The 62072-nt window shown below is 48.8% G+C and overlaps 1 protein-coding gene across 1 annotated transcript; it reads right to left on the bottom strand.

The window, feature by feature from the left end:
* Positions 1 to 7266: 7266 nt before the first annotated feature.
* Positions 7267 to 51726, bottom strand: GAS6 (growth arrest specific 6). Its single transcript, XM_087813688.1, has 15 exons — positions 51648 to 51726; positions 51174 to 51340; positions 38103 to 38127; positions 36471 to 36533; positions 25745 to 25867; positions 24576 to 24698; positions 20182 to 20304; positions 19203 to 19324; positions 17953 to 18071; positions 17401 to 17590; positions 15303 to 15467; positions 13925 to 14093; positions 10005 to 10177; positions 8545 to 8773; positions 7267 to 7478 (listed from the first exon to the last, which is right to left on the bottom strand). Exons 1-15 carry the CDS (start codon positions 51724 to 51726, stop codon positions 7324 to 7326), a joined length of 2025 nt encoding a protein of 674 aa, XP_087669814.1. The 3' UTR covers positions 7267 to 7323.
* Positions 51727 to 62072: the final 10346 nt, after the last annotated feature.

The raw sequence follows: 62072 nt of genomic DNA, 5'->3' as shown, positions 1-62072 counted from the left end.
GGCCGCATGAATCCTGAGCATGCACAGAGCGCTTCTGGGCCTGTGGGGGCTGGGGCTTGAGCGTCACCAGGGTCCAGGCTGTCCTTGTGCTAACAGCAGAGAAGCTGAGTTGCAGATCTGGCAGCGAGCCTATGCCAACTGGACCCGGGTCATCAACCCGGAAGACACCCGGCTGCCAGAGAACACAGGGACAACTGTCGTCCTCCACACATTCCTCAGGGCTGGAGACGTGGAGCGGCGTCAGTGTTTATCCAGACTGGTCATACCAGCATCACCCAAACCCGCTTCTGTCTGTCCTGCAATCTTTTCATTTAGCCTAGAGCCAAGACTGATAAAAAATATTAAGCTCCGAGGCCAATAATTTTGCTCTTGCCCACAAAAATGTCTTTATCCCTTGCTCCAGCCACAAAAAATGTGAACAATTCAACTTCCAATCTGGGAGTGGCTCCCACACCACCCCTGCCCCCCAGTCCCCAGGGCACCTCCCCCACCCCCTGCACACTGCAGGTACCCACGCCTGGTTCTCCTGTCCCCAGGGACAGCTTCTCCACCCCTGGCACACAGCACCTGGCCACACCCGGCTGGCAGTGTGCTCTGGCATCATTCCCCAGTGTGTGTGTGTGTGTGTGGGGGGGGGGGACGACACCATCTCTGCCAAAGCCTTTGCCCCACTGCGATGGACCCTGACCTGGCTCTGCCTGAGTCTCGATGCTCCATAGGATCTGGGTGCCCACAGCTCTGATGGGCACCACCTTGGGGTGGGTGTTCTGCTGAGTTTACTCTGCCTCATTCCTGATCACAAACAGCAGTAGGTGCTCAGGGGACCTGGGCTGGAGGCTGGGGGTGGAGGGTGGGAGGTGTCAAGGAGGCTGTTAATGGGTGCAGGGTTCCCTTGTGGTGTGATGGAAACGTTCTGGAACTAGGTAGTTGCACAACCTTTAGTGACCAAACTAAATCCCGCCAAGTTATATGCTCTTAAAGGGTGTATATGAATTGTATCTCAGTAAGAAAAGGGTGTGACAGGAAGGCGTGAGAAGCACTTAGAACAGTGCCAGGGACCAGCACATGCTCAGGTAACAAGCCAGCTGCCACCATTGTCACCGTAAAGAACGATCTCGGGCTGGGTCTCGAGCAGCCTGTAGTCCCAGCATTGCTCTGCTCTCCCCACTCCCGCCCTGTCCCAAACTTCTGCAGCCTGATCCGTCACCTCTGGGCGCGGGGATGAAAACACAAAGGTGGCAGGAGCAGAGATGCCTTCTGAATTTTAGGGGAATGCTCGGCCAAGCTGTTCTGACCCGCAGAAGGAGAAAAAAGGCCAGGGGGCAGGGCCCTCACTCAATTAGCAGCTTCTTAAGTGGCAATAGTTATATGTGTTTCCCAGCTCCCTTTTTCTAAAACTTGTAAATCGATGAACCAATATGGACACATCATTATCACTCACCGTCCGCAGTTTACATTAAGGTTCATTCTTGGTGGTGTACATTCTATGGGCTTGGACAAATGTATCAGGACAGGTGTCCACCATTATAGCATCATAAAGAACATTTCACTACCCTACAAATCCTTTGTGTTTCGCCTGTTCATCCCTCCCTCTCCCCTGACCCCTGGCAATAAGTGATCTTTTTACTGTCTCCGTAGCTTTGCCTTTTCCAGAATGTCATATAGTTGGAACCATAGAGTATGTAGCCATTCACATTGGTTTCTTTCACTTAGTAATATGCATTTAAGGCTCCTCTGTGTCTTTTCATAGCTTGATAGCTCGTTTCTTTTTAGTACTAATAATATTCCAGTGTCTGGGTGAACCACAGTTTATCCATTCACCTACCAAAGGGCATCTCGGTTGCTTCCAAGTTTGGGCAATTAAGAATAAAGCTGCTATAAACAGCCAAGTCCAGGGTTTTCTGTGGGCGTAATTTTTCGGCTCCTTTGGATGAATATCAAGGAGTATGATTGCTGGATTATATGGTGAGAGTGTTTAGTTTTGTAAGAAGCCACCAACTGTCTTCCAAAGTGGCTGTACCATGTTGCGTTCCCACCAGTAAAGAATGAGAGCGCCTGTTGCTCCACATCTTCACCAGAATTCGGTGTTGTCAGTGTTCTGGATTTTGGTTATTCTAGTAGGTGTTTAGTAGTAGCTTGTTGTTTTAATTTACAGTTTCCCAATGAGATGTGATGTTGAATATCTTTTCATATGCTTGTCATTTGCATATTTTGCATATTTTCTTTGGTGAAGTGTCTGTTAAGGTCTTTGGGCCCATTTTTTTAACTGGGTTGTTTGTTTTCTTATTGCTGAGTTTAAGAGTTCTTTGTATATTTTGGGTAACGGTTCTTTATCATATTTGTCATTTGCAAATATTTTCTCCTAATCTGTGGCTTGTCCTTTCATTATCTTATCAGTGTTTTTTGCAGAGCAGAAGTTTTAACTTTAATGAAGTCCTACTCATCGATTCTTTCTTTCATGGATCATGCCTGTGATGTTGTATCTTAAAAGTCATCACCACATCCAAGGTCATCTAGATTTTCTTCTATGTCATCTTCTAGGAGTTTTGTTTTTTTGTTTGTTTTTATATTTAAGTCTGTGTGGTCCATTTTGAGTTAATTTTTGTGAAGGGTGTAAGGTCTGTGTCTAGATTCATTTTTTGCACGTGGATAGATGTCCGGTTGTTCCAGCACCATTTGTTGAAAAGACTGTCTTTGTTCCATTGTATTGCCTTTGTGCCTTTGTCAAAGATCAGTTGGCTGTATTTATGTGGGTCTATTTCTGGACTTTCTATTCTGTTCCATTGATCAGTACTGATTACTGTAGCTTTATAATAAGTCTTGAAGTCAGGTATCATCATCCTTCCAACTTTGTTCTTGAAATTCTTGATTTTACCATAGCCCAAATTTTAAATCTTTTCCTTTATAATTAGAGCATTATGTGTTTTATTTAATAAATATTTCTCAACCCTGTCTGGGTAGCTCAGTTGGTTAGAGCATCGTTGCAATACACCAAGGTTGCAGGTTCGATCCCCAGTCAGGTAATATACAGGAATCAGCCAATGAATACTTGGGTAAGTGGAACAACAAATTGATGTCCCCATCCCTCTCCCTCCCTTCCTCTCTCTCTCTAAAATCAATAAACTAAAAGAAGATAGAAAGAAATATTTCTCTACCCTAGGTCATAAAAATATTCTCCTATCATAGGGGTCAGTAAAGTTTTTCTGTAAAGGGCCAGATAGTATTTTAGGTTCTGAGGGTCAGTGAGTGTGTAACAACTACTCAACCCAGCCATTTTAGTACAAAAGAAGCTGTAGATAATAGTAAATTAATTGGTGTGCCAATAAAGCTTTATTAACAAAAACAAGGGAGGATCACATTGGACCCACAGGCTATAGTTACATATTACTTTCTAAATGCTTTACAGATTATTTTCAGACTTAAATATATACTTTACCTGGAGTTAACTCTCTGTGTGATATGAGTTAGAGGTCAAATTTCCTTTTTCTAAAATGTGGTGGTTTTCAACAGGGATGATTTTTCACCCAGGGGACATCTGACAATGTCTGGAGACATTTTTGATTGTCATAAGTGTGTGTGTGTGTGTGTGTGTGTGTGTGTGTGTGTGTGTTGGGTGGGGAGATGTACTACTAATATCTTATGCGTAGTTGTCAGGGATGCTACTAAATGACCCAAATGCACAGAATAGCCCTCCACACAAAATGACATTCTCAATCAATAGTATCCTATAAACAACCACAAAGAACAAAAACAAATTTTTACTGTTCTTCTATTAAAAAAAACAACTCCAAAATAAACTCAGAACATAAATGTGTCAATAGCATAATCCACTCACTACTCCATCACCACACATTCAACCAAATCATCTACTCTCTTACTCTATAGAGCACACTCAGAATCCTCCTCCCAGCTCCAGCTCCATAGAGCACACTCAGAATCCTCCCAGCTCTATCTCCACAGCTCACACTCAGAATCCTCCCAGCTCCAGCTCCATAGAGCACACTCAGAATCCTCCCAGCTCTATCTCCACAGCTCACACTCAGAATCCTCCCGGCTCCAGCTCCATAGAGCACACTCAGAACCCTCCCAGCTCCAGCTGCATAGTGCATACTCAGAATCCTCCCAACTCCATCTCCATAGTTCGCCTTCAGAAGATATGGAACTGTCTGTCACAGCCTCCTCTGCAGCCAGATACTGGACTGAACTGGATAGTGGCGAGGATGCCAACCTGGCTGGCACAGCTGGGAAATGTATTGCGGGATTTAGCTCTATACTTGCTATAAGCTTTTTCTTGGCAGTAGTTAGAATAACCTCAGGCACCCAGAGGAAGTCTAAGGAAACCACACCAGGAAACAGACGTGTGCCTAGCTAGCCCTGGACAGAAGGTGAACCCAAGGTAGGCAGAAAGCCTCTAAGATGTTGGCCTCTGTTGTGTGTCTCTGTGGAGGTTCCAGAGTGTCCAGTCCCAGAGCTCAGCATGTGCCCTTCCTGCTCTTGGCTCTTATGGCTTTCTCAAGAGAATTGGGGCTGGCCAGAGGAGACTCCTAGCCGGCCAGGAGAGCATTCCACAAGAACATTCCAGAGCCGCCTCCACAGTGAACGACAATCAGAGAGCACCATGGGGAACGCTGCAGTGACAGGGTTGAGAAAGGGATCAGGCCCCCAAAGTGGCTTTGGGCTCCTGTAGCTTTATGAGGCCAGAGGGTGGGCAGTAGGGGTGGAGCTATGCTTCCCACACTTCTCAGAGCTCTGCTTAGCAGGCTCTGGGGAGCCATCAGGGTTGGGGTGAGACCTCCTGCTTATTGAGCAAAAGGAGTCCTTGCCTGGGTCCTCCTGGTCAACACCAGAGTCCCCCTGAACTGGGCCTCATGCCCCAGATGGATAGCCTGAGGCTATATCCTACAATTCCAAGCCCTGGCCTGACCAGCTCAGCCCAACCAGGCCATCTGCCCATCCCAAAGCCAGCACAAGGTGCCTGGGTTTGGGGTCCACTTATAGTGTGAACTGGCACACACATCCACCTGGATCACAGACTGGGGCGGGGGGAGACCCACAGAGCCTGGAGAAGAGGCTAGGTGAGGACCATCCTTCCACACAGGCCCTCTGCTCATGATGGACATTTCATGAGGACACGGTTGGTTGAATGACTCAGGGACTGCCTGACATGTGCTCTCTGAGGCCCCAAATGTCTCCTGCATCTCTGATTCCTCATGCACCAATGTGGAAAATTACCTGAAGAACCTCTTAGACTAGTTTTCTGAAGTCCTGAGTCAGCAAAACTTCCACCCAGATGCTGCTTAAAGTTTAGGGAGAGCAAAAGCCAGGACACAGCCAGCACAGCCTGAGCAAGCTGCACTGAAACCCTATGGTGGCCCAGGTGGACAGGGTGCAGGACATACACATGGGGTTGCAGGACAGGCAGGGAAGTAGGAGCCCCAAAGACAGGTGAGTTTGCCAAGGACCCATGGTGACCCTCAGTGGAGTGGACCCTGGCTACTCGAGCCAGCCCTGTTGGGACCTGGGGGCTTAAGCACCTCTGCTTTCATGTGTCCTTGCCAAGATACCTTTGCACCTTCATGCCTCAGTATGGTCATCTTTGAGGTAAGCTTGGCCCAGGGAGGTCCCCCTTGATGGGTGTCTGTGATTGCCAACTCTCCCCTGTGTGATGGGGATCCTTGCCCCTTAAAGGGTGTGCCAGCCCTCTGGTGAAAAGGGACAATTGCTTCCTCCCACATGGGTGCACTTGGGGTCGTTACACCTTGCCAACCCAGCCAGGCGACCCAGCCGGGCGACCCAGCCAGTTGGGGCCTCTGATGCAGTCCTCGGGGCCATTCCCATTTTTCTCAGAAATCCAGAGGGGCGTTTCTCCTCCTCCGTGGTGCCACACCCACTTTGCTTTTCATGTGTTATTTAGCTGGGGGTGGATTCTTCAGGCTTCCATCCTCCTTTCTGAACCCTGCTTATCTTTGAGTCAAGCTGTGACTTATAAACTCACACTCAGCAGCCAGGATGCAAAGACACTGAAACCTAGCCGGCTTGATTCTGTGCTTGGCTAAGGTGGCTTTTAGGGATTAACTCAATAATGATGAAATGACAAACCTGTGGAACACTCTGCTGCCATCTGAGGAACAGGACCTGAAAGTAAACAATCCAAACCTGCCCTACTGCCTCAGACCATACACTGGGGTTTGGTATTTAAAAAAAGAAAAAAAAAAAGAATCTTAGTCATTGAGTACAGCCCCCAGCAGATGCCGAAAACTTCTCTGGGACCCTCTGCTTGAATGCCGACTGCGATGGCACTACTGGCTGTGGGGCATGTGCCCCCTCCCCTACAGTCACATCAGGCAGAGAATGGACATGTCCCACAGTAACCTCCAACCTTGGGCCTTGGCCTCCCCCTCAGGACCGCAGGCCTTGGTGACCTCCACCGTGTGTCTGGTGGCTCCCAGCACCCCACATGCGTTTTCCACACAGCTGGTGTTGTCACTGCCCCTCTCAGAGTCAGCGTGTGAGGACTGTCTACTCCACCCTCACAGACCAGAAGCTGAGGCTCAGGGGGAGCTGTAAGTGGGACCGATCTCCCGGTTCCATTTCAACCCTGCTCTCAGCCTCAGAGAAAATGTGAGGCTGAGGGATGAAGGAGAAATGAGCAGGGGCCAGCCCTGTGCCTTTATTTACTCACCACTGCACAGCTTGGGAGGGGTGCCAGGGGGGCAGCCTGCCTCTTCCTGAGGGAAGTGGGCGCATTGCTTACACAGTGGCCAGCTCCACCAGGGACTGGAAACTCAGGTGGGCGCTGGGGAGATTCCGGGGAGTGGGCAGAAGTGACCTTCATGCACAAGGCCTCCCTCGGGTGCATGGTGAGTTCTTCCTTAAGTCTTTTTACCCCTAGCTGTTGAGCACTAAAAGATGCAAGGAGTGGACTGCTCACACAGAGTTACAAAGGTTTCTGTAAATATTTTATTTTTCTATATTTTTAGGTCAGAAAGAAGCATTTTGTAATAAAAATAACAGAATTATGTTCCTGGGTCCCCTTGGCTTGTGCAGGCCTCCCTCCTCCACCCTCAGGTCGGCTCCTTGGAGCCCAGCTGCACGCAGGACACTCTGGGGCTCGGGGTGTGTTTCTGGGTCATTAACATTAGTCTTCTCAACTATTTACACTTATATTACAAGATAAAGGTCTCAAAAGAAACTCAGCTCGCGAGGATTCAGTGTTTGGGGAGCTGCTCGCGTGGGGTGGGCTGGGGTGCCTTCCCTTTTCGCTTGTTTTGAAAAGGAAGCGTGGAGCGCTTTGCGGCCTCTCATCCTGCAGCAGCGATCAGTCTAGGGGGCAGCCTGCTTGACCGGAGGACAGGAGTGTGACGTGATGTCGCTGTGCTTGTAGGCGGCCTCGTCCAGGTCCAGCGCCTTCTGGTTGACCTCTAGCGTCATGCAGCCGCGGTAGAAAGCTGTGACTGGCGCTGAGGTCACTGGCACATCTGGGCCAGCAGGGAAAGAACAAACACCGTCTTAGGAGGCTGGGCTCCCCACCCTGGCATCCCCCACCGCAGCGCTCACTGGCACCGTGGGTCCCTCTCAGTCCCTGGCCTTCCTCCTCAAGGGCACTGTTTCCTTTGCTTTCAGAACACTGCCATCCCGGCTGGGCCACGTGCTCACAGGCAGGCACTAAACATCTGCCAGTCAGGCTTTGGCAAGAAGCCCCCATTGCCCCCCAAGGAAGTACACACAGATAGTCAAGTCTGTTAAATAAATATTACCTTCTTCTTGGCCCAAATGAATCATCCATGCTGCAGGGCTTCCTGGCCTTCTCGCACCCTCTTCAAATCTTTGTTTATTAAAACTAAATGGAGTTTGTGTCTGGTAGCCAAGACAGAAACCTTGCTACCCGAGGCAAGTGACAACCTGCACTGAGCCACGGGAGCCAACAGAGACTGGCTTATGTAACAAGCACCTGGCTCTCATCTGTCTTTTTACGACTTTGCCCCGATCCCTCGGCTTATTACAGGCAACATGAGCAAGGACACTCTCCATCTGATCAGAAACAGATCCCACCCCGTCTGTAGGAGGCAGCTGTGTGCTGGCCCTCCCTGGACTCAGATGGGCTGGTGGTTACTCTGTTCACTGCTGTGGTGGCTGGGCCCCAGGACTCAGCGGGGAAGGAAGGCCCAGAGCACTGGGGCACCTGGCTCTAGTCTGGCCCTGGGTCAGCTGGGCCTTCCCATGGGCCTTGGCCAGAGTCACTGTCTGACGCATGCTCAGCTGGGTGCTCCTGGAGGATGCAGGGGAGGTGGGGCAGGTTCAGGCCGACACTTGTTCCCAAGGAGCATGTTCTCAACCTCAACCAATAAGCTATAGGCTGGTGTTCATGAAAGTGAAGACATCGCAAGGCCAGCCAATAAACCTACCTATATTTTCTCTAGCTCTAAAACAAAAGTCCATCTCAGTACAGAAACTCCCAGGCTCAGTTTGGGGTAAGGAAGGTGGGGATGGTCAGAGTGGCCAGTGCCCCCCACCTCTCAGCATGCAGCCCACAGGGAGTCCTACCTGGCAGTCCCCCGATGAAGGTGAGCAAAGGGCCCTGTAGGTGCCTCCCGAGGACGGCCAGCTTCTCCTGCAGCTCTGCAGGGCTCACTTCACTCTGGCCTTTGGTGCCGTCAACAGCCAGGGTGGCCCCACCCTTCTTCACAGAGACGGTCACCACGTGTTCTTGGCTGTCACAGACCTTGATCTCCATGAGGGCTAGGGTGACATTCTCCACAGCCAAGACGACCAGCTGCAGGGGAGAAGCACACCTGAGCACCCAGGGGTGGGGGCAGCACAGCCCCGCAACTTAGACTGTGTGCCCTGTCCTGGGCTAGAGGCCTGCTGGTCTTCCCCATGCTCCTTGGTGGCACTGATCTCCTACGGGCTGGGAGGTACCCCAGGAAGCCACCAACACAGAACAGCAAGGGTGGGCAGCAAGCATAAACATTCCAGCAGGCAGCTGGGCCCTGCAGCCGGGGTGCTCATGCCGGGCAGAACATGCCTCTGACAACGTAGGTCAGAAACACAATCTGACAGCACAGAACAGAAACACTCTCTACACCATGGGCCAGAAACACACTCTGACAGATCAGAAACTATAGCACAGGAAATCTTCCCCTCTCCTCCTTCACTCTCCCCGCCTGGTGGTCACGACAGCTGTTTATTCCAAATGCCAGGGACAGGTGTAAAAGTGCACCTGTGCCTTGGTGGTGGTGAGTGAGTCTGGGCGTAAACCAAGCCATTTAGTGCCTAGCCCTGGTCAGCAGAAGGGCTTGGCTGCCTCTGAGAACAGGCTGGCTGGTGAACCTGTACTCCTTTGGGTCAGCCATGCTTTCCCCCTTTGCACAGATGTGAGAGAATAAAACCTATTTCTAGTACCTGTCAGTTGTTCTCTAAGAAAACAGTAAGTCCAAAGGCCAGAGATAGTTAAGAGCCAGGAGACAGTAGGAAGTGGTGGGGACTGAGTAAAAGTGGAGAGGGCAGGCTGTGTCTAGGGGCAGCTGTACTCAGAGCTCTGCCTCTGTCACCCAGGGAACAATGTTCTCAGAAGGTCTGGGCTGTGTTTGCAAATCTGACTTTCTAAGAGAAACTGGAGATCTGAATTTGTTAGTGAAATCATTAGACTTAAACAAGAGCAACTAATTCAAATAGTTCTATATCGCAGAGCTGGCCAAGGGTATAGGTGGGAAAGTCACCCCACCGCACAACTGGCTCGAAGGCCCCTGACCTCCCCAGCCCACAACGGCTTAAACGGACAACTGTGTCAGGTGATCTATGTCAACAGTGTCCCCAAGCCAAGCACGGCTGGTTAGACTATGGTGAGAGACGTGTGAGGGTGGGATAAAACTTCCAGGGACAGGGAAGGGGTGAACTGACCCCGGGAAGGGCAGCTGGGGACCCCGAAGGCAGATAGCCCCAAGGGCTGTTTGTTGGACGCTAGGGCAGCCCCTCCATCCTCGGGGCAGGATAGTGAGTGGTACCTGTTTTTTGAGCTTCTTGGTGGAGTGGTAGTCGACCAGGGCCACAGAGAGGGTGACAGTGTGGTCATCACCCACCAGCGCAAACAGCACCCCTGTGTCAGTGGCGGGGCGGATCCGAGCCATGACCTCTATTTCCCAGGTGGTTTCGGTCCCGACGTCTGGGGATGTACGTGCTGCGATGAAGGCGGCGCATCAAGAGGCCATACAAACGAGGGAAAGGTGGGAGTGAGCAGAGAACACCCGCAGCAGCTCCCGACCCTGCCTTGGCGCTGCGGAGGCAGCTGGGAAGCCAAACAAGAACTCGATGCTGAGCTTTTAAGAATCCATCATTCACTATTTGAGCCAACGGACCATAGCTGGGAAGTGACAGGACAACTCGGGCACTTGATTCAAGCTCCGCCCACAGTCAAAAGGCACTGGGGCCACCCGAGGATGACTGCTGCCTTCCTGGCCATGCCAGTGCTCTCATCTCCCAAATACCCCTTCGAGTGACCATAAGACCGCAGACCTGCTGGGACAGCAGGTGCAGGCGTGCCATGTGGGCCATGGACATCCACCTCCCCTGGGCTCTCTCACTTCCTCTCTTGCAGGACTCAGCTCTTTCCACAGAACCTGTTGGGAGTTTCACAGCCCTCAATCCCCAGGAAGCACTACAAGGCTGGAAGTACTTTGAAGAGTTTAAAATGCAATGCAAATAGAAGCTGCCACGAATGTCACCTCAACAGACCATACACAATTGTGTATTCTGTGTTGCAAATATTTTACTATTCCAATGCCTCAGTGGAGTGACTTTTATTTAGATACATTATATATCAAATAGAAGTGATATGATATCATATATAATGCATCTAAATGAAAAATGTGTACAGTATCTGCCTACATCTTACACAAACAGTTCCAAAAACCACATTTTAGTAGGAAGAGCTAGATCATGGTTCTTTGAAGGCCATGTTTCCCCTTATGTTTGAGTCACCTGCTGATGAAGAAGCCAGAGAAAGCCTCTGCCCTCTTAAGTGTTTCTATCTGACAAGAACTTGAAATCCTGATGAAGGAGAGATGTTCAGGTAGAATGACACTGAAGCAACATCTGCACCCATTTAAGCTCAGGTCAGGATTACCACAAGGGTGAATCATGACACTGGTTTCTGTCTCCTCCCCACTGGATTGTGAGCTCCTCAAATTATCTGTGGGTCCCATCCCTAAATGGGGTCTACTATGGTCAGTTCTCAATAATTGTTCATTGAATTGAATGCACACAGATTTAAAAAATAACTATATGTACATATATATACATATTTATATACATATATATATATAAACTGTATTCCTCTGTTGCCAAGTTTTCCCTTTATTTGTGAAGGAAGAGAGAATAGTGTTCTCTGGCATATAGGTTTCCCCTCTGATGGGTCTGGGGATTTGGCTGGTTGTGAGAGCATTTTTACAGGCACCAGTGCCTCAGCTCTCCTTGGGAAGTTTCCTCAGGCACAGGATGGGATCTCCACACACCCTGCCCTGCCCCGGTCTTCTCAGACCTCAAGACCTACTGAGTCCAAACCAACTTTGAACTACTGCAGAGTGAAAGAGCACAGAACCTACAATTTCCCAATGAGTCCTTTCTGTGTTATAAATTGGACATTAATGGCAGAGTTCAAGATTTATTAAAAATGCAGATTCTAAATACCATTTGGACTTTGCTGTCACAGAACTTACAGATCAAATCCAAACAGCAGAGATGGTGAGCAGACTGTGACGTGTATGGTAATGGGAGCATTTGTGGTCATTGGAGATTATACCTGTGATGTTTCTGTTACACCATGAAAAATGTTTATAATATTAAGTGAAAAAAGAACTAAATGTTTTATATTATGTGATTTGACATTAAACATTATAATGATGCCCTAGCTTTGTATGTATAAAGATGAAGTCTAAAGGAACAATGTATGTGTTATATTAGGAGGTGCAATTAGGAGTGAATGGTTCTTTTCTCCAAAATATCTTTACTGACATAGTAATGCTCTGACAATTAAAACAAAGATACCAAGGGGGGTGATGATACATGGTCCTGAGAGGATGGGCTGTCCTGCTAAGGAGGGAGGAGCAGGTCTCCTGTCCTCTGAGCTGGACGGGCCCTCCTTGAACTTGGAGGTCCCACTGGGTACCAGAGGTGACATGTGGAGCTGAGGTGTGGAGGGAGCACGCTGCCTGCCCTGGGCTCATGAGCAGGGGAAGACCAAGTGTGGGCATTGAACCATAAAGGGCTCAGAGTTTAGGGACGGAGAGGGGCTGGGCCACCCCAGTGGGACTCTTGCAGGGAGAGAATGAAGAGAGAGGCAGGGCAAAGCCAGAAATGGCCCCAGGAGAGATGGCCATTGCAGCAGCGCTGGGGTCCTGGGCAGCTGTGGGCCATGGAAAAGGGAGCACGAGGAATCCTCACAGAGCCTGCCTGGGCCAGGGCATGAGCCAGGAGCCAGCGAGACTCAGGAAGCACCCGTAAGAGCAATCAGACAGAGAAAGCTCTGGACATGGGTTCCATGGCGGGTTCCAGGGGGCTTGTGAAACTGCCCATAGGGCTTGCACAATTCTATGCATGTGTCTTTTCCTGGGCCAGGACATACGGCTCTCCTAGCATTCTCAAGCTCAAAGCCACTCAGGTCTATGAACCCAGGCATAGTGATGATTAAGGGCTCCAACTGGTATATGCTCAAGAAACAAAGGATAATTTTAACTCTACCTAAGGGGATGATTAGGGAAAGTCTTGTGAGTCCAGAGTCAAACAACAGAATTTCTTAGCCACCTACCACCCATCTAAATCATTCATGCAACGTCTTCATTACAGCATTTCTATCATTGGACAATCAGTAATGAGATTTGGAATGTTAATTCATTTCCTGTAAGATTTATGCTTAAGTGAATGCTCAATTGTCAGCATGTGAGGATTATTTGTTTTTACTGTAAATTTTCACTAATTTGATAATAAAAGGAAAGAGATGAATGAGTTGCATTTTGTTTTAAGAGATTAAAGACCCTGTTTACAGAAGCCAGGAGGGCCTCTGGGCTGACCCTCTGCAGCTACACTCACTTCCCAGACCATTGTTACTGATGGGCAAGGGATTCCCAGCTAACCTCAGGCCCCAACCCTCAATATCCTCACACACAACTGTGTGTACAAACAGTGTCAGAGCCCCAGCTGGCCACACCTGCCTCCCCCCTGGCCTGCCCATCTCCCGCCTTCTTCCTGCTGGGTTTAGATATCGAACACCAGCTTCGAGCTTCGTGTTCCTTTCGCATGGGCTTTCTTTCTCCAGGTACAAATGAAAAGCTCCTTTGTTGCTTTCAACACTGGCTTGTTGAGCCTCAATTCTTTTGACAACGTCAGCCTCCTTGGCAGGGTTCCGGGGCTGGGCCACCGGCTTCTATTGGTCCTAGATGGCCCTCTCCTTCTCTGGTTCTTCTCTTTCTTTTAAAACTCGAATGAGCCACACTGTGATTTTTAAGATACTTCCCCCTTTTTGCTCCTCATGAGTCTTTGGAGATTGCAATGTCAAGTACATTCTAGCAGCTTCTCCATCCACTGGGACAAGCCCTAAGCCCATCTTGTCATGCCCACCTAAGCAAAAGGTTCTAAACTCAGAACCTTTTGCAAAGTGCCCTCTTAGAACCTTCTGATCCTGCCCAGCTTCCCCATCTCAGCCACCACAGCATCTGCAGTGGATCCTGTCTTCTCTCCATTGGTCATCTCTTCCTCACTGGCTAACTCACTGCCCTCACCCTGCTGCCTCCTGTCCCACAGCCCATGGTGGGCCCAGCTTATCCCTGACACTACCATCCTAGGTAAGAAGCTGTTTCTTGGTTTTTCTACTGTTTAGTAGATTGGCTTAATGCGCAGCTACAGCCAACCCAACCTAGGAGCTGAGACTCACCATAATCAAGGCTGTAGAAAGCAAACCCATTCCCAGGGTAGAAGGATCCTTTCTCTGTCACAGAGAAGCACTGCATTTTCGTGTTCATTTTTACTGTTTCTTGGATGGTGATGTCTTCACCGTTCATCAGGTTCCAGCTCCTCATGCAGCCATCCAGGCGGGGGTTTATCTAGAAAGACAGAGACATCCCAGTGGCTTCCTCGGAGCCACACAGGCTCCCAGATACCCTGATGACAGACCACGTGGCTGCTGCCAACTCAGCAAATGAACATGATACTCTCTGAGCATGTGGAAATCTACCGCAAAATGGCCAAATCCAACTTGTGGAGGTGATTTGTTTCCCAAAGGGGCACTGTCCTTGACAAATGACCCATTGCAGGATACCTCTGAGTGTAGCACACGCAGTAGGCCCTCTTTCCATGCAGTCTAAAGAGAAATGTATCGTGTAGGGAACCCCACCTGCTCTCTCTGCGTTGGGTGTCCCCACTTACAAAACTGAATAAAGGGCACCAGCCACACCCTGAAACGATGTGGGGCAAGGTGACACTTATACAGCAGTTGTGCCTGATATTCTTACTCGGCATCCAAAAAGCAAAGCACCAATGGATGTAAGTCCAGGGGCCAGGAATACTGATTTCAGTCCAGCCATCCACTTTCTATATGGTTTCAAGCAAATCAGGGAACCTCAGCTTTTATGTATAAAATGAGGTGACATAAGGAATGTCACTGGGTTGGAAGCCTGGAATGGGGTTTGAGACAGTAGGTCATGTGCAGGACGTCCCTCATCTACCCCCTGGAGGAAAGATAGTGCTAATACCACCCACTATTCAGAACATCGATGCACTCATGACTCATTCCTCATATCTGCCGTGGAAACCATCACTACAGTGCCAGAGGTTCCCGCCACGACATCAGCATGCTGGGAGATGGAGAAACACAGATGAGGGGCAAAGGCATGTGGTGAGGGGAAGGGTGGGAAAGGGCAGGACTTTGAACATGACCAGTACTGACCTCCCCATTAGGTCTTTTTCCCCTATGGAAATCCTGGCAGGGTTAACAACACAAATGTTCTTGGGAATTGTCCAAAAAAGTTGATTGCTCTTTTTGTTAAAGAATAATTTCATTGTGTTTTATCTCCACTGCAAAATAGACATGTTTATTATCAATTCAGAGGAATACTCATTTGAGTCTCATAGAAAGTGATGGTGAGATTAATGATATCAGCTGCACCTGCTGCTTGTTAACTTCTCGAAAACTTTACCTTTCTCCGGGTCCTTTGCCAAACCTGGTTAATGCTAATCACATAGCAGCTCACAGCTAACCCTTGTCTTCAGACCGATCCCGGGTTCTGACCCCAGGGGTGAATGATGGCACTTACAGGCTGGATGAGGTCTTTCTCCTTGAAGGGAATGCCTCCCATGGTAAGGTTGAGATGGTATAGTCCTCTGTCCTGCTGAAACAGATCCCCAGCCACCACGATCCTCATAACAGCATCCTTGTTCACCTTGACGACCAGATTCTGTTCCAACTCCTCAATGGAGATCTGGAGAAAACCAGCGCTGTGAGAGGTGGGAGTGTACCTTCTGAGGGGCACCCAACCTCAGGGGGATGCTCATCACCACCTAGGACCAAGAGACACCCAACCTCAGGTTGACTACACTCATCACCTACACCGCCTCCCTGCCTCCATGTGCCCACACAGCCTCCATACAGCTGGTGGTGTGGCTCAGGCTCTGACAGGTTCCCTCCCAGCACTATTACACCCATTCCTCGTCTCCCTGCAAGGGAACCGGCTTGGCACCATTTCATCTTGTGTCTCAGAGCCCTACCCTAAACCTCAGCCAGGGAGTGGGAATTGTGACTGACATTGCTGTCCCACTGGGTCAACACTGACATCACCGCTCCACTGGGTCAGCACAGACATCACCACCTCATTTGGCCAGCCCTGACATCGCTGTCCCACTGGGTCAGCCCTGATGTTTCCACCCCACTAAGGTCAGCCCTGACGTTGATGCTCCCCCATTTTGGTCCAATGAAGGCAGGAAACCACATTTTATTTCTAAACCTCTAACACCTAACTCAGTGCCTGGAGTACACTGAATGCTGAATGAATATGAGTTCATTCTAAGACCTTCCATTCTTTTCTACTTTCCATGTAAAAAAATTTAAAATCTACCACTCTGTATATTGTGTATCTTCCTAATCTTCCAGAAATCTATCAATTTCCTCTTTGGCTAATGTACAGAGACATTTAGGTACCTGGGTCTGAGTTTGGTCAAGAGTGTGGAATCTGTATGTGGGGTGCTGCTGGGGGCAGGGACTGGTTAGAAACGGCAGAAAGGAAAGAAATCGTCACTGAGCTGCCCCTGCCTCAGTGACCAGTTCCTGTCTCAGGGTGGGATGGCAGCTATGTCCACTGGCTGGTGGTCATGCTTCCTCGGGCTTTCTCACCTCAGGAACTGTCCCCAGCCCCACCCAGGGCCCCTCAGGCCCCACAACCATGGAGTGGAACACCTGCTTCAACTCCTGCAGCTGCTTCCTTCCAGATTTACTGTTTTATCTGCAGCTCTGCTGCTTTGAAGATACTTGCACTTTAAGAGGTTAGGAAAGAAGGAGCTAAACAGTACTTGACAGGGTGGAAATATTAGCAAACACCTTCAGTGTTTTTATTCACAGAGGCTGGTGAAATTTTCCATTTTATCTTCACTTCTAAAGGAAAAGAGAACACTTTTCTTATTTCTCTTTCAAGTGTTTACTTTCAAAGGCCCACTTCCAATTAAGGAGCCTCTGAATTGTTGGAGGGAGCCTGTTGTCTCACAGGCTGCTTTGCTCCGGGCAGTGGGATACAGGACCAGGGATTGTGCTCCAAAGCCAACATCTGGGGGGACAGCTGCCTCTAGGCCCAGTCTGACCAGGACATTCTCTATAAAGAGGCACCCGAGTGTGAGGACGCCTGGATTTCAGCAGGAATAGAGCAGACTCCAGAAACTAAAGCCAGGGATGGTGTCAGTGTGTCACATCTGACCCTGCTTTACACTGACAGGTGAGCTCCTGGAGCCTGGACAGGCCACCCAGAGACAGGAGCAGGTGCCTGGAGCTTGATCAAGGTTTCTCGCTGTAGCACTATTAACAGTCTGAACCGGAGGGTTCTCTGCAGTGGGACATCCTGTGTGCTGCAGAGTATCTAGCGGCCCCCCTGACCTTGACCTAGTGTCAGGGTCCCCCAACCCCCAAACTGTCTTCAGACACAGCCAGATGTCCCCTGGTGGAACTGTTTCTGCTGAGAATCATGGCTTTCGAGATGGGAGCCACACTTTGATTACATGATGAGATGACACCCCATCAGACTAGCTTCTGGGGGGGGCGGTTTGTCCTGCCATGTGCAGTACCCACTAACTGTTGAGTGCTGGGGCCCTCATCCTAGGAGGCCCCAGGCCGGCCCAGGATGGGAAAAAGGGAGTGGTGGCCACACTCACCGTCTGCCACATGCCGTGGTTGATGACGGGCCCGCTGCTGGTGACGCGGCCGATGCCATGGTAGCGGAGCTGCAGCTCCAGCCGGCCGGCCCGCAGGCCTAGGACGATCCAGTTGTTACCTTGATGGCCGCCAGCAAAGAAGAGGATGCCTTCGGGGTCAAAGGTCCTGAAGTCAAACTCGGCCACCAATCTGAGCGCCAGCACGGAGAAACAAAGTGGTTACATGCAGGTCGGTGGCTCTCGGCCTCCTTCCCTGAGAGCTCAAACTGGACTCAGGAAGATAAGCAGGGAAGCAGGCCAGCGTCAGGTCGCAAATGCAGGCCAGGCCCGCCGCAGGCACCCAGGGCAGAGTTCCCATGGCAGGGGTCCTGCTGGTGCCAAACCAGATCCCAGCACTGAGACCATGCTTTGGCTGCATCCGTGCCAAGACTGAGCTGATGGCCAGGACTGTTCTGGGTGTCGCCCTGGAAACACGGGGAGTGGGGCCATCAGACGGCCATCTCCCTGGGGACCTGCTGGGGCTGCTTTGCGTTGTGTAAGCCACTTTCTCACCTCGTGGGCTGCAACCTTTTGAAGCGCAGTCTGATCACTGGTGTTCCACTGAACATGCGGCCCAGGTACAAGGACTTCACACTTTTGGCCACATTGAAAGGCACACAGGGCAAAATGTCCTGTCAGAATGGGAATGCAAGTGTCATGTAGGGGCATGCCCTGGTTCAGCCCTTCTTCCAGTTACGAAGGGCCTGTCCTGACACAAGACTGGCCCTCTGTGTCCTGCCACACACCCTGCCCAGTGAGGGCCCCTGGCATGCACCCAGGAAGTGCCTGGGTGCCAGGGCTGAGTTCTTGCTGAAGCCCCCAGAGATTCTGTGATAACCCACCCACCATGTGGGGGCTTCCAGGTAAGGGTGGACTCAGGTCTCTCCAGAAGCCTGGGGCTCCTATGCTTACGGCTGGATACCCTACAGTGCTTCTCCCTGCTGTGCCACTGCCCTCCTTCCCTGCTAATGTTCCTTTTCCTCTTATTGTTTTAAACTATGAAATATTCCAAACCTACAGAACAGTACAGGGAATAATAAAAATCAACTACAAAATACTGTAAAATCAATAAAATATGGAGGCCTTGGAGACTGTTGTTTCTATAAAGTTGCCATCCAGTAACATTGTGTTCCTGATGTCCTGGCAATCTTTAAAACATTAGTGTTCTGATTGCTAGAATTTGTATACTTTAGCTGATTAATCAGACCATTTTTCTAGGTTTTATGTTACTTGTTTTGGTAGGCATTTCATTTTTTAAGAAAATTCTTTATGGATAATGATATGCTAATTGTGATTTTTTAAAAAAATCATCAGTTGAGCAGTATTTGGAGACTCAAGCTTCCCGGAAGCTTATCTTGACCAGGTTAAGCGAGTCAGGTGTGCTTTGTTATTTCCTTTGTTTCCCTGATTACTGGAAGCTGCTCTACAGTGCAGCTTCTCCACTGCCCAGAGGGACAACAGCAGCCAAGGGGATGGTCAGGGGCCAACCTGAGTCAGGAAGCACTGACTACACACCTGAGGAACCTGAGGGGGCCAGGAAATGCTCCTTACTGTGCAAACGAGTGACACTGCAGAGCCACACCACCTGGCGGGTGTGGAGTAGACAGCTGCTGTAGTGAGCTCATAGATACAACCAAACACCCGGGACGGGACAAGCACGTCTCCCATCCCACATCTCTCCCTGTGGCTCCAAGTACACCAGGCCTTTCAGCAAAAGCATTTCTCCCAGCAACCCTCCCCACCAGCTTCTAAAGCGGTGCTACCTCGCAGGTGTTCATGTCATGGGACAGCTTGAGGCCCCCGCGGCCGTTGCAGTGGCAGGTGTAGGTCCCTGGGGAGTTGACGCAGGCCTGCTCGCAGCGTCCCTCTGCACACTCGTCCACATCTGTCGGCCACAAGGGAGATGTCCCCAACCTCACTTTGTGCAATTGCACACACTTTCTCTCTGATCCCATACATGGTATGTTCACCGTGAAAATGAATTCTAGATTATGTGACTCATGAGGCACCCAACCCCAAGCCCCCATGCCCAGAGCTCCCACCCTGGCCTCAGAAGTCACACTCGGCACCCAGGCTGGGCCAGCCTCAGCCGTCTAAGCTTCCCCCGCTCTCTCCGGAGGGGAGAAGTTACTGTACAAGGTGAAGGACATTAGGACAAGCTAAGCCCACCGCACACTACCAGGTCAGTGAGCAAGCACATCTGCACAATGCTTGGCTTGAAGGCTTTGGGCAGGTTGGTGCCGTGGACAGGAGTCCCTGGGGTGTTTGAGGGACTCGAGGGGTGACCCTGGAGGGGAGATGGAGAAGGGTGCAGGGGCCGAGGCCACTTATCATCTTCTTCAAGGTCTGGGTAGCCACCAGGGCACCAGGCAAGAAGCTGGTGAGAGAGAACACATCTCTCTGCACTCCCCGAGGACATGGCTGGGACTCAGCAAGGGAAGTAAGATCTCACAGGCCTGTCCCCAAATATGGCAGGTTGAACTGAGGCTGGAGAGAAGCCTCAGTCTGCCACAGGAGCACAGGGGCATTTCCTTGTGGGATCTGGTCTCTGTGTCTGTGGCATGTTGGAGAAGATGCCCAGCTGCATCAAGAAACAAGTGTGCGTGCATCTGTGTGTAGTGTGCACATGTACAATGTGTGTGCACATACATGGGCACGCTCATGCATATATAACAACGTACGTGTTCACATGCATGTAGTGCATGTATGTGTGTAGCACCTGCGGCAGCTGGGGACAGGTACCTCGGCAGGCCTTCTCCTGGGAACTGAACGCGTAGCCCTCGTCGCACAGGCAGGAATAGGAGCCTGGCAGGTTCCTGCAGTGCGCCTCCCCACAGGCATCTGCATCTGCACATTCATCTATGTCTGCAAAAAACCCAGAGTTCCACAGCTGTGTTCCAGACCGACAGGGAGGATGCCAGTCGAGGCCGCCACTAGTCAGCCAGAAATTTACTGCTGCCCTGGCTGGCAGGCTGCGAACAAGCCCGTGAGAGGCATCTCTGGTCCCAGATTCCCCTGGTCCTGCCCCAGCCCTCTTCCCTTCCATCCACCCCCACCTTCCCTCTCCTGCCTGTCCCCTTCCTTCCACCCACTGGACTTTTCGGCTCTAGGCCCAGGAGTGGGGATTGAGGGTGCGGGGAATTTCTGATCAGGGTCCCAGAGAAGGTCAATTTCAGACACTGGACAGAGCACTGCTTGGCCAGAGGTATGCACAGAATTGTTTAATTCAAACAACTGCAGTACAGGAAGGTAAAAAAGTAACCCCTGGGGGCCTTGTGAGCTGCAGTCCCACCCTGCATCCCTGGAGCCCCTTGCTTCCCTCCAGGTACCCTAGGCTCATCACCACCAGGGACAGCCTCCACTCTACTCACACTGGGCTCTGTCCACTGGAAATCAAATACCCCAGTAATGACACACCATCAAAGCTCTGCCCTGATGTTTCCATACACTCTGCCGCTTTGGCAACCAATAAGTAGAAAAACCCTGCAGTTAAAAATCTGTTCCCTTCAGCAACAGAAGGAATATCTAGGAAGTGCAATTGTTACTTCTAGAAAGTGTGGCTGTCACTTCACATAACATATGATTCCTTCTTTGGCAACATAAATCCCTGTATTGGGTCCTGGCCAGTGTGGCTCAGTGGTAGAGTGTCAGCCTTCACCCTGAAGGGTCGCAGGTTTAATTCCCGGTCAAGGGCACGTACCTGGGTTGCAGGTTCATTCCTGGCCCTAGTCGGGGTGCGTGTGGGAGGTTAATCAATGTCTCTCTTATATCAACGTTTCTCTCTATATATACATATAACCTCTCTCCCTACTTCCCTCCACTCCCTCCCTCCTTCCTTCCTTCCCTTCCACTCTCTCTAAAAATTAATGGAAAAAATACCCTCAGGTGAGAATTAACAAAAGCCAAACAAAAGCCCTGTATTAAAAAGCTTCGCAACTATACATAATTTTCTTACAAAGTTAGTTTACCAATAAAAACAGGCTTTCCGACATGAAAACCATTAAGACACTGCTCACAGATGTAAGGACGAGCCAACACAAACAGCACAAGCTTCCCGAGAGGAAGTGTGTGAAACCACCAGGTCTTCTGTATCAGTATTGATCTGTAGTGATGCCTCTGAACCTGTGTTTCATTTCAGGAGCCAGACTGGCCCACCCCGCCTCCAGGAACTTAGAAACCTGGCTTCCCCTCAAGTGCGGTGGTGAGTCCAGACTGGCACCAGAACACCGGGCAGAGCCCCCGGGAGCAGGGAGGAGACTGCTCTCCAGGGTGAGCACCACACTCACACTGGGGGCCGCCCTGGCTGGAGCAGGCGCCCAGCACAAAGGCTGGCTTGTCAGGGCAAACTGACCACAGCAGACAACACCCTGCTGGCCACTCCATGATGCCCTAGACGGGGGTCCTCAAACCCTAACTACCAGAGAGCCCCTGAGGGCTCTGCTAGACCTAGATGGCCCACTCCAACTTTCTGACTTGGGAGGCTGAACTTTCACAAGTCCCAGAGCTGCCGGCCTGGAACACACCTGGGGACCAGCATCATTGTAGCACCAAGGAAGGGCGTGGGAGTGGGTAGGACTGGAACTTTCTCTCCTGACAGGAGTCTGTCCTTGCTGCATGCCAACACACCCAGTACTGGGCCATCTCTTCCCCATAAGAAACAGCAGAGGGAACCCTGAACTCCACCGTGTCCATCATGACCCCAAGTCATCTTGTTTTCTTCTCCTAGTGCAGTTGTATTGCCGAAGAGCCTCCTGCAATGTGGCTGGTGGAGCAGGGGCCTAGGCCATGCCGCCACTCCCGTCCTTGGCCATGACCTTAGCCCTCTCCCCTCCTCCCTCCTCAACCTTCCTGACACTTTGCCCATTGAAGATGCCACTGTCCGACTGTTAATCACAAAGTGCGGTGACCCAGGAAAGCTGAACATTGGGCAGACAGGCAGAAGGTGTTGGCACTGGGCACAGAAAGCCCAGGTCCAACCCCACTGTGTGCATTTTGGCCAAGGGGCCCACGGGCCCTGAAACAGGTGCCTCCTCCAACGGGGCCTTCATCTGCTTCTCCTCTTAAGAGAGGGGCCAGCCCAGCTCACCTGCCCGTCCACACAACCTGAGGCTGCCCAGTCCCTTCCTGCAGCCAAGGAGAGATGGTGGAGAGTCCTGAGCCCTGAACTCATCAGCCCAGTGCACCCTTTTCTCATGCTTCCCCAGGAAAGTGCTTGAAACGGGTTCAGGGACCTCCACTTCCTCTCTCCCAGCATCCAAGGAGGACATGATGGAAAATCCAGTCTCTCCCACGGTCCTCACTCTCCAAAGCATCCTGTGCCAAGGTATGGTATCCCAAGGTCCCAAAAGAAATAGTGATGGTCAAGAGAAGGGGTTGTGTGAGGGCCAGTATCTGCAGGCACACCCTAAAACCTGGCAATGAGGTGGGGCTCCTGCCATCACACTAATTACTAATCAGTCATGGTAATGAGAGTGCCTTTTGCCCCTGGACTCAGGCAGGTGCAGGCTCCCACCCTGCTGTTCTGCACACTGTTGTTGGGGGGGGGGGAGGCAGCAGAATGCAGGGGTTCTCTCAGACCACTGTGTCCTTCCCACGCTTCACAGACTAGGTTGAAAGTAGGCTAGTAATTTGGCCACTTGGGGTCTTTCCAGAAGGTTAAAGCAGGGCTTTCCTCTGTGGTGCACTGGCTGGGGGTTCTAAAGAGTCCAGTAGATACCTTCAACTGAGAACCTGACAATGTGTCTGGCAGCCCCAAGAACTCCCTGTGGCTGCAGGTGCACCAGATGCAAACCCTGAGTTCAAGAGCTTCTGGTCTGCAGACAGGGTCTTCAAGTAATAGTGAGACCACTGGGTGCTGTGTAAAATACTTCTGCCCAACAATGGCAGTGTCCTCGGTTGCTCTTAAAGACAAGCACGTACCTGCAGGGTGCAAGACTTTCCTCAGGCCTGACAGAGCCGGGTCTGAACTTGACACCTGGCCAGCAACCCTGACGGACAGCTGCTGGTCTCAGGTTGAGGCAGGCAGATGGGAAGGGCCATGGGCGACTCTGTGCATTCAGGTGAGAACTGTCCTATGGATGCAGGAACACCTCCTGGGTCACCAAGGGGGACCACTGATGTGAACAATAGTGGAAGCTGTTTTTCGAACAGAGAGTTTCCCTTGTCCCAATTCAGAGATTCACCCAATGGCACCAGGCCTCCTTTCCTGCTTTGGACCCTCGTGCCTGCCGCTGCCTCACCCTGATCACTGTGTGTCCCATTGCCTGGGTGAGCGGCTGGCAGCACTAAGAAGCGTGCCTGGACTGTCAGGGATGCGGCAGCCAGACAGGTATTAGCACACCTGGATCAAAGGGAAGGCAGAGGGAGAGAAAGCCGTCTCCTCCTGAAAAGTGGGGTGCTGCTTCTGTGCAGCCATGGCGACTCTGACCAGGCAACACCATGGGTTGCACAGGAGCAGAGATGATGGGGACACAGTATACAGTGTCCCTTACAGGTATGCACAGGGTGCTAGGTCTTGGGAGCCCCAGGGAGGACTGGAAGCAGAGAGGGAGTGGGCTGCTGAGCTGCTTCCTGCTTTACTCAGTGAGCAGACCTTTCCAGGAGGAATGCTGGCAACTGGCAGGAGGGGCCTTAGGGAAGGGAGCTGGGTGTGTGTAGGGGTGAGACCCTGAGAATGGAGCCTCTAGCCCATGCCACTGCCCACGGCCCCCCAGATGTCCTGGGCTCTTAGTTGCACAGAAAAGCCTGCCGGCTCCGTGGCACTGGAAGGAGGCCCCACAGCTGTATCCCTTCTAGGGGCAGAGATCTGTGTCTCAGCTGGGCTGGCCTCGTCCACAGACACAGTGAATCATCCTGTCTGTGGTGCTGACGAGACGGTGCTGGGGCAGCTCCCTCTGGCTGCTGACATGCCCAGACATGTGCTCCTTCTGGAGGACACCCCTCCTCCCTTCTTCCCTCCCTTCCAGAACCAAAAGCAGCCACTGCCAACAGCCTCTTGCAGAGAAGCCAATGTGACTGCCAACTTCAGCAACTTGGCAATTGCAAAAGTAAAAGAAGGGAGGAACGGAGAGGTGGGTGACTGGGCGATGAGGAGAGAGGCCTGGGAAAGCCAATGGGTCCCGGATCCTGGGCCTTACCTTGGCAGTTCCTGCTGTCCTGGGAGAGCTCATAGCCGCTGTAGCAGGCACAGTGAAAGCTGCCTGGCTTGTTGTAGCATATTTGGTTGCACCCCCCGTTCTTCTGGCTGCATTCGTTGACATCTGGGCACACACAGGACACAGAGGGACTGGGGAGAGCCCAGAGGTGACACACACCCGCCTAAAGCATGCGACAGTGTCTGCATGTCTATCTCCATTGCATCCACCCTCAGATCGTGGGCAGGAGGAAGAGGGAGGTCTCCTATGCTATGGGTGGTGACAGTCCACCGTGCCAGCTCTGTCGCTATCCAAGTGTGCATGGGACGAGAGCAGAAGTCTAAAATACCCGAGGATGGATATGGCCAGGCAGCCACGAGGCCCAAACTCAGTCTGGCCAAGCCCCACACAGGCTGAGCTGAGCCCTCACAGACCACCTGTGGGCAGGGCCTCCAGTTCGGCTCAGCTGCCCCAGGAGGGAACACCGGGAGGCCCTGAAGTGGGACAGGGCTCTCCACCAGTGAAGGGGTTGGCCTGAGAGTCCTAATCAGGTCCTGGGGATTTTTCTAGCAGCTTCTTTGTTGACACTCTATAATTGAAGACTCGAGAGAGGTTGGAGAGGAAACTACTCATCCCCTTTTTAATCGCTGGGGCTGAGGCTAACAGGGGTAGCCACTAGGCTCTGTGTGGTGGTCTTACTGCCTTACGGTGGCCCCTTCCTTTGCTTCAGTCCTGCTCTTGGAGAGGAATCACTCCGTTCCTCCCAGTTCTCTCAAGGAGCTGACCAGATGGCTTCTCAAGCTGGATACTGCCCCATCCCAAGAGGCAAAATCAGGGCCTCTGGCACTGTAAAACATTCTCACTCTTGGGATGACTCTCATGAGGGGCCTAGGATGCCCTGCCCGCCCATCTCTTCCCTCCTTGCCTGGGAGCTGAGTGGAGGCTGGCCAGTGAGTAGCCTGGACTCTAGGACAGTCTGCGGGCACCTCCGTACCTCCCCATTCCTGTTTCAGCCAGAACAGGCCAGCATGGCTGTGTCCCCAGTGGGGCAGGGAGAGGAAAGAGGGAGGAGAGACATAGGATCTCCAGCTTAGGTGCCTCTCCGGCAGCCCTTCAGGGAGGTCTCAATAGCCACACCCTCAACCCTTGTCCTGTGGTTGTAGTGGCCTTACCTTTGTCACAGAGCCTTCCCCCCCAGCCGGCTTTGCACTGGCAATAGAAGTTGCCCATGAGGTCTTGGCAAACTTGGGTCCCCTCCTTATTGCAGGGGTTTGGAGAGCACTGGTCAGGCAGGTCTGCAATGAAAGGAAGGAGAAAATTGTCCTGAGCTGCTCCCGGCCTGCTGGGATGGCCCGGTCATAGTGGGCAGGACCACAGCCTCTGGTCAGGCCCCTGGGCACACTGGCCCTAGGCAGGAGCACTCTGAGGCAGATCCAGGGCACCAACATCCTCTTTACTGGCCCAGGCTGGCCACATAGAATCCCCACCTCTGGGAAGGAGTAAGGTCACAGAACAGGCTGGCCAGGCCCCCGGGGTTGGTTCCAGGAAGGAGTGGCCACCTACCAACAGGGCCAGGAGGTTGGGGTTTCAGCCCATTAGGGAGTAAGGGAGGAGAGGGGTGGGCCTCGCTCAGCCCCATGAGCTCGGACCTCCTAGGGAGCAGGTCAACAGAGCCCTGGCTGACCCAAGGGCCTTCCAGGCAGATGTGGAACATTCCCCCATCCCCAGTGTATATCTCCACCCCCTCAGGCCAGGCCCCCTGCCCACTCAAACCACGAGCCCATCAACCTTCGCCAACATTCTCTCCACTGGGCTTGGCCTCTGTGGGGGTGCCACCCCCCTTTCTACCCCCCCCCCAATCTGCCTGCACAGGAAAGGGGACTGCCTCAGGTCCAGGCTGCACTGATCGCTCCCAGGTCCTCCCACAGTGGCACAGGGTGGCAGTGCCCAGGCCGGGTGCGCCTGACCTACGCTAGCGGAGCTGTCTGCCTGGGATCATGAGCATATAAATCACCAGCATAATTTCCACCTGTTTTAGAGATCGCAGTTGAGACTGTCCCAGTGGAGTGCCTTCCGAGGGCTCTCTCACAAACACAGCTGAAGCTTCCATAACACGGGGCTGGCCGGGCGCTTACCCATCCACATGGCCATTAGTTGCTCCCAGGCTTCAAGTGGCTGAGAGCAGAGTACTTGCCGGAAAGCTATGATTGTCTGATTGTGCCCAGAGCTCCAAGAATCCTACCACGAGGTCCCTGGCCGTGCCGAGGTGGACCTGGCAGGGAGATACGGGCCTTTCCATCTACTTCTCTGCCATCGCCGCTCAATTCAAAACACTGTGTGGCTTTTCTGGACACTGTGGAGAGGCCACACTCCTCTGGCCTGAGAAAGGCTCATGTCTACAGACCTACAAGACGGTTGAGACATTTCTGGGAGGTGGAGAAACCCTGAGCTGGCTACACTCAGCCGGTGGAGGAACCCAGGCAGGTCTTGGGAGCAGCAGGTCCTGCACCCACCGCTGCTCACCTCTTGAGTTTTCCAGAGACTCATCAAATGCAGCTGTGTCCTGACTCAACCCGCTCCAGGCTCAGTGTCCACATTGGCGTCCAGCAGCATGTCCCATCCAGTTCACACAGAAAGAGCCATGTAATCATCTGTTCCCCAACGGCCCTCTCTCTTCCCCCTTTTAAAGCTGCTTTCGCCTACGCTCCTTGCAGAATCTACTGACTTTCTCTCATGAGCCTCTTCACATTAAACATCTCCCAGGGACTCTCTGTTGCTTTCCTGTTTTCCTCTCTTCCAGTGCAGGGTGAACATGCCTTATCCAGCCCCTGAACAGCACAAGGTCCATGGCTGAGGTCCAAACTGAGGGTTGAGACTGACTCATTCACAGTAGGAGGGAAAAGGCACCCAGACTGCCTTCAATGAACTCATCAGTGCCTGTGGTGAGTGGATACAAGCAAAATCGGCTTCTCGTGGTTTTGTTTTTAGTTAAGGGCAGCTAGGTACATTTCCCTAGCAGCCCTGTCACCCAGGACAATTGCCTGTCAAAATTCCCCAGGCCCAGGCAGGTGGCAGACTAGGCAGAAGAGGAGCAGGTGACACCAGGGGCATGCCACCTGGGCACAGCTCAGACCAGCTACACTGACATTCTCTCTAACACACAGCACTCACTACCATTCATCCAATGTCACTAGTGTTGTTTCCAAGGGCCATACGTCCATCTATAGCATTCGAATCAGATATTATTACTTTTTCAATTTACGAAGTGAATAGCCCATCTTAGGTAATGTGGCAGGTGGGTAGAGGATCATCTGACCCCTGGGGAACTAGGATGCAATGGTTCTCCAGCTTTTCCTCTCTGCCCCAACCCTGTACAGATCTGAAGTCACCATTCATTCCACTGCCTGGTCACTGGGAACAGGCCCAAGCCAACAGGCCCTCAGGCTGCTAAAAGCACCGGGCCAGGGTCTGTCCTGATGTCACGTACAGGTTTTTTTGTTTTTGTTTTTTTAAATCCTCACCCAAGGATATTTTTTTCCATTGCTTTTCAGAGATAGTGGAAGGGAGAGAGAGAAAGAAACATCAACGTGAGAGAGATACATCGATTGGTCACCTCCTGCACGAGCCCCAGCTGGGAGCCCCAGCTGGGGTCAGGGTCAAGCCTGCAACCAAGGTATGTGCCCTTGGCTGGAATCAAACCCGGGACCCTTCAGTCTACAGGCCAACACTCTAACCACTGAGCACTACCAGCTAGGACTCACATACAGTTCATCACCTCTTTCTTAAAACGCCTGACATTTCCAGCCTGACTGCAAATTTGGGGACAGCATTTCCACCACAGGGCTTGCTCATCACAATGAGTTCCTGGCAGACCTGTTTCCCTGCTGCCAGCACAGGGGGAAAGTGGTCTCCGCATTCCTCGAGTGAGCTGGTGTCAGCCCTTGTCACTGTGCTTTGTGTTCCCTCAGCTGTCCATGCAGCCTGGGCACACCGATCTTTGGGGAATCTGCGTAATTGTGTCTGAAAACTGGAACCAAGTCTCTCATCATGTTTTTCTTGTGACTTTTCCATGGCACACCTCAAAGCGGGCTTGTTTCGCATTGTCAAGGCCAACAGAACACTTAAGAGTGTAGACTGAATACATCTCCCAGTCTTTTTGAGGCACTGCACAGTTGTTTTTGGCAGGGAGCTGCAAACGCCTTCTACCAGTAAGCAAGTAGGAACTAGGTCCAGCGATCAGAGGAATTTGGTCACGGAATGGTGGGTCACCCACAGCTTCCACAAACCCACCCGAGGTCAGCCCTGCGGTCTCCACATGCTGCTCTGGATCCCTTTCCATTCCGCCACACTTGCTGTAATGAGGGTTATACTCTGGGGGCAGGAGGGACAGGGAGGGTGAAGTCAAGTCCAGTCCCAGGACTAGAGAGATGAAGGGACAGATCTGTTTTCCTGACTTCATCCTGACAGGAAGGGGCTCTGAGGGCAGGAGGGTCTGAGAGACCAGGGGTGGGCAACATATGCTGGGGCCTGGCCAGCACCTGAGCTTGGATTGAGCAGCTGGTTCACCTGACACCCCCTCAGGATCTCAACACAAGGCCCAGACAGGCCCCCACAGGAGGGAAGTCAGGGAGGTGGTGTGTGCTTGACATATTTATTAAAGATTTAAAGTTATTTCAGAAGTACACACATGTACCTTTGATGTGAAAGACTGGTTAACTTCATTTAGAATTTGCCTAGAATGCCTAAACCCTCCTTAAAAAAACTCAGGGTTCCCAGGACCAAGGGGCCAATACCAACTTCTACTGGGGTGGTGTTTTCTACTGTGGGTGACCCACCATTCTGTGACACAACACCTATCCCAGAAGAAAATCCCTCAGAGCTCCTTCCTGCCAAGGTCTGTCCCTTCATCTCTCTAGTCCTGGGGCTGGACTTTACCTCACCCTCCTTGTCCCCTCTGCCCTCAGAGTATAACCCTTGTCACAGCAAGTGTGGCAGCATGGGAAGGCATTCAGAACAGCACATGGGGACCGCAGGGCTGACCTCAGGTGGGTTTGAGGCAGCTCTAGGTGATGCACCATTCCATAAGCAAATTCCTCTGATCACTGGACCCAGTTCCTACTTGCTTACCGGCAGAAGGCATTTACAGCTCCCTGCCAAAAAAAATGTGCAGTGAAGGAAGGAAATAATAAAGATCAGAGCAAAAATAAACAAAATTAAGTCTAGAAAAACAATACAAAAGATCAATAAAACCAAGAACTGTTTCTTTGAAAAGATAAACAAAGTTGACAAACCTTTAACCAGACTCATCAAGAAAAAAGAGAGGACCCAAATAAAACAAAATCAGACATGAAAGGGGAGAAGTAACAACTGACACCAAAGAAATACAAAAAGGATTGCAAGATTATTATGAACAACTATATGCCAATAAATTGGACAATCTGGAAGAAATAAATTCCTAGAAACATACAATCTTCCAAAACTGAATCAGGAAGATTCAGAGAATCTGAATAGATAGATTATAACTAGTGAAATTGAAGCAGTAATAATAATTTTAAAAACTCCAAACAAACAAAAGTCCTGGAACGGATGGCTTCACAGGTATATTTTACCAAACATTCAAGGAAGAACTAACAACTATTCTTCTCAAACTTTTCCAAAAAATTCAAGAGGAAGGAAGACTCCCAAGCTCATTTTACAAGGCTAGCATTATCCTAATTCCAAAACCAGATAAAGACGCTACAAGAAAGAAAATTATAGGCCAACATCCCTGATGAACATAGATGCTAAAATTCTCAACAAAATATTAGCAAACCAGATACAGCAATACATTAAAAAGATCTTACACCATGATCAAGTAAGATTTATTCCAGGGATGCAAAGTTGGTACAATATCTGCAAATTAATAAATATGATACATCACATAAACAAAATGAAGGGTAAAAACCACATGATCATAGTAATAGATGCAGAAAAAGCATTTGATAAAATCCAATACCCATTTACGATAAAAACTCTCAGCAAGTGGGAATAGAGGGAACAAACCTCAGCATATTAAAGGCCATATATGACAAACCCACAGCCAACATACTCAATGGGCAAAAACGGCAAGTGTTTCCCTTAAGATCGGTAACAAGATAGGAATGCCTGCTATCACCACTCCTATTCAACATAGGACTAGAAGTCCTAGCCACAGCAATCAGACAAGAAGAAGAAATAAAAGGCATCCAAATTGGAAAGGAGGAAGTAAAACTGTCACTATTTGCAGATGACATGATACTGTATATAGAGAACCCTAGAGATTCCACCAAAAACTACTAGAACTGATAAATGAATTCAGTAAAGTAGTGGGATACAAAATAAATATCCAGAAATCAGTTGCATTTTTATACACCAATAATGAACTATCAGAAAAGGAAACTAAGAAAGCAATCCCATTCACAATTGCTTTAAAAAGAATAAAATACCTAAGAATATACTTAACCAAGGATGTTAAAACCTGTACTCAGAAAATTATATGACACTGAAGAAAGTGAAGATACAGATAAGTAGAAGCATATACCATGTTCATGGATAGAAAAATTAACATCATTTAAATGTCCATACTACCTAAAGCAATCTATAGATTCCGTGCAATCCCTATCAAGATACCAATGGTGTAGTTCATAGAACTAGAACAAATATTCCAAAAACTTATATGGAATCACAAAAGACCCCGAATAGCCACAGCAATCTTGAGAAAGAACAAAGTTGGAGGAATCACATTATCTAATATCAAACTATACTACAAAGCCATTGTAATCAATATAGCATGATATTGGCACAAAAACAGACATATAGGTAAATGGAACAGAAGAGAGAGCCCAGAAATAAACCTATGCCTTTAGGAGGCAAGAACCTATAATAAATGTATGACAAGAAATACAATGGGGTAAAGATGGTCTATTCAATAAATGGTGTTGGGAAAACTGGACAGATATGTGTAAAAAAAATAAAACTAGACCACCTTCTTACATTATACACAAGAATAAACTCAAAACGGATTAAAGACTTAAAATGTTAGGTTTGAAACCATAAAAATCCTAGAAGAAAACATAGGCAGTAAAATCTCTGACATTTTCTTAGATCTATTTTTTCTGATATATCTCTTCAGGCAAGGGAAACAAAAGAAAAAATAAACAAATGGGATTACATCAAACTAAAAAGTTTTTGAACAGCAAAGGACACTATCAACAAAATGAAAAGACAACCCACTGAATGGGAGAACATATTTACCAATGATACATCTGATAAGGGGTTAATATCCAAAATTTGTAAACAACTTATACAATTCAACACCAAAAAACCAAATCATCCAATTAAAAAATGGGCAATGGATCTGAATAGACACTTCTCCAAAGAAGACATACAGATGGCCAACAGACATACGAAAAGATGCTCAATATCACTAATCACCAGATAAATGCAAATTAAAACCACAATGAGATATCACCTCACACTTGTCTGAATGGCTATCATCAATAAATCAATAAACAACAAGTGCTGGTAAGGATTTGGAGAAAAGGGAACCCTTGTGCACTGTTGATGGGAATGCAGATTGGTGCAACATTGTGGGAAAAAAGCATTATGGACTTCCCTCAGAAAATTAAAAATGGAACTGCCTTATGACCCAGTGATTCCACTTCTGGGAATATATCTGAAGAAACCCAAAACACTAATTCAAAAGAATAGATGCACCCCTATGCTCATTGCAGTGTTATTTACCATAGCAAAGATTTGGAAGCAGACCAAGTGCCCATCAGTAGATGAGTAGATTAAAAAGCTGTGGTACATTTACACAGTGGACTATTACTCAGCCATAAAAAGGGAAACCTTACCTTTTGTGAGAGCATGGATGGACCTGGAGAGAATTATGCTAAGTGAAATAAGCCACTCAGAGAAAGAGAAGTACCATATGATTTCACTTACATGTGGAATCTAATGAACAAAATAAATTAACAAAGTAAAATAGACTCATAGTACTGAGAATAGACTGACAGCTGTCAGAGGGGAGGGGGGCTGGGTGGAAAAGGTGAAGGGATTAAGAAAAAAACAAACCAGCAACTCACAGACAGAGATAACAGTATGGTGATTATCAGAGGAAAAGGGGATGGGGGAGTAGAAGAGGGTGTAGGGGGTATTAACAGTGATGGAAGGAGACTTGATTTGGGGTAGTGAACATACCATACAATATACAGATGATGTACTATAGAATTGTACACCTGAAACCTACATAACTTTATTAACCAATGTCGCCCCAATAAAATCAATAGAAAGGAAAACAACAACGAAGTTTATCCCCAAAACAAAAGGAAGGAGGAATGAGCATCTGAGAGCCTGACACTCAGCAGGTGCCCAGCAAACCTCTTCGGAATTAAGACAAACCTTTGCAGGCCCAAGGCACCCACTTAACACCCCTGCCCTGACACCACCTCCCCCCAGCAAGCCTGCAGAGGGTTTCTGGGCTGACAAGTGATCTGAGCCCTGACGTCAGGCCTCCAAATGGAAGGAGCTGTTTAGGAGATAACTGGGTTTATCTTGGCCTTGAGATGGCTGTGTTGAAGGAGAGGGAGGAAGGAACTCATTTGTTGCTGTGGCCTGGAATGTGAAACATCTGCTGACATCCAACAGGATGGCATTCCCAGGTGCTCTTTACTCCCCCTTCCTAACATTGGAAGGTAATGACAAGTTATAACCTGGACAGTGTGCTCCAATGGGGGGCCCACTGTTCTGACAGAAGAGAAAGGGCAAAGGAATCCTCCCTCAAGAGGAGAATCGGGCGTGGGGCTCATCAAGCCCCAACAGGGCAAAGCAGAGAAACCCAAGCTGCAGAAACCTCCTGCTGGAGGCGCGCAAGCCCAATGAGGGAATCTGAACAGGGAAGGTGTAACTGTCAGTGGGAACGTCTGTCCCAGGCCTGGGCCTGTCTGGGATGAACACTTTGGCAACTAAAAGATGACCTCTTTGAAGCTACTGATTTAATTTTAATAATAATGGATAACCAAAGCACTTAGCTATAAACTGCCCATTATCACCAGATAAGAATATTTGTGTGTGTGTGTGTGTGTGTGTGGTTAACCCTCACCCGAGGATATTTTTTCCATAGATTTTTAGAGAGAGTGGAAGGGAAGGAGGGAGGGGGAGAGAGAGAGAGAAACATCGACGTGAGAGAGACACATCAATTGGTTGCCTCCCACAAGAGCCCTGACCATGGCCAGGGATCGAAACTGCAACCCAGGTACGTGCCCTTGACTGGGAATCGAGCCCGCAACCCTTCAGTGTGCGGGCCAACGCTTTAACCACTGAGCAACACCGGGCAGGGCCAGATAAGGCTATTTTTAGGAGGGAATGGATGAAAACAGTGCAAAGTTGCCTGATTTGACCTGAAGGCATATCTTTGGGGACCACAAGACAGGGTGTGCATCTTTCCCCAAGTGACAGCCCAACTCCCTAAAGTCTTTACAGGGTCCCTTTATAAGGACAGCCGGTGTCTTTGTGCAGGACCTCTGGCTTCAGACACTTTCATCCTGCCCAGGAGCCATCTGAGGCGCACAGTGACCTGGTGAAGTGCCTGCGGAGGAGGTACTGGGTTCACAGGGAGGGAAGGGGTGAGAGGCTTTTTCAGGGTCACACGGGGTCCTGGGCTGGGTGGAGAGACCAGGCGTGGAAGCAGCTTCCTAAGCTGCTGGGAACTGTATTAGACACATCTGGCATAAGCAGCAGCTGCACGAGATTTCGCCTCTAAACATCAGCGGCTCTGGGACTCTCCCTCCTTCCTCATCTCCCAGGCTGCCAGCCACCCAGGAGGAGGGAAAGCCTCAATCCCATTAAGAAATTGTCTTTGTTGTTCAAATGATTTAAGTCACTTTAATGCCACGAAATCTCTCACATAGGAACAGCGTAGCCCAGGATTGAGGTGGCTTCTCTCTGAGCAAAATCCCAGTGCTTTTACATAAATGGTATTGGAACAGGGGGCTGCTATCTGGAAAAACACGAACACATCGAAATCCCTCCCCCGTCAGGAGAAATTCCAGGTGGATCGACAGTTAAACATAAGACATTAGAGAACCTTTTTATAATTTCAGAAAATGGACAGTTTAAAAAACCCAGGAACTAAAACAACCTAATGAATTTGAATACATTATTATAAAATAAGAAACTGGTTTAGCAAATGGTCAAGAACAAAAAAATGCTAACTAAAAACAAAAACCCAAAATGACTCAAAGCTGAACTGCTCTCATGTCTGCCTCAGGCCCCAGTGAGGTCATGGATGACCCTGGGGAGGCTGAGGTAATAGCCTGATCCTGAGGGGAGGAGCTGGTTGCAGGTCTCCCTCCGAGCATGGCCATGGGTTTGGCTCCTCTGAGTTAACAGGTGCCTCTGCCCAGGGGTGAGAGGGGAGCCTGGGTCTCACAGCAGCACTACTCTCCTTTCCCACATTAAACTGATCATTTTCTCTGCTCATCTGGGCTGGGGCTGGGGTCTGTGGTGGGAACAAGTGAGGTGAAGTGTGGGGCCACCACGTGGACAGGAGGGTGGCTGGACACAGCAGCCCCGCTAAGCCCTGGCCAGCCAGGGACTATAAGCAGCTCTGGGTCTGGCCAGCTTTCTGGGCTGTCCCTGAGATGGCAGGTCTGACACCAAGGGCAGGACAGGTCCTGCTGTGTGGAGACTGGCTGTGCCCTTAGAAGCTCAGCTTTTCTCACCTGTGGAACAGGTGCAGTAAAAATACCAACACCATGGGCTGAGCTTTGAAACACTCAGACCAAGGAAGGCCCTGAATCAGTTCTATGCGTAGGTTAAAATTCATGGATGGGTTAATGACATGCAAAAAAGGAATGTCATTTTTACTGTATGATAACTTAAAATAACAATAAAAAAAGACGTATTATGACTTGAGCAAAAAAAATTGCTACCTTTAGTACAAATGCAAATTGGTAAAATCTACTCAAGAGCGCCTACAAATTGAGAAAAATAGGTAACAAATGTGAACAAATTGTTCACAGAAGAAATAGAAGATCCTTAAACATGAAGGTTGGCTTCACTTGTTAGTAAGAAAAACATTAACTAAAATGCCTGAATAAAATAAAACATAACAAAATGTCAGTTTTCACCATTTATATTGGAAGAAATAAAAAAGTTAGATTGTCAAAGGTGTGAGGGATGCGCATGCCTGCTCATCCACTGCTGGGGGGATAATTTGGGCCAAACCTGTATCAAAACGAAAGATGAATGTAGGTTTGACTCTGCAATTCCATCCCTAGGAATTTATTCTGCAGATATACTTAGATATGTGAGAGGTGACAAATGTACAAGGGTATATCACTCTGGTTTAGTTTATAATAATAAAAAACTGAAAATAGCTTAGACGGCCACCAATACACATTGGTTAAATTATGCTCCTTACCCACTGCCAGTGTTGACGGGAACGTGGTGTACAGCTCTGTATGTACTGATGTGGAAGGTGTCCATGGTATCCGGTGGCAGAAGTGGGGTCAAATCATGTGTAGGGTGAGCTACCCTTGAGACTGCTCATGTTATATATTCTTACAGCTGGTAACCGTGGTGGCGTCTGGGAAAGAGAACTTACTGGCTGACTAGGAGGCAGGGCCAGGGAAGTGCTTTCTCTTTACACCCTTGTGAAAGGTTTCAATTTCATACCGTGTGCATTTCGTGCTAATTCAAAACCAAAACATACTTGCTTCAACAAGACAGTTCATTGAAAAGGGAGCAGACCTCAGGCAGGTGTTACAGCCCTTTAAGATAATGGAAATAGTCAAGACCCCCCCCAAAACCACAACAAAGCTTAAAGTTACCCAAACTCACAAAGCTTTGAGGAAGACAGGAAGGAGATGGACTTACTTTGAACGCATTTGACAAAATCTGGGTGTTTTGTGTATGGAGATCCATATTTATTAATGCAGTCTGCAAGAGAGAAACGGGTGGGGTGTCATTCCTCAGTCACAGGAGATGAAACCGACTTTAGAAATACTGCTACAGTCTCTTAGACACCTGAGGAAAAGCAGATTGTTCACAATGTCCTAGGTGCTTCAGTCCTCCAGCAATAACACAGTTTAGCTTTTGTTAATGCACTTTAGCAAAACATTTTAACACCGGCGAAAAGGAAAGTGCCTCCACCAAATGGGCAGACTGTACGCAGAGAGCGTTACCACCCCCCATCCACAGCTTCCCCACGGGGTTCCCTCTACCCTTGTCTAGTAGAACCACTAAGAACATTCAGTAAGTTTTCTGATTGTAGTCATAGAGTTAAACTTCCATTTCAAGTTGACCCCCCGTTTGGAAACACTGCCCTTCATTTGAAAGTCAACCTGCTTTGGAAAGTGAAGCTGTCTGACGTGCTAGATGCAGACTGACAGTGCAGGGTCCACATGAGCATGGATGGGGCCGGAAGGCTTGGTATCTTGAGCACATGCATCCCGGGATGGTAGGAAAACTTGAAGTTGTGCAGAAACGGTCTTCCATAGGTCTCTGCTACTTCTCCGTGCCTAAGGGGACACTGGCACGGGTAACAGATGGTCCCTAAAGGGTGGGCTCATGGGATAACTGGTAACCCTTTGCCTCTGGAAACAATCCCCATATACCCAGCAATGATGCCTGCAGAGACCAACAGAGAGCCCAGAACCAGGTGGGTTCCCAGGCTTTTCAGGGCCAGTCACAAGTCTATTTTGCTTGTTGCCAGATACAGACCCAGAGAAGGTACCTCTAAGAGGATACAAGGCCAATGGAACATTTACCTACATGCACTTTACAAAATTAACAAGGAAGACCCCGGAGGGCATTTCTCTCGTTATAAGTGATATGCATCCCAAAACATCTTAAAACGGTATTAATTAGAGGAGTGGTTCTCAGGGGAATCCAGGGCCTCTTTCAGGCTGTCAGGAGGTCAATGCCATTGCCCTGATAGGACTCAGCTGCTGTTTGCCCTTTTACTCTCACTTTCTCCCTAGTGTGCGGGAGAGCTTTCCAGAGGGCACCCTACACACGATGACATCACTGCTCAATAGCCAAGACTGTTTGCTTGTACATTCCTGTCATTCAAATGAAATAAAAACACTTTTAATGTTCTCCGTTTTAATTAATAGCTTGGCAATTATCAATTAACACAGCCTGCACGAATAAAAGCTTTTTGGCATCCTCAATAATGTCAGAAATGCAGAGTCCTAAGATCAAAGGTCTGAGAATTACTATATCAATCATGTTCCCAAATAATAAGCCTGGCCTCAGAGCAGAAATGAGGTTTGCAAATAATGGCATTGGATTGAGGTTAACATAGATCATTATGGTACAAAAGACACATGTGTTTTGACCTGCGTGCGTGCTCTGGATAGTTTGAAACTCACTATGTAATTAAGCAATCGTCTCTCCAGGAATAACTTGGTAATGAGGTTTTGACCAATGGTTTCTCTGACATGTAACACATATCCCCAAGCTATGCCTTTATCACAACTAAAGGAAGCAGTGATTTAAACTTACCTAAGTATCTCGGATAAAAATATTCCTGCGGAAAAAAAAAAAAGGGCAACAGTTTACTGGCACAATACGAGGCTTCCTACACAACACAGTCAGCAGTTGGCTCACCCAACCTCGCCCTTCTTCCCCAGTAGATAGAAATAGACTCTTGGGGAGCAGGTGTTTGAGGACAGTGGAGAATTTCTCCACAGCTGGCTCAGTGACTCGGCCCGCAGAGCAAGAGCCGCCCAGAAAGCCACTTCCTGCCTGGAAGATGGGGACACGAGGGAAGTGAGTGAGAGGGGACATCTCAGGCGGCTTCTGCAGAATGTTTGCAGAACTGTCAACGTCATTAGACTTTCTGTAACCAGCAACAGTAATGCCATCTGTAGTGACTTAGAAGGTGCCACTCAAAGTGTCTTACAGAAATATTGCAAGTAAAGACCAAGTCTTAGACACTCGTTGATGTAGGGTCCTCACAGAAGCGTGGAGACATTCCTGTGACTATCAGCACACGGGCACTGATTGGCCTTTACTGTATTTGTAAAACAAAGTGGTGCTGGGTGAGTTACAGAGGGTGTAAGTGAGAAGTCTTTTTATCTATGAATGCAAATGAAGAGTTTTACCCTGCACAGGGGACTGGCAAATATGAGAACCCCTGCCCTATCTCGGCGAGCAGCAGGGAGCTGCTGGGAAGCCCCTCAGTATTCCTTTTTCCCCAGACACAGACCCAAGGCTATGGGCTGGTTAAGGTGGCCCCACCACGTCCACTCTTATCTCCCACTTTGGGCCAATCATGGAGCAGTTTGGCCCTAATTAGCCCCTCTAATGGAACCAAGTGACTGACTAAGCAATGACAGCTACTAGATGTTGAGTGTTACCTGCATGCTGGTGACATTCCATATTTTTACATTATTTTGTTTGATACTCACAACCACCTCCAAGGAAGATCTTTTAAATTAACCCATTATCACAGATGAAAAACTGAGACTCAGCATGGGTGGTGGAGTTTGAGGTCATGAAGCTGGAAATGGCTCCCAATGGCAGACTGCATCCCAAAAGAGTGTGGATAGGAGCTGGTGTCTCATCTGTCACTTTCATTCAAATGCTTGGCCAGAGCTCCCTTCTCTGCTGTTTGTGAAAGAGGCTGGGTGGGTGGTGCCACTTGAGGGCAATTGAGAGTTCTTAGACTGGGATTACACTGGGGACACTTCACTAAGATGCAATCAGATTACTTTCTAGAAAGTTCTAGTAAAGATGTGATTGAAAAAACACACCAGACTCTTAAGCCCTTTAAAGGAAAAGTCATGGTCAGAGCAAGTTTGATATTTCAGCTGTGGGACAGTTGCAAAGATAACGTTTAGTGAATGTGACAAAGAAGCTGGCTTTGGAGGTCAGAGCTATGAAGTCAGGGAGGGGATTGTCCGTCTTTGCTAGCATTCAGAGGCCCATGGCATGCCTGGTTTCATTTCTTTCACTTGCTTTTGGTCATGGATTGGCCAACTTCTGAGCACAAGAAAAGCAAGCCAGGCCAGGGTGCTCTGATGAAACCTCCTGGACCACAGGGTGCAAGACAGCTTGCTGCCTCCTTCATGGAGTACAAGCAGGTAGTGACACCTTTCTAGGTTTAGAGGGAGAACAAAGGCCAAAGAGCTTTGTCACAAAAGGAAAGGTGTTGGCTCCGAAGGGAAAGGTTTAGAATGAATGCAAAAAGTGTGTACTAAGGATTAGCAAACTAATCATTAGATTAAGAAAATTAAAAACAATGAAAAACTGTGAGTAAAGTACTTAATTATACGTAAACATTTACTTTACCACAACTTTTAAGAGGTGTATTTTATTGTCCAAAATCATGCTTAGTTTATAGTTATGTATAGTATGTTTTAAGAATTAGTTGTACTGTTGTGAAAAGCATTATTAATAGAAAAACCATGCTCATTTCTCCCCAGCTAACCACACCTAACGGGAATGTGGGTACTGAAACCACAGGGTCATAAAACCTGGTGACAATTTATCCTTTTTGGGTGCTTGATTTATTTGGGGTAGGGGAGGGGCATAAAGCATGTGCTAGTTTGCCTGGCAATCTAGGAGAGAGATGGTTAACACTGAATAAAAGCAAAGCTAAGGCAAATACACTTAAAAATGTTACACACTCTCCCAGGAGGAGACATTTCCATTTGTCCTTCCAAGTTCTGACAGAAGAGAACGGCCTATGAAAATCGTCCTCCCATTTGGAAATAAAGGCACCAAACACAGAACATAAAGCTGGCCCCACCTGCATCACAAGTTGGTCAGGGCGTAAACCCTGGTCTAAAGCCCAGGAGCCTGATTGACTCTTACGAGCAGCCCGCCACGGGATCCACAGAACAGAGGCCACAGCAACCCCGTCACTGACCCCGGGGGTTGGCTGCAGCTTTACAGGGTCTGTGCAGCAGGCAGTCCATAGCTCCAGGCACCCCTCCTCCTCCACAGCCATCCCCTTGCACCCAATACACATGGTGGGACAGGGATAGGGGCCTGAACCAGCAGGGAGCTCAGGAGAGGCTACAGCCTACTGGAAAGCCAAGTTCTCCACGTCTTTTCCATAACCAGCTTTAGGACAAAACTGAAACACTTGTAACCAATGCGAGTTAATACATGTTCTTCTGAATGCTCAGGGCCCTGATTGAGCAGCAGAGGCTCTGGGGCCATGGTGGTGAAGACTTTGGTCCCCTCACTAAACTCCAATGACCTTGTTTGCTGCAAGACCTGTCTACAGCACCATCCCTCTGCACTGTGCATATGGACACCCAGCAACTGCAAGGAGCCCTGAGTGGAGTCCTTGGGCTCCTCTCCAGCTATGCCTGGCCTACAAAGATGAAGGTAGCAGCCCTCCCCTCACTGCCAGCTGCAGGTTGGCAAGTGACTGCACAGGTCCAGCATGGGGCACCAGCCCTCCCTTCCACTTCCCTCCACCAACTATAGCATTAAAAGGTACAGCACAGATTGTGTGAGTATAGCTGAAAAGACCTGCGTGAGAGGTGGGTTGTGCAAAAACTCGCTAATTACAGTGTCTATCATAAGGCATGAAAATATTCACAGGAATTAACTTCATAAAAAAGGTTTGTTCCCAAATACCTCTTCCCCGTGGCAGAGATCACCAGTTCTCCCTTCACCTTAGTAATAGAACTTTAGGCTTATTTTAGAGCTGCAATGCACCCAGTTAGCTACACGACATTTTCAGCTTCCCTTGCAACTAGGGGTGGCCATGTGACTAAATTCTAGCCAATAAGAAACAGTACAATGTGAAACTGAGTAAAGAGAGTTGGGGGAGGGGAGCTTTGCTACTCCACCTTCCTGGCTAAAATGCAGATGTGATGGCTGATGCTCCAGCACCTTGACAGGTGTGTAAGGAGGCCTTGAAGACAAAGGGCACGCACTAATTAGTACAGCAGAGCACAAACAGGTAATGTGAGTCCCTGGGCACTACTGTGCAGCACTAGTCAGCCTGCCCTAGCCTTTCACATGAAAAAGAAATAAACTTCTATCTCCTTGTTTGCATTTTTCAAATTTATGCAGCCAAAAATATCAGGCTAACTGAATTTGACAAATTAGTGCAAACAGAACTGTAACCACCTACAAAGTAAAATTATAAATCTACCAAGTGTCAAGATTTCATGAGTCCATGAGAATGTTTGGGAACCATCCACTGCCCAGACATTGACATATAAGGGTTTAGGCCAACTAACAATAAAAGAAGGGCAAGTCTGCAAGTGTCATAGAATGGCTGCTTCAAAGAGAATAACCTTATTATTTAAGGACGAAGAATGTGGGCAAAGCCATCAGGCTTTTTTTGGGTTTTTTTTGCAAAAATATCTCCATTTATGGTCAGAAAAATATTGACATTCTAAAAATCATTATTGTTTTCAGAAAAATTGTGCCCAGCCCCCTCCCCAAATTCTTATTTCAATCTTTCTTTGTTCTCAAAATTTAGTGCCTAATTGCATTTTCACTCCAAATTTTATAAAGTATGAAATGGACTACATTTGTTTTTATAATTTGCAGTTTCATTGCTCAAGGTTAATTTTTATACATACTGTGTATGTAATATGCTGTGTTTTAAGTGGGGTCATTTTCAAAGACCTCTCTTCCTGAACTCACGTGCTCTCCTGGCAAAGGCCTCTCTCACTTTTCACAGCACTGGCTGATCATCAACAGCTTTGCTCAGCAAACTCCTCGGTTCTCAAGGCCAAAAGCTGCCATGTCACTCACTGCGTGAGGAAGATGTGCTGACAGGAAGGAGCAGGAAGCAGCTAAGCCCTCTCGAGGTTTCAACTTGGTGGTGGACCCTGCCCGCCAGGCCCACCATGCTCTGATTAGGGAAATGAGATTTACATGGGTGAACCAACAGAACTTTATTCGAACTATGTCTATACTGTCCTTACATGTGGAAGAAGACAGAGAGAGAGCCAGAAATGGCAGCTTGAAAAGAATCCCTGAGCTTGCTGGCTGTGAAGGTGCGGGAGGGGCTGCCAGCCAAGGAATGTGGCTCCTCTATAAGCTGGAAAGGCGGGAATGGGTTCCTCCCTGGCACCTCCGGAAGGAAGCAGCCCAGCCAGGGGGCGGGGGGGCACGGGGAAGGGCTTGGTTTTAGCCCCGGGAGACTCACTTCAGACTTTGGACCTCCAGAGCAATGAGGAAGCAGCTGTACTCCCTTTGCTTATGTCATCCTCACCGTCACCTAAGGCAGATGCTCCTGTCTCCAGCGACAGGTGGCCGCTGGAACTTGGAGAGCTCCAACAGTTGCCCTGGCTGCACCGCCGCCAGGCTGAGATTCGAACGCTGTCCATCTGCTGGAATCAAAGACCACACCCCCGATGGCCCAAGCAGGGTGCCTGCCGGCAGAATACATTCAGCCATTATCTTGGCTGGAGCAAAGAAACAGAGAGGGAAGTCCAGTCTGTTCTGAGCAGGGAATAGGCCTGTGCGACCTCAGGTGCTGGAGAGGGCGCGATGCCTCGACAGTCCTGGCTGAGAGGTTTGGGCTTGATCCCAAAGCTCTCAGGGGAGAGACTGTGCTCGGTTGTGTTGTTTGGGAGCTTTACAGATGGGATGGAATGTCAGCCTATCCAGGGATGGCGCTGGGCAGTCATGGAAGCAATAACTAGGAGACATGCAACAGGAGGCCTTAGGACCAGGTCACTGGTTACAGGCAGTGGTGGGAGGGGATGGAGGAGCACAGGGGACTTTGGACTTTCACCCACAGACTGAGAGGATGAGCAGCAGCATGGACCAAAATGGGGAAGGAGGAATGAAGCTAGTCTGAGGGAGGAAGAGAGAGATGAGAAAAGGAAAAGAGAAAGAGTGTGGTAGGAAGCATCGCTGTCACCCACCCACAGCCTACAGGCTTAATGGTGGTTGGAGGAGAGCCCCATGACCAGTGACCACCTGCCTTCTTCCTTCACCCCCTGGATGGCACAGTTCTAGCTGCTTTAGGGAAACAGGGCAGGTACCAGGGAAGACACACCCACATCACAAATGCAAAATTGTACTTCTCTTTTTATGTTTCCTGGGGAGAAAAAAAATGATGTATTTTCCTGTTGTGTAAAATAGCAAAATAAAATACTTGCCAGAGGAAAAGATTAACAGTTTAGCAGTTAAAACAGCATGGGCTCTGAGACAATCTTTGGGGCAAAGGTAGTTTTCCCTAGAAGTCACTGTCTAGCGGGTTGTATAGACTCGTTCTTTGCAACCAAGCTCACCTTCTGCAGGTCTCCATCACTTCAGTGTATGCATGTTAAACATGGAATTTGGGGACCTGCGTTTCCCTCTAAGACCTCCCACTAATGAGTTAACTTGGACAAGTCCCTAAATAAATTCTTGGGCCTCAGTTTCACACGAATTCCTAAAACGAAGTGATTCCCAAGACTCTCCCCTGCCACAAACATTATTGCAAAATTCTTGTTTGTTCCTGGCTTTTGAAAGAGAAGTTTAGGTGCATTTTGGTGCCTCTCTGGATCCATGCTGAATCACAGCATGCATGTGATAAGCATGGTGTGAACAAAGACTAACTTGGAGAATGCATCTGATGATTATGGCTGCAGCAAGCACGCGGTGCAGACCCAGGCAAGAGATTCCTACAGCACAAATGGTGGATTTGCCTTTGAAGTTGAGGGGTTTGCTGCCCAATGAGGCAGGAGGGAGGCACAAGCCCACATGCCTGCCAACTGCCAACAGGGAACCTCCTAAGCATAGTCTTCCATTTCTTTCTGAAACTTGCAGCCACCAGTCACAGCCATCCTGGGCAGATGGCCCCAGCCTGGCCTCAGGGAGGACCCTGTGCAGCTGAGTGTGGAGCTGCAGCAGTGACGACCAGTGCACCCCACCCCCAGGAGCTGGCTGAGTCCAGCTGTGTGATTTCCAAGAGCCCAACATTCCAAGAAGAGGCCCTTGAAAAACTGGATCTAGATGGCAGGTTTTAGGGACCAGTGTGGAAAAAACGTATTTTATTATCACAGGCACTAACACAAGAAACTAATTTCACCTGCAATTGAAAAAAAACAAGTCCAAGAAAACAAGTGTGATATTAACAAGTGTATTAGTAATATTTTACTATCTCTCATGAATATTACACTTTGAATTCCTGCGATTGGTCAAAGCAGACCCGTGCCTTTGTCAGAGGGAAATAAAGAACCAATGTCCTTCTCAACTTCTTCCACTTCCAACTCAGCTTTAAAAATTAACTTACAGATTTTAATGATCTACTGTCAGGGTCAAATTTACAAGGCATATGCACTAGGTTTACAATGAAATCGCTGGCCTATAATAACCATTGAAAAGGCACAGAGTATTTCCAACATCAAATACTAACCCTCAAGCCACAGCAACTCCGCATTACAGAAACAGCTCCCGATTCTGACCTTTGAAAAACAAAGGGGAAACGAAGCATGAAGAAGCTGGGACACCTGCCAGTGGTGCTGGAGCCTAATAACCTGGGGAGTGTTTGAAATGTCCTGGCCCAGCTTCTTGGAATTTCAAGAAACAGGCCATCAGTATCAGCTTCTTAAAAGAGTGTTTTGTTCCTAAATAACAAAGGCAGACGTTCAGTGTTTTTTGTGATGTCTTTAATTGGTTTTCCACAGATGTTGAGCCTACTGGCGAAGATGAGGTGTAATTTATGGGGCCTGGCCTGTTATTACACTGGAGAGCCTGGCTCTAAGTCCCTGCAGACTCCTAGGATTTAAACAAACATATAGGTAGGCACAGGGGCAACAGAAGGCGACAGGGAGGAGCCAGACAGGCTTTGTTTCTTGCTCAAGGCCTACCCTTAGAGAGTGGTAGCCTGGGTGCTGGGGACCTGTGGGTGCTAGCTCTTGTCTAACCAGCCGTCTGCAGGCCTCTGAGCTGTGCAGGAGCCAACTCTGGAAAAAGCGCAACCGGTTGAACAACAATTCAGTGACCCAGCCCCTGTGACAGGCTTCCTCAGGCCTCCAGTGGCAAAAGTCCAAGAGGGAGAGGTCTCAGGAGGGGAGGCCTGGACCCAAAGCGGTCAATGGGAGCAGAACCACTTGCCCTGGGATCAGGATGCTTCTAGAGCAACAGAACCTAAAAAAAGGAGCAGGGGCTGGGTCTGCACAAGATGAGGGACCTGGGCTCACTTCCCAATGGACCCACAGCTGCAGTAAGAAGAGCATGTGCATGTGTGTGTCTATGTCTGTGGGGGTGTACTGAGTGTCTGTATGGGTATCTGCATCTGAGTGTATGCCTGTATATATGTGCACGTGTGGGTGTGTGACTGTGTCTATATGCGTGTGTATCTGACTGTGTGTGTGGTGTGCTGGGGAGGCAAAGTGGGGTATGGAAGGCAGGTGGGGGGCAGGAAGGAGCAGGTGGGCAGCAGCTGTCTCTGATGTCACAGCCAAGGTTTATCACCCCGGCTCGGGGTCCTGTGTTTCAGAGGCAAGTCGCTGGGGCTAACAAGGTCCCCCTCCCTCTCCTCTCTCCTGCTGGGACCCCACTTCTGTTCCCATGAGACCCCTTAGGCAGCCCCAAAAAGGGGCAACTTGAGGGAAGGGCTTTCACCTCTGTAGGGGGATGCCCCTCCCCAAGCTGTCCCCAAAGAATCTGGGATCTTGGGAAGACCAGTGTCCTGGGAGTGCAGATACAGTTCAAGACCAGGTCAGCAGCACATGGGGCTCTGAAACTGACTGCACCCCTAAACTCTCCTAGGTAGAGAGCCCTTCACCACAACTGGGTTCTCCGACATCTGCAAGAGCTGGGGTATGGGGGTGAGAGAGATGGGAGACAGAGACAGAGAACAAGACAGAGACAGAAAGACAGACAGAGAGAAAGACCAAGCTAGAGACAAAGAGAAACAGAGACAGAGACAGAGAGAGATGGACAGAGACAGAGCCAAAGACAGAGAGATGGAGAGAGACGTGGCTGGAATGGGTGAACACATGCACTCCAGCACAGGTCAGTGGTCATGCATGTTGTGAAGTCTTCAGGGTGCACCACTAGCCAGTTGCAAATAGTGTAAATATTATTGTTTGTATCTCAAATTAAACCAGGTGGTGGGATAAGAAACTGCAGCCAAGAATTTTTTCCTACCAGCAAGCCCTGGGTCAGCTGCAGGGGCAGGCCCAGGTGCTGCTAGGTGGTGACATGTACCTGGGCAGCAGGTTAAGCCACAGTAAGCCTTCTGTCCAGAATCTTTTCTGAAAGCAAAGGGTGATTACTGAGATGGTGTCTTTAAGGCATCTGAAACCCACCTGCCTTAAAGGATTTACATAGAAAGATGACCTGCAGGGCTCGCCTGGGTGACCTTTCAGAAGAGCCCAGGAGAACTCTTGTAGAGACAGCTGGGGGATGGATTACCTAGGGTCCTAGAACAGGAAAAAGCAAGGGAGAGGGAAATGCCAGGAACAGAAAATAACAACACCAAAGGAAACAAGATAAGGAGGGAATGTAATCACCACTTGGGCTCTGGAGAGAAGAAACAGACGATTAGCAGTGGCAACAATGGGTGGCCTGGGACACTCTCCTGGGGCCAGAAAGAATGTGGGTGGGAGACCATCTGCCCCCAGGAAGGAAGTGGTGACCAGAATGCCTGAGTCAGGGAGGCACCCCCAGGCTCCCGCCTTTTCTAGCAAGGTGTCTGATAGCCCCAGGAACCAGGAAGAGCCATGGCACTAACAGCTACCTGCTGAAAGGAAAACGGCTTTGAAGGTCAGGCTCCTTCCCTTGCCCAAAAGAGGAAAACAGCCCAGTCTGCAAAGACTCAGACCAGAAAGGAAGACCTAGAGCACACCCGGCACACAGCGCATGCTCAACAAGCACAAACCTCCAAATTCCGGGGATGAAAGCTTGCAGCCCAGAGAGCTGATTCCAGGTGCCCAAGTCCCACCCCACCCCCCATCCTCAGCTTCGCCAGTCCCTGCCTGGGGCTTCCTCTACCAGGGTGACCCCAGAGCCCCAGGGATGGGAATGGGACAGGTAGCACTGCCTTCTCTGCCAGCAGGAAAGAGCAGTGTCGTAAACTCCACCAAAGGCAGAGTCAAAGCTGGGCAGGTGTGTGATTACAATTGGGCCAGGCACATTGAGGACAGGCTGGCTGCTTCCAGCAACCTAACCCAGTAGACGACAAGGTGGGGAAGGTGACCCTGGCCATCAGAGGGTCAGGTGATTACAACCCAAGAAATGCCAGTTCTGGTGTAGCCTTTCATATCAGAACACTATGGCCCTCAAGCTCCTGTGACAGTCACACAGCCAGGACCTGGGGGTTTCTTTTTTTTTTTTAAGTTTCTTTCTTTCTTTTTTTTTTTAATATATCTTTATTGATTTCAGAGAGAGGAAAGGAGAGGGAGAGAGAGATAGAAACATCAATGATGAGAGAGTCATTGATCAAGCCCGCAACCCGGGCGTGTGCCCTGACCAGGAATCGAACCCCAATCGCCTGGATCCTAGGTCAATGCTCAACCGCTGAGCGACGCCCAGCCGGGCGACCTGGGGGTTTCTTAAACTAAATAAGGTCAGTGCTCATCATTCTGGGTCACTCCATCAGCCTCAATCAAAAAATACAAAATGAGTTACATTTGAAGGTAAGGAATAAATATTACCTAGTGAGAGCCCCAAACTTTTTGGAGCAGAGGAACTCATTGGTTATTTCACAGGACTGCCTCTTTCAGCAGTGCTGTATTTACTAAAATAAAATACACTAGCAGCAAATAGTGTTTGGAGGATCTCACCACTGCCAGGGAACATGGATCTCCCCAAAGTAAGAAGATGGAATGGGAAACCCAGACACATCAAAGTGGAGAACTGGTCTACCAGAACAGCTGGGACTCAAATCAACTCATAGCCCCTAACCCTGACCTCTGACCCCTGACCCTACCCCAGCTCCTCCCAGCATTCCACGCTGCCTCTCAAGGAAAAGCAAAACAAGCCAAGGGCCAAATCCAGACAATAGAGCACATGGTCTACACAACAGTCTACACAAAGGTCTACGCAGGATGCAAGGTGCAGGTTAAAATGAAAGGTTTGTAATCCAGCTAACTGGGAGGGATGACACAGAGGCAGCCAGTACAATTTGGGAAGCTGATAAATAACAGAAAAGATGTAATTACTATTTGGGGATGGGGGTTGGGAAAGGGGACAGAATTCTAGGAAACTTAGAAGGCTTTGCTATGAACAGGAGCTTACAAACTTCTGATGGGGCTGGAGTGTAAGAGAGGACACCCACCCCATTCCCCCAACCCCAGCATTAAAGCAACTGAGCTGTGCATTGGAAAAGAGGGGAGCCAAGACCTAACAGGGATGTATGTGCAAAGTCCCTGTGCAGACACAGGCTGAAAAAACAGTGACTGTATTAAAGTTATGGGATCGTGAACACTTTTTTTTTTTTTTGCCTTCACTCCATACATTTGCAAATAAAGTTAAAATTACAACATAAAAGCAATTAAAATAAGAGAGGGGATTGACATTCTAGGAAGAGTGGCACAATGGTTTATGCAGAGTATGTCCAGACAGGAAGGGAAAGCCAGGTCAGGGTTTTTTCTTTCCTGAGCAGGCAGGGGCTGGGGTTAGGCAGGGCGAGGGATGGTGGGGTGGGTGGCAGCCTTGATGCTCTCAACTCTTGTCACCTGCAAGCCCCATCACACACTTTCTGCACAAGTAAATGTTCCAGGCTAGGCATGTGGATGAAGAACACCGCACCTGTCACAGTCCCACAGCTGGGCAGTGATCTTGGGTGGCCAGGCACACAGCCCTGCTGCTAGGACCTTCAGAAATCCTCTAATCCTCTGCAGAGGCATGAGTCATTGGGCTACCGGGATTCATCATCAAAGAAATGGGAAAACAGAGAGGCCAGAAAAAGACCCTCAAAACTGCTCCACAGGACAGGATCGAAACTGTGTTGCTACTGTCACTGAGGGCAGTAACACTGGAGGAAATAGCCCTATCATAGCTCAGCCACAACAGTTAACTGCCAGAGAGAACCACACAGTGGTAGTTAATCCTTTTAGAGCTTTTCAGAAAGGAGACCTAAAAGGGACTGTCAAGTCAATCGATCAGAAATAAGTCCAAAAGAAGCAAACATCAACCACACAGAGCCTTTTATTTATTACATATGACATTTCATTCCAGAGAATTCTTTAAAAGAAAAAATTGGGTAGCGCCAGAAACAGCTGTGCAATCACCCTGACCTCACAGCGTAAAGTGATGTAATGTAAGTCTACCCCATATCTATCACTACTACTTTCCAAAGTCATCTGTCCAGGAACAGGTATACATCTAGAGCTTTCACCAGGTCCCACAGGTCACAACCACCATGACTGTTCTTATACATCTCCTCTCCCTTAAGATCCCACAGCTCCTGCACAGATGCCAAGTCCACACCTGGGCTGCTCCCTGCCTGCACTTGGCTGCCTGGCGCCCTACAGTCTCCAAGGACATTATTAATAGAAATATGTCCTGAGCCAGCTCGGTCAGGCTTCTGAAATCACCAGCTGTTTCTAAAAGAGCACCTTGCTGACAGGGGTTGGTGTGTTGTGTGTGTGTGTGCTGGGGCCCTTTCCTAACGTCCACCCTGAGATTCCCCTAATGTGCTTCCTTCCAGGCACCCCCCCCCCATATATGTTCTAATACTATTACTGTAATCATATTTTAGGATCTACTGGGCAAGCAATTCCAGCCCTCACATGTTTTTTGTTGAGTTTATTTTTATTAATTTTAGAGAGAGAGGAAGGAAGAGGGTGAGAGAAACACTCATGTGAGAGAGGCTGCCTCCTGCACGCACCCTTACTGGGGCTCAAGCCCGCAACCTGGGCATGTCCCTGAGTGGGAATCAAACCAGCAACCTTTCCGTGCACAGGACCATGCTCAACAGAGCCACACTGGCCAGGGCCCAGCCCTCACATCTTTTAATTCCTTTCAGGCAAATCCTCTATCCTAACTTCCCTTCCTGATAAACCCTCTATCAAGAAGCTATGGGCAGCCTCACCCGTCACTTCCAATCCAGCTAAGGGAGAAGGGGGGTAAGAAGCTGTTTGGGTTTTCTAACCATGGTATTTCTTTTACATTTTAAAAACGGCCTCTATTTCATTCTAGTGGAGGTGTCATATGTTGCATATTTCCTTTAAGGTGTCTGCCTTCAGAGATCTACTGAAGAAGAGAACCGCAGGGTCTCAACAGGACCCGGATCTAAGATCTGTTTCTGCCTCCAGCTAACAGGAGCACCTGGGAGTCACCTAGAGAACTGGGGCTCAAAAGGTGTGTAGGAGGCTTGAGGGTGAGCCTGGGTGCAGACGCCCTATATCCCTGCCCTTTCACCATTCCTAAACGCAATGTCTCCGTATTTAAGAGTTCTGGGCACAACTTGCAGCATGGACCCCCCCATGAAGGGCTCGCAGAAGACTCTGGGAAGGGAAGTCCGAGGTGCCAGAGGAACCCCTGGGCCCCCAACAAGGGTGCGCAAGGATGGACATTCCCAGCAACGTGGTGCTGCAGGGATCTGGAGGCTCTAGCGCTCCGCACCGCGGTCCGCAAGGCGCGGGCGGCACACCTCCCCACTTCTTCACCTCCCCCGCGCGGCGCCCGCGCGCCCGGCCCCGCGCTCACCGTCTCGGGGTCGTTCTCGAACACCTCCCGGGCCTCCTCCTTGCTGCACAACTCCTCGACGCATTCCCTTTCCAGGTGGCCCTGCTTTGCCTCCTCGAAGACCTGGTACGCGCGGCGCTGCCTGGGCCGCAGGAACTGCGCCGCCTCGCGCGCCCGCAGCATCACGGCTGCCGGGCGCGAGCGGGAGGAGCGGGAGGAGCGCGGAGGAGCGGGCAGAGGGCAGAGGGCAGAGAGGGGAGAGAGGGGAGAGAGGGGAGAGAGAGGGGACGCGGTCAACGCGGGCCACGCGCCGTCCTCCCAGCAGAGGCCCGGGGATGCGGCGGCCGGGCGGGAGCGCACGGTGTAGGCGCGCGCGGGCGGGGTAGGCATGCGGGCACCGGCGTTGCCCTTGGCCCCGGGGGCGGTGGGGTCATTTTGGGGAGGGTCTCTCTATCCAGCAAGCGCAGCGCCCCCCGCCCCCCGCGCGGTACTCACTGTGCGCGGACTCCGAGGCCAGCAGGAGTAGCAGCAGCGCGGTGCCCAGGGTGGCGGCGGGCCCGGGTGGCGGCGGCATGGCGAGGCCGGGGACCGGGGACCGGGACCGGGACCGGGACCGGGGACAGGAGCCGGGCGGGCAGCCGGGATCACGCGCGGTCAGAGCGCCGGGGAGGCCGTGGCGAGCCGCGGGCGCCGCGGGGCGGTGGCTCCGGTCATCCTGTGCAGGCGGCTCTGAAGGTCACATCCCGGCGGCGGCGGCGGCGGCGGCGGCAGCGGCACCTCGGCCTCGCGGCGGGTCTGGGCGGAGGCGGCGGCGGGGCCGGTGGCCGGGGCGGGGCGCGCGGCCGGGGGCAGGCCGGGCGTCGGGGCCGCGCCGGCGGGCGGGGCCGCGGGCTCCCACCAGCGGCGAGGCGCCCGGGCGCGTTTCCACTGGGGAGATCAAAGATTGAAGGGGAAGCAGGTCATCGGGGCGGGGCTGCTCGCGCGCCCGCAGCTCTAAGGCCACCGCATCCCAGGGAAGGAGTTGCTCCTAAATCAGCGACTGAGAGTCATCCGAGTGGGGTAGAAGGAAAGAAGAAACAATACCCAGGTACTGCGTGACCAGGTACGGCAGTTTCACCAGGTACCAGATTTAAACCTCTGTTCCACCCCACCAGCCGAAGCCCAGACCTACCATATCCTTTTTGGATTCTTCATTCTTAGGCAAATTTTCTCAAGACTCAAAACCCACCAAGAAAAGATAAACTGAGGTCAAACTGAATCCCAATAGGGGCCAGGAGTGACATTAAATTATTTTCTTTTGTAATCTGTGTTTTCCATAATGATGACATTGAAAACCTTGAGGTTTTCCAGTGGATATTTAAGCTGAAAGCAACATTGTGCTTGTTCACAGAGACCAAGACTTTCTGTCTCCCCTTCCCGATTATTTCTCAGAGTCATAGGCAAAACACACACACAAACAAAACCCAAACAGCAAGACCACTCAAGGGGGACTGAAGCAAGTAGTGTGAGCCCAGCGTGCAGGGGGAGGGGGTTCGGGAAATTGACCTCCTGAGAATCCTGGTCCACACCCCTCGCTTCCCAAAATGATGAGAAAAGGGACAGCAAGTCACCTCCACCCCAAGTGGTAGGTCGTTTTGCTTTGTGGGTTCAACACTTGGAGTCCAGGCCTGTTTCTGCTCCCCTTCGGTAAGAGGAGAAGGAAATGCCATTAATGGTACAATTCATTGAGGTCATCGGTTTAAAGGTGGGTTAATGAGCATTGATATGTTAAATTTGGGGAAATGACTGCTCTTGAGGACCAGCTTCAAATAGAATTAACAATTTAATAGGTAAGTCATCTGCATCTGTGTCTGACCTAGAGTCATAAGACACTCCCTTGTCAGCTAGTGACTCAAATGCCGCCTAGTGATGAAAGTTCCAGCAAACACCACAGAGCTTAGAAAGACCAATGGGTTTGGGCACGTCTATCAATTATTTCTTAGGGGTTCTAAACCGGCAACCCATGGATAGATTTCAGGAGGTGTGTGAACTACTAGAAATTGTTTGCAATTCTTTTGTTTTATTTTTTAATTTTTATTTTTTCTAATATATGTTTATTGATTTCAGAGAGAGGAAGGGAGAGGGAAAGGAAGAGATAGAAACATCAATGATGAGAGAGTCGTCATTGATCGGCTGCCTCCCACAACCCGGCATGTGCCCTGACTGGGAATCAAACCTCAATCTCCTGGATACAAGGTCAATGCTCAACCGCTGAGCCATGCCCGGCCAGGCTGCAATTATTTTCTGCACCATCTGTGTGTGTTTGGAGAAGACAGTTTTTAGAGTTCATGTAATTCTCAGAGGCTGATCATAATAAGAGTGAGCACCTTGGCCTCTGTTATGTCCCTCTGGAAGGGTCTGCATGGGTGTGGACTCACTGCTTCAGGGGACCAGGCATTAGTATGGCCCCACTGGATGGAACCTTTCAGCTCCCCTGACCGGTTAGCCTGGACCTTACTCCCCTCCCCCATTCACCCCTTTTGCTGAGTTGGTATCCCAATAATCATGATACCTCCCATTATATAGAAACTTAGTTTAATAAAATGCATTCACACCTGCTCATTTTGACTTTGATAATTGTGGAATGCAGAAAGCAAATATGGGGAGCAGTGGAAGCCTGACCCATGCTAAGTCTAAATTTTTCAACCTAGTGATCAATGTAGGAAAATAGATAAACAAATTGGATAATGTGTTCCAAAATTGGAAAGAGTTGTCATGCACTGTAACCCTGAAAGAGCAATGATGAAGTAGATAGCTCACCTCCGTAAGGGGCAGGTTAGACCCAGGGCAATGGATGCTTTATGTGGACAATCCGCCTGTGGTCAGGAGGTGGAAAGCGGTGGCTCTTTCTAAGGATAAACTGGGATGAAAGTGTGGAAGTGGGGTAGAAGGTGGGGTAGGAAATGAGGTGTTTGTAGGCAAATGAAAGTTCTGCATTCTCCAGTCATCACAACTGTGGGTGATGATTTCAAGGCAATAGGCCATTTATTTAGGTGCGCACTCAATGTGAATTGAGTACAGCTGACCCTTGAACAACTTAGGGATGAAATAGGTTTAGTGGTGCTGACTCTCCCCACATGCAGTAAAAAATCCATATATAACTTTTGACTCCCCCAAAACTTAACTATAGTTGTCCCTATGTGTTTGAGGGAGATTGGTTCTATGACCCCCACTCAGATACCAAAATCTGTGGATGCTCAAGTCCCTTATATAAAATGCCATAGAACAATGCATACAGTCGGCTCTCTACTTCCATGCATTTCCAACCAAGGATCTAAAATACTGTTTTCTACCCGTGGTTGGTTGAATCCATGAATATGAAACGCAGGGATACAGAAGACTGTATATTTATTTTTTTTTAAATTGTCTATAAATGGACCTGTCTGCATAATTCAAATCCATGTTGTTCAAGGGTCAACTCTTTTAAAAGACTGATGCTGACCAGGCTAATCACATTGGGTTTGTATTTGTTTGATTTCTTTTAACAGCTTTATTCATGCATAATGGTAATACAATGTTCTGATATATCTATGATGTATGTATACACCTGTGAAACCGCCACCACGATCAAGTTAAGAGCGTGCCCATCACTCAGAAACACCTCACGTCCTTTGGTAAATCCCACTCCTGAACATAAACCCTCATTCCCACCACTAGGCCAAAGCGCGGGCCAGCTTCCTGTCACCATATAACAGTTTGCATTACCTGGAGTTTCACACAGAACTCATACAGTCCGTAGACTTATTTGTCTGTATTCTTTCATTCAGCATGTTTATTTTCAGATGCATCTACGCTGTTGCACATATTGATAGTTTATTCCTTTTTACTTCTTAGAAGTATTCCTTTGTACGCATACGTTAAAATTTGTTCATTCAGCTGTTGATGGGTATTGGCTTGCTTTCAGTTATTGGCTATTACTAATAAAGTGGCTATGAGCATTTGCATACAGGTTATTGTATGCACATAAACTTTTATTTCTCTTGGGGATATATCTAGAAGCAAAATGATTGGACCATATGATAGACATTTGTGTAACTTTTTAAGAAACTGAAAAACCGTTTTTCAAAGTGATTTACCATTTTACATTCCCAGGAGCAGTATGTAAGAGTTCTAGTTACTCCACATCTCCCCAACACTTGAGATGGTTAGTCTTTTTAATTGTAGCCATTCTAGTAGGTGCATAGTGATATCTCATTGTGGCTTGAAGTTGTACTTTTCTAATAACTAATGATGTTGTTAATAACTATTGATGTTGTTTAATGTGCTTATTGGCATCCAAATATACTTTTTGATGAAGTGTCTGTTTAAATTTTACCTTTTTTTTCTTTTACTTGGGATGTTTGCTTTTCCAATTAGTGAGTTATTTGTTGAGTTTTAAGAGTTCTTTATTCCAAGTACAAGTCCTTTATTAGATGTGTGATTTGCAAATAGTTACTTCCAATCTGTGACTAGTCTTTTCATTCTATTAAAGAATGAAAACTTGGCTTTTTCAAAGAGCAGAGTTCTTAATTTTGAAATACAATTTATTATTTTTCAGTAAATTCTACCTTTGGAATCATATTTGCCTAACCCAAGACCACAAAGATTTTCTTCCAGAAGTTTTATAGGTTCAAGTTTTACATTTAGAATTATGATCCACTTTGAATTTGCTTCTAAATATTTTACATTTTTTCATTTTATTGTAAAGGTTTTTAATTTCAATTTCTGATTTAAACAGTTGATTATTGTGTATTTATCTTCTACAGCTTTGCATAACTAAATTTTTAGTTTCATTGCTTTTTTGGTAGATTCAATAGAATTTTTTACATAGATGGTCATGTTGTTTGTAAATGTAGACACATTACTTCCTCCTTTCAAATCTGGGTGCTTCTTACTTCCTTTCTTGCCTTATTGACTGTCTAGCAACCTCCACTGCATTGTTGACCAGAAATGGTGATAGTGGATGTCCCTGTCTTGTTCCTAATCCTAGAGGAATAATTCACCATTAAGTGTAATATTAGCTGTAGGATTTTCAGAGATGCTTTTTACCAATGTGAGGAAGTTCCCTTGTATTTCTAATTTCATGTGAGTTTTTTAAAACTAGGAAAGGATATTGGATTTTGTCAAATGCCTTTTCTGCATCTGTTGAGACAATCATATGTTATTCTTTTTTCCATTTATTATTACTTGAATTATTACTTGATTGATTTTCAAATGTTAAATAAACCTTGCATCCCTGGGATAAACCCTGCTTGGTCATGATGTATTATCCTGTTATAAATTGTTGTTGGATTCAGTTTGCAAAAATTTTGTTAAGAATCTTTGCATCCACATTATGAAGGTACGTTCTTTTCTTGTATTATCTTTATCTGGTTTGGTATCCAAGAAATGCTGGCCTCACAGAATTAGTTGGTAAGTGTTTCTTTCATGGTTTGCAACCCACTGGTAGGTCTTGAAATCAATTTAGTATTTTGTTAATTAGCAGTTTTTTAATGATGCAGAGTAGATAGAAGATATCAGAGTTTATCAGATGTGAGTTCTTCATTCCCACTTTATCTATTTTCTGAGTGTGCACTGGGTCATGATGTAAAATGTAATTATTACTGTGGTCAAAGTTTGAAAACACTCCTCACCATAATGAATGAAGGTGGTCAGACCTCATTAAGGTGAAAATCCCTTTGTAGAAAAGTCCTCCAGGACTTTCCTTGAGGGTGACAATCTTGCTCTGGTTTTCTAGGGATGGTTCGTTTTTAACATCAAAAGTCTTGGTTCCCAGGATCACCTCAGCCTGCAGCAGACAAAGATTGTTACTCTCCATACTCTGCGTCCTTGGGGGTCCCTTTGTAGCCTGTTACTTACATTGGGGTTTAGTACCAAATATAAGTAGTTTTATAGAATGCCTTAGGGATCTTCCCATAGAAACAACACCCATTTCCAGGCAAAGCTGCCTACCGTAGCCTGGTTAACCCCTCCTTAGTCTGAAACGTAAAGCCTCACCTTTGTGAGTCTGGTCCTAGTCCTGGAGAGTTTGCCTGGCAGATGGAGGGAGGAAAGTGGGAGGGGAGAAGATGGGTCAGGGAGGAGGTTCATGTTGGGAAGAGAAGGGCCTTTAAACTGGATAGATACAGTTCACTTCTTCCACTTAATGTGACCTTTAGAAAGTCACTTTTATTCCCACCCCAAATTTCCTTATCTGCAAAATAATGTGACACTTCCTAACTGTTGGTGCATAGTGTGGCAATTAAATGAGACAGTGAATGGGAACTGCTTGGCATGTCCAAACAGAAGCCGTGCCTGTGACTCCCAGTCCTGCTGTAGCCACACAGCATCCACTGCTGACTCCCTGCTGGTCTTAGAGGAGAGGAAGGGGGTGGCAGCTCACTGTTGAGCATATCTATTGTAGAGGGACTACTGCTGACCAGGTATTAGGTCAGTCCAAAACATCCCCATACTCAGGTCTAGCACAAGAGAACTGCTATAATGCATCACCCCAACAGAAGAATCCTTTGGGAACTGAGGATCATGGAAAGGGTATGGCTGGATGGATGATCATGCCAAGTGGGGTTACCTGGGCATCCAGCCAGTTCCATGGCTTGCAGGTGTGGGGGAGCCCCAGGAGCAGGGATGACCAAGGTAGCATTGTAGAGCATAAATATTTTGCCCCAGTCATCCTGATGCATCTGTGTTTGGACAAAGCCTGTGCCCTGTGATGCCATTGCCCAGGGATAACTGCAGTAAGACTTGTAGATTTCAGTAATGTGTTATTTAAGGCCAGTTTGGCTGCATGTGCAGAAACCCAGCGAGAAGGTGCTTACACTGCAGATGGGAATGCATTGGTTTGAGTAACTGAGAAGTCCAGGCTTGCGCTGACCTCAGGGTTCTGGCAATGCCAGGACTCGGCCTTTCATACCCTGGATTTCTCCTGAAGTTATATTTCCTTTGGGAGTGGCCGCGTTGGCACAGCCACTTTCGGCTTGCAATATCCTCACGTCCAGAGGAAACCCCTATGGTTCCACAGGGCTCCCACTAGAATTCCAGGGATGAGTCCGCTGGCCTTGCGTGGGCTGTGCTCCCACTCATGATCTGCGGGACCAGTATGTGAGGCTCTAACTGGAAATATGCCATGTGATCAACAACCCGTGGGGCAGGGCAGAGCCCCAAGGAAGAAGAATTGCTGGGCAGACAAAATGCAACAGATGCCCCTTATCTAGAAGAGTAACTTTTTGCTTTGGAGGTGTAGATAAATGTACTGTGATATAAAAGTTTACATTTTTAGAACTTCCAGAACAATAACTTTTATTCAGAACATTTTTTTCCCTTCTGGCTGATAAAAATATTTGTCAGAAAAGCTGGTGAATCAGCTTAGAAGTGTATTTTAAAATTCTGAAAACTTGACACTATTTTGTAAGGTTTGATCTACTCTTTGGTGCCAAGACTATCTAATGGAGTCACAGTTCACAGTAAACTTCTTCATTGGCTGCTGGGCTGTGGCATCTGGCATCAGCTGATGTCTCCATGGAGGGGGTAATGTCTGCTTCCCCCATTTATTACACCGCATAACTACAGGTGGACTTTTAATTTTATCATTGTGACAAAGATCTATATTTTGCAAAGCCAAGTAGAAAATGTTCTTTTTGTATCCATTTAGCATCCCCAATAAATTTTGTTAGCTAAGTAACTCTGAACACACTTCAAGTGGATTTCAAATTAAAGTCTCCCCTTTGTAATGGGCTCCTTAACAGTCTGGCTCTAGGAAGGCCCAGGAGGGGTGAACATGGACTTGCTGGTTTGTTGGTTGGTCAAAAGCAGCTGAAGGGTCTTTGATGTTGACAAAACTCTGTGTGGCCAAATGAGGCCTCTCTCCCACCCCAGAGATGGGACAAAGCCAGCATAGTCAGCGTACCTGCTTTTACTCCCAAGGCTTAATTAGAGGAAGGGGAAATCTCCGTAAAGGCCCTTCAGCAGAGAGCATGAAGCCCAGGGCTGCTAACTGTAGCTGAGCTGCCTGCATTCTCTCTTCCAGGAGAGAAATCAGCCAGAACCACACGAAAAGCAGGTATATTCCAGAAGCTTGGCCTGGACACTCTGCAGCTTGGCCCGCAACAACCAGACATTTGGGTCTTGTGACCTCAGGAAATCAGGCGCTGCTTTCAAGGACAGGAAGCCCCAAACTGCCCCCGCCATGCTCAGCACCCCTGTCACTTCCTTTTATTAAGACTCGGACATTGTGTTGACAGATGGGCAGAGAGCACCCTCCCCCTCCACCCGTGGGATGTCTGCTGAAATCCTTCTCACTTGAGATATGAGGGAAGAAGACTGAACATGTCCCCGAGAGACACAAAGCTGTTCATTCCAGACGTACAGCAACTTGTGAGGGCTTCTTGATGGTGTTCTCAGGACCAAACCCTCCAGGCCAGTGCCCTGCTTCTGGAAAAGGAGACTTGGGGATGTCCCAGAAGGAAGTCAGATCACTCTGCAGCAGTTCTCAGTGCTCAGCCGGCGTCCCTGCTCCCCAGGGGACAAGGCACATACCATCGAAGTCTAGATTCACATCCTCCCATTGAGGCGGCTCAACTGTCAAAGTTATGACTCATGGCCTAAGACTAGGATCCTTCCAGACTAGGCCAGAGCGCGCCCGGGCACACACAGCATGAAGTGTGTGCCTTCGGCACAGGAGAGCGGGGTTTACTGAGCTGGTGTTTTGCTGGACGTGCTGCTCACAACTTGTGGCGCTTCCTCCTTCCACGGCTTTTCTGAGTCCCACCCTCATCCTGGATCTGGTCCTTGGAAGCCCTTTAGCATTTCACTTACGGTTTTCTTCTGGTGTTTCACGGGTTGGTGAGGGGGCCGGGGGAGAGGAGCTGAAGAAGTGGGCGTGTGAAGGCCCTGTGTTGGCCGTGCTGACTGGCTTCCCTCATGTTGGTACCTGGACATACTCATGGACCTTGGTGACCCTTGTGGCTGAGAGTGTGAGGAAGTCATTTCCAATGTTACAGTGATTGGGGAGCGTCACTGGCAATTAGAAGATAGAGCCAAGGATGCCGAACATCCTGCCTTGTGCAGACAATCTCACCCACAAATTGTTGCATACGAAGTGTCTCGTGCACCTCTGTTGATAAATTTTGGAACAGGAAACAAATGGGAGAATGGAAGGGTCTGTGTTCCCAGCTAAGGCATTTGGACCTTCTTTGAATGGTACATGGGAGCCACTGAGAATTGTGGGGAACTGAAGTGCCGTGTGGACTGTTTTGGTCTGGATGGGACGATCCTTTTAGTCCCAAGTTGGATCCTGACTGAATGCCCCAAGCCCAACAAGGGGCATTTGGTTTCTTCCTCATTGCCCACGTGCAAAAGACAAGTGTTAGATGATGGGCCTCCTGTATCACTCGGGTCCCACGAGAAAGGTATGGTTCAGCTTTCTCTGAGACACCTGAAGGAAGGAGGCAGACCACCTGCTGGGAGGCCCAGCCTCTGGAAGTTCTGGAAACTAAGGCCAGTGCAGGGCAATGGACAGTGTGAAGTTTCGTCTAGAAGGCGGCCCAGAACAGGGAGTTGCTTAGACTCAAGGGAACCACCCAAGAACCCTGGTTTCTAGAATAACCGGCAGCTTTCACAGAACCTGAGAGAGAGATGCCATATTCTAGGGAAGGGCCTTTCTGATGATAAGCTGTGAGCACGTGTTTCTAAGAGGAGCTGTAAATGTGGCCTCAGAATGACCTGGGTCAAAGCTGTAAGAAGGAGGAACCGCAGAATGCCCCAGCCATAGATGCTTGTGGAAAACACCATCTTCATGACTGTTAGGGGGCTGTAGACAGCCTGGGGACACGCTGCTGACAGCAGCTACTTATGGAAAGGGGAGGGGAAATTCCCTTTTTGCTTTACTCTCGTATTTCTGCACCTATTGAATTTTTCACAATGAGCATATATTACTAGAACAGGTATAATTTACAAATATCAACTAACCCCTCCGAGGGTGAGCATTCACTGTTGGATGAAGAGGAACTTTTCTAGGAACTTAGAAGGGTTTAGGTAAATGACAGAGGCACAAACATGTGTGAGGCCAGGGCCTCTCCATCCAGACAAGTGTTACGCATGCTCGGCTGAAAGCGGTTCCCGGAGCTGCCTCTCTGACATTCTGAGGACAGCTGTGGGGACAGCTGTGTGCACAGCCTGCAGGCGGCATGCTTAGGTGGCTTCGGCTAAAAAGACCTAATTACAAGGTCATTAGGACTGCTTTGTTTGTTGGGGTGAATTGTCCGATTACTCATTTATCCCTTTTCTTATCTGTAAGAGCCATCAGGATCTTTGAAAAGTCATATAACTTAGTTTATTCATTTAGAAACTTAGGCCGATAACCATCTCCCCTGGCAAACTGTGAAGTCTGAGATGGCTCACTTAGTTTTCAGAGCAGGAATTAGGAGGTGATTCGGATTTTTCCTGGAGAAGGCACTGAATGAATGGTACTTCTGAGCCCAAACCCAGCAGCATGAAGGAGCAGGTGTTGTCTGGGGCGGCTGTTAGGACTGGGCTTCTTCATGATGTCACTTCTCTGCCTTCCCCCCTAATAGGTGTGTGTCCCAGATGGCTCCTTCTATGGGGAAGGATTGAAATGCAGCTCAGGATGGGCAGCAGTGAGGATGGCGGTGGAGTATTTTGGGCTGATCTGCCTTCATGGCTGGCTTAAAACGGAGGAAAACGTGATGGGAGGCGGTCTTGGGACAAACAGAGTCATGCTGTGAGCTCAGTGTGGAACACACCCACCCACCAGTGCTGACAGAAATTGAATCCTGGATCATGAATGCTGGTGACACACAAACAAAGTTATTAAAAGGAAATTGAGTAAACTGTGGCACACATCTCCTCTTAAGTGCTGAGGTTTGCTGAACCCTGCAAGTTTCAAAC

This window comes from Miniopterus natalensis, chromosome 2 (genome assembly GCF_054644295.1).
Source record: "Miniopterus natalensis isolate mMinNat1 chromosome 2, mMinNat1.hap1, whole genome shotgun sequence".
Taxonomy (NCBI): Eukaryota; Metazoa; Chordata; class Mammalia; order Chiroptera; family Miniopteridae; genus Miniopterus; species Miniopterus natalensis.
The sequence above is the reverse complement of the archived record's forward strand: the minus strand, read 5'-3'. Positions and strand labels throughout refer to the sequence as shown.

Excerpts from the sequence above, each read along its gene's own strand:
- GAS6 (XM_087813688.1), bottom strand. The coding sequence starts at position 51,726 with ATGCCGCCGCCACCCGGGCCCGCCGCCACCCTGGGCACCGCGCTGCTG. Across the intron at positions 38,128-51,173 it reads TCGAGAACGACCCCGAGACG|GAATATTTTTATCCGAGATA; the intron begins GTGAGCGCGGGG and ends TTTTTTCCGCAG. Across the intron at positions 10,178-13,924 it reads TTTCTACAGCCTTGATTATG|CACGTACATCCCCAGACGTC; the intron begins GTGAGTCTCAGC and ends CCTTCATCGCAG.